This window comes from Anser cygnoides, chromosome Z (assembly GCF_040182565.1).
Source record: "Anser cygnoides isolate HZ-2024a breed goose chromosome Z, Taihu_goose_T2T_genome, whole genome shotgun sequence".
Lineage (NCBI taxonomy): Eukaryota > Metazoa > Chordata > Aves > Anseriformes > Anatidae > Anser > Anser cygnoides.
In genome coordinates, this window is record NC_089912.1 from 10,415,075 (window position 1) to 10,487,163 (window position 72,089).

The 72,089-nt window shown below is 38.9% G+C and overlaps 2 long non-coding RNA genes across 3 annotated transcripts; both read left to right on the forward strand.

Moving 5' to 3' along the window:
- The first annotated feature begins 22,132 nt into the window (after nucleotides 1-22,132).
- Nucleotides 22,133-34,616, forward strand: LOC106043011 (uncharacterized). The gene is made up of 3 exons (XR_007160029.2): nucleotides 22,133-22,206; nucleotides 31,918-32,033; nucleotides 32,730-34,616. It is a non-coding gene; the product is annotated as an uncharacterized lncRNA (long non-coding RNA).
- Nucleotides 34,617-44,608: 9,992 nt separating this feature from the next.
- On the forward strand, nucleotides 44,609-49,261 carry LOC136789053 (uncharacterized). 2 transcript variants are annotated; one of them, XR_010827793.1, is made up of 3 exons: nucleotides 44,609-47,600; nucleotides 47,809-48,096; nucleotides 48,352-49,261. It is a non-coding gene; the product is annotated as an uncharacterized lncRNA (long non-coding RNA). The 2 variants fall into 2 exon arrangements; XR_010827792.1 differs by having other exon boundaries at nucleotides 47,809-47,886; nucleotides 48,352-49,258.
- Nucleotides 49,262-72,089: the final 22,828 nt, after the last annotated feature.

A 72,089-nucleotide genomic window follows, 5' to 3' on the forward strand; every position in this document is an offset into this window, starting at 1 on the left:
AAATTGTATCTGAAACAAACCTGCATGTAAATAATATTCCTGTTGCTGAAAAGGTTTAAAATAATGTAGATAACACAAGAACAGTACCAGAAAATGTCAAGGAGGCTGAAAGAAAATGAAGCACATTTCTCATCTCCTGGAAGCTGTGATGAAATATATATTTAAATAGAAATCTTTGCAATTAGCAGCTCCAGTGCACAGTGGCTCTTCTTGTAAGATCTGTTTTTTTCTTATTCTAAGTGTTCCTCAAAGTGGTATTTTATTCTTGCAGAACTGTTGCTATTCTCTGTATTTGCCATCATCCCTTTCACAAGTGTCAACTCTTTAGTGTTATCTACATTTTCAGCAGTATTTGGACTTTTAACATATTTGCAAGCCTTCTTTGTCAGAATAAATGAATGAGATTATTCAATGTCATTTACTTATGCAGCAGTCCTTTTCCTTTTCTGGTTACACCCCCTTCCAGTATGCTTAACAAGCAGTCTTTTTGACCATTAGAACCTGATACTGGGCAACCAAGGAGATTCCAGCCTGCTTTTTATCTGCTATGCAACACCCAGAGACTGATCTAACCTTTGGTACAAATTAAAGCAGCCTCAGGGCATGCTAATTTGTGTTGACATGAGGGGCTCTCTGAGGACCTGCCAAAGACCCCAGATCCCCATTGTGCTCCAACTCTGCATCTGATGAACATAAAGATCCTTCTGTGACAACCTCTGCCTAAATTCTCCAAAATGCCTTTTCCATGGCATAATAGTGATTATGTATATCCACCTCTCTACAGTCTACAGGAATATCTTGTAGAATGTGATCCAGTAACTTGGGTAGAAAATTAGTCTCATGTTGATCAACTTTAATTTCCTAAGGCTGCTTTTTAGGAAGAAGGAGTGGCTGAAATGTGAGTGTGTGAATATTATATGGGGAAGTGAAGGTGCCCCTTGTGTGGAGCAGCCTGGTCTCACGCTGTGTTGCAGCTGGTTTACACTAGTTGAGGAAGGGGAAATTTCTCCTCTTTGGGTAAAAACTCCAGTCACATTACACTACTTAAAGTTTTTTAGTATTTAGTACTTAATTTTTAGCAAAAGTGTTTCACTGTTTTCTCTGATCTGCCTTACCTTAACCTCCCCATTTAGTCATCTTTGCACATTTTATTTATTTATTTATTTATTTAAAATACAAAGTCATATCTATTCTGGCACAATGATTTGCTACAAATTGGCTTTTCTGATGATGTGAATCCCTCCAAGCTGTTTTTGACACATTCACAGGTATCACTTTGTTCTTTTCTTCCACGGGATTTTTGCTTCTCGCTCTCTTGTGCATAAAGTCAAACAGGAGCTTTTCTGCACTGACTAATACCTGACTAATGAAAATTGCAATACTTCCACAACACCTTGACATCATGAACAAATCAGAGGAAGAAGAGATTTTGCAAAGACAGGGACTTTTCAGACAGATAGTAGTGGAAAATAAGGCTTCACCACAGGAAAGGATTTAGGAAGACTGATAAAATAATAACAACTTGTTAGGCAATAAAGTGATCAAAGCACCTAGTTAGTAATAGAAACAATTGCTTTCTATTTGTCTAAGCACAGGCTGTGCCTGCCGTGTCTTATAAAGGGTAATTGCAATTGGCGTGGTTTTTAACCTCCAGTCTCCTGAGACACCAGTGAAAGCAAGGTTGCATGGTGCCTTACCCTTGACAAAAGAAGCGCTTATTGTAAGAAGGGAACACCAGACTGCAACTGTGCCCTCCCTGAAGGTCACTGAGGAGTGGGGTCAATTTATTTAGCAGGTTGGTGTGAGTCCTCAGGGGAAAGGGGGAGCACAGTCCTCAGCTTTGCCCTCAAGGCTTGCTCAGCACAGCTGACATGAGCACAACCAGCTGGTAACAAAGCTGCTGGAGATGCTGTGACTAAGAGTCAGGTGTGCAGAGGAGAGACAAGAAAAGAAGGTGCTTTCCTGAGCAAGCAGCTTAATTTTTTATGTAGTTAAATTCTTTTATAAGTATCAGTGGCTTCATCAAGATGACCATGGTAAGTGTTAAACTACTTATTAAACAGAGAAAATGAAATGTATCAGAGGAGAAAGGTTAAAAAACAGGTAGGGAAAAAACAAATCCACTTTTCTAACACCTCTTTCCCCTGCATTTTATCTGTGATATACAGAGTATGAGCTACCTTCCGCTGCTCGGATCTGACAGCTGTGTAGTTTACATGGCCAGAATTACCTTCTTTGTGTGCTGTGTACCCCTCACTTTTGGGAAAAAACAAACAAAAAGCCACTATCACATAGTGCACATATTAGATCAACCCACCAAATCAAATTCTGATTTATTGAACTGCAGAAAGTAGAGAAGAAAGGAGGGAAGAGAGACAGCGTGGCCTGGATAGCAGGGAGATACAGGAGAGTTATTCCCTTACAAGATATCGGTTAAAATTAATTTATGGTACTAGGAAAGGAAGGAAAGTGATTGCAATCTCAAGGCTAAAAAATATTGCCTGGGACAAGTTGCGGAAAGCTGTGTGTTTGTTAGCCTCCTGGATGATGTTAGTAATCAAACATTTTCATGCAGAAGAAGATTACATCTTCCTCACTCTGCCTAGATTTCAGATCTGCTTCCCCTGAATGACTGTGTGCTCTCATGGCTGCTGTCCAGACAAGACTTCTTCTTGCCCTCTGACATGCATTGAGGTACGGCTTTGATGAAAAGGCACACATCTATATCCCTTGTTTGGTACAGGGCTCCCAGCTTAAATTTCTTACTTATCTCCCAGTTCTATGATTTATGTATTCTCCAGAGCTACAGCTGGGTCTTTCCAGTTTCTCAGGCGTAGAAGTTTCCATGGTAACCTTGTGAGTAAAGGTAAAGTTGTGGTGGAAGTCAGCACTAAACCAAAAAACCACCAATGTACAGAGAAGCTGCTCAGGGCCAGGTTATGAAATGCTCCAGGAGGACAAGTGCAGACAGGGTACGAAGCACATGGTACGAGGTACGTGGCTTTTTCTGGTCAAGATTTATGTTGCTGCATGATGTGTTTGAAAAGTGCTCTGGGTACAGTAGGATTTATTAAAGCAAGAAAACAGCCTGGTCTGTTGAAGTAAAACATACACATAGCCCCCGTGCCACCCCCCTCACACCCCCAAAACCAACCAAAAAAAAAAACCAAAAACATGACACAGTGACAAGATCAATAGCAGAGAGTCAAGAAACCAATAATTATTGGACCTGGTTGCAATGACAAATAGGCAAACCCATTCAACCCCTAACGAGAAGGCTGAGTTGTGAAAGGAGATGCCGCCTCTTTCCAAAATATGATTTTTTTTTTTCCATTCTTTGGATACAATGAGGTTTACTAAAAGCTCAACAGATCCTGATGGAGGGGATTCCAGTTTCATGGGGACAGTGGGGTTGTCCCTGACTGGCTTTCTGTTTCTTCTGCTTGGCCAGTAAAATGTGACAATATCAACTGCGTAATCAGCTGAAGAGCAACTGTGTCCAGGCTTATTCTGACGCTTATTCTTTTGTGACACTGAAGAGTATTTTCTAGTAGCAAGGCAAAAATTTTTAAGCTCCTCCTGATTTTTTGATGCCATTCAGCAGTGTTTTCAGGATTTCTTTTTAGAGATTTTTGTCTTCATGTTTACTAATTCCCTTGCATGATCTGCTTAAACTCACAAAGCTAGAGTAATCCCGAGAAAAACATTACTTACAGATGCCTTTGCGGAACTCAGTGGGACACATGGAGGCATGTAACTCAGATTTACAATAAATCTTAATTCTTAACGTCTTTGTCTGTGTGCTATCTGAAAGGCAAAGCACACCTCAGCGTGGAGCAGACTGGGATGTCCTTGCAGGGCTGAGTGTAGGTCACCAGCAGCACTGCCACCAATGGGCTCTCCTTGTTTTCTGAGGTCTCTGTTGTGGGGACACAATAAAAAGCTAAAGAAGACCAGATTGTACTGCCAGGACAAAAAGAATCCCTCACCATAGCATGGAAGAAGTACTCTAAGTACTGATTACTTAAAACAATAGGATTTCTTCAGTTGCACAAAGTGTCTAATCAGCTCTGAAGAGGGATGAAGAGCTCTGAAGAGGCTAATAACTTTTCAAGGTGCTCATCACCCGACCTGCATCTTAAAGAAAGGTGGAGGTCTGACTGCTTTCAAGTTCTGCAAGATTCAGGAAAATATCTGACCACGTGAAAAGGAGGCAGTGAGAAAGAATTGCGTAGTCAGTGGGGGAAAGACTGGAGCAGAAGCCCTGACAATGATGTGTGTGTATATAATTGTATATATACACAATATGTAGTAAAAGAATGTAGTGACTGTAACATTACCCAGCTGCTTTGTTTTTCACTGGTTTTGTCCTATTGACACTTAATGCATGCACTCTGCATTTGATATTACTACCCAAATAAACAACACGGTGAAGAAGCACTAATGCACTAAGCTGCCTATCTAGAAGGAACTACAAACTTGTGTCTCCATCTGCCAGGGATTAGCTGCCAGGAAAGACAAATGTTTTGCATTAAATGCTAGAATTGCAATTACTTTTTTACAATAAGGCCTGGGTAAAGCAGTCTGCACTTTCCTCCTCTGATGAGTGATATGTTCCTTCTTACCTCCACCCTGATTATTTGATCACAGGCTATATTTTTGTAGCTGCTCTTGATCCTGAGTGCAGAAATTATTGTATGATGCAACCTGGAGAATGCAAAGCAAGGTCATGCTTTTAATTACTGTGAAGCTAGATTTATGCAGCTGATGGGATGACAGATAAAAATACACTAAGAGGCATGATAGAGGAATGTCCCACCGATGTAGGCACACGTCAGTGTACTCCTCTGTTTCTGTTATCAATGGTATGCTTCATGTTGCATGGGGAATGGTTTTGCAACACATTTCAAGGAGTACGCCTAACGGACCACTGCAGCTTGGTCTGAGCTAATATTTAAAAACAAACAAACAAACAAAAAAAACCCACCCTTCTGGCTGCACAACATGTAGCAGCACTGGTGCAAAGTCACCAGCAGCACAGCACTGGGGACTTCTGCCTGCAGACCCAAGGGAGCCTCCCCAGCATCAGCCACACTGCCCCGAAGGCTTCTGTTTCCAGATTTAGTGTCTTGTGAACACCAGGTCATCCCAAACAGCCTTCTGTCCTCTGAGATTCACCTGCTGGTTCCCAAAATTAGAAAAACAAAGAGGCTTGATGAATTTCTGCCTCCTTGTAACATTCCTTGTTCTGCTCTGATGTGCCCCAGCACTTAACCTCAGCAGTGGGAAATGCTAAGCAGTTTGTCGCTGTTGGCACGAAAGCTGCTTTACAGGATTTATTTACTTTTCTGGCCCCTTCTTGTGGAAGTTTGCAGTAGTAGATTGTAAATACATGTGTAGTTAGAGTCTGTACTCTGAAGCTGCCTGGAGCTTGAAACTGCTCATGGTAACAACAAATTGTTTACCTGTTCCTTAATCAGAATTCTTCTAACCTTAACAGCCAATTAGGAGACCGCATACTGTATATGCATCAATTTGCAGGATGCTTTTTCAGCACCTGAATTAGCGTGGCGTGCAGGAAATGGCTGACAAACAAGTTAATTGGTTGGATAAGCATTACATGCACATCCATTTCTGCAGGTTTTTGTGGTTGTCTTGCTGCTTGGAATGATACTCAGGCATGAAAAGAAAGCCCTCCTTCTGAACCACAGCTCTGACTTCTGTAGTTGCTCTGTGCTCTCGCACCTGCAAAAGGCGTTTTGTATGCTGTGCCACTGCAACTTCATTTGAAGCATGCCTAGGTTTCACCGGTAACAAGGGTGAGGAACTTAATTTTGCCCTATCAAAACAAGCAGGGGTTGTCTGAGTTGCATCCCAGATGGGGAATGTTCACCAGAGGTTTTGTGCAGTGCTTATTGCTCTGCAAGCAGAACAAAGCTGGTATGCGTCCCCAGGAGCCTGCAGTCAGAGACAGGTACAGACTGTACTACAAACAACTGAATCATTCAATAAAAAGTGGGAATAATAGTGCTTGGTTTCTAGAGGATTTCTCCCAAAGTTGGTAGATGTGACATAAGCATTTGAAAAAGCTTTGTTTGCCATTAGCATGTTTATAAACTCTTCCTACCACCTGGATTTTGCTTTATCATGTTCTTCCTGTGGTCAGGGTCCTTTTTGCAAGGGCTGTGTGTTCCTCACCCCAGCCTCATTTTCTGAAGTGGCTGATCATCTTTAGGCTCTGCTCTCAACCTGAAAATGAGTGTGTTTGCAGAGGTTGCTAGGCACCCATCCATAGCCCTAATTTCTGTAGGAAACCCAGCTAGGGCAGGTAGAGTGAAAGAACAGGAGGTGAACAAAGGTGTGTTTGAACTCTTAGCTGTCATCATGTTTTGTAGTTTCTGTTGCTCTCAGCTTCTTCCTGCTGGTCTCCAGGGTCTTCCACGTGTTTAACATGGAGAGGTGAACAAAGGCAGCAAAATAAATTAGTCTGTGTTCCTCTCTTTTCTACTCTTGTGTAGAAGAGAGTAAGGAATAATAAACAGTTCTTTTGACCTTTATGGGAAATTTCCTGGAAGTAGAATATTGCATGAGTGTTGTTCAGTTAGAGGATATCAAAGTGAGTAGTTTCACAGGATTATGTAGAGGAGTTATAATGAAAAGAGCATGTCCTTAAGGAAGAAGAGCTATCCTGTGAGATCTTTACTCAAGGGATGGCACACATCTGTGCATGAAGGCAAGGGCTGATCAGCCAGAGCCAGAATATCAGAATACAGGCATAAATGATATCAGGTGGAAAAATAAGCAAATAAAAAAAAATAAGCAAAAAGGACTGTGAAACAAGTGGAATTAAGCTCGACAACACACTGATGGACTTGTTGATATTAGCTTTCGGGAGACATATTTTTTACACATAAAATCCCCTGCCATACAGCACGTCTTGTAAACATCCCCACCTTCAAAGGTAAGGACCAGACTACAGCTTGCAACGAGAGAAAGAGAGACAAGAAACCAGTTGGACAACAGTCTACTTTCACCGTGAAGGTTACAGTTGTGATGGCTTTTATAATGCCCCCCCCCCAAAAAAAACATTCACACCCAGGCACGTGAGTAGTATGTCTGGGGAGGAAGCCAGCTGTGTTGCTATCCCAAAAGATTATCCGGAGAAGATTGCCCTGTTGTTACACAGAGGCAATAAAAGAGCAACCTTTAATAAAAGTGATGGTAAACAAAATGTTAAATTCTTTGAAAATGTAATCTGATACAGGCTGGTGCAAGTGCAGAGTCCATCTCTGAAACCTCCTTGTTTTGCCTCTAGTTAGAGCTAGCTATCTTTTTTGCTGCCAAACAGAGCAGCATCACGCACAGCATCCTGTTCTCCTGACATTAAATGATGGCAAATCTTACACACATTCAGGATTTACATTAGAAAAGGGGATGAAAAATACGTTTTTTTACAGACTACAGTTTGTGCGTGCCTGTTGGGAGTGTACTAAATAAAGCTGGCTTAAAAAAAGACCTAAACAAACATTAATTCCAACCTCCCCTCTTGCTTCTCGTAGAGGAAAATATGGCACAGATGCTGTCAGCCTGCAAGTGTCAAGCCAAAAAGTGTCTCCATACTACTAAGACATAACTGTGAGAAATGTGCTTATTACTCTTCTTCTTTATTTTTAAATTCATGCTATAAGCATTTTCATACTTTTTTTTTCTTTTTTTCTTTTCTTTTTTTTTTTTTTTTTTGACCTGGAAGGTCTCTTATCATACAAACAAATTATTGCAGAGTAAAAACTAGCTGTTTCAGAGAACACAGCCTGCTACGTTACAAAATAAATTACTGGATAATTAAAAGCAGACTCTAACCAGATTGTTTGGAGCACATTCTTCACACAGGTGGTAGTGGCTGGCATATGAATGAGGGGTGGAGTGCCCCATGCTGCCTAGTTATTATAATGTTGTTAGAATAAGCACTTTTTTCTTCTTTTCTGGTGGACTTAGGTAACAATAGGAGGAAACATTTAAATGCACAGACAAGGTTTAGGAATCTGAATCAGTATGGGATTAAGTTTTTTCATTGTGATCTCTACAGGGTTCTTCACCTCACTTGTCTTTCCAAATGTCCCATTCTAGTATGCAGGACCTGTTTTCTGTAATCTAGCTAATCCAGTGGAAGGTGAGGTATCTATCAGGCAATTATGACAGTAATGACATTTTTTGTTCAGTCCTGTGGCACGGCAGCATTCAGAGGAGGACTAATGCTCAACCTGTGAGGTTGCTATTGCAGACACATCTTGCATTTTATGCCTGCAACTTCCAGCAGGAGCTGGTGAGATGTTAGCAGGTGATGAGCTCACACCATTGGTTTCAGCAGTAAATTTGCGAAGGGCCTGTAACAACCTGTCTTGAAAGGGAAGCTGCTGCTGGGGGAGTTGATTGCCCTAAACATGACTTCTTGAAAAAGCTTCAGAATTATTACTCTCTTACTTGTACAGCAACAAACTTGTTTTGAAGTTTAAGCTCATTTTAAATCTTGTTCTTGCACAATGGTCACCTATAAACCCAAGCTGTCTTTAGAGTCCTGTCACCTTCTGTGTTTTATTAATGTCTCCCAAGGTCTTGTCTTGAGACTGGGGATTATCTTCTAGCTGGATAAAATTTAAGAGAGACTTAGCAGCTCTCCTCTTTTTTAGTAAATGCAAAACAAGTGTTTTGCGTGGAGAATGTGATATGCTGCCACACCATTGCACATTGTTCTCTAGTGCCTAGTACAGCTCCAGCCAGTGGAGTGTGAAGAACATTAACATAAAAGGCCAGAAATCCCACATCTGAATGTGTGCAGTTACAGCATGAGAGCACTTGCAGCATGAGAGCTCTTGTGAATATGCTCAGGTCTGCACACTTCTTATCTCCAGAAAACAATGTCTGGGAGACAGGCTTGAGAAACCTGTGCCAAAACCACAAGGCAACATACATCTATGGTAACTTCTTCAAAAGAACCTCCAAGAGTTTCACTAAACAGTATCAGTGTCTGAGAAACTTCGAAAAAAGCCATTGTAAAGGTCAAGTGGATACTTGGTAAAGAGGGCATATAAAATAGCCAGGGAAATGTTAGATGAAGGGAATGAAAGAGATGCAGATAAATTTGACATCTTTTAAAAATAGTGTATCTAAACTCTAAATGCTGTATTCGAATAATTCCAACGCAGAAGTAAAAAATAACAGTTTATTTGGCCAAAGTCATATGGACAATTTAAATTGGCTTAGTTTCATTGATCTCAGCATGGCTGCATCAATTTCTGCTTCTTGAGAATCTGGCCTACCAAGTTTGATCACATGCTTTACTTTTGAGGTTTATTACATATTTTACGTCTGCTGATTTTCAGTCTTCTGAGAAAAAGTGAGAGTATAAATTGCCTTAAAAAATATCTCAGATTGAACTGGGCATTATTTGTAGGTGGAAAGAAGGGCTTCAGGAAGGATGAGGAAAAGGAAAAGCTTTGTTTTTCAAGAGAAGTTTCTGTTTTAAGACACTCAGAGGGAGGTAGAGGCCAAAGTCTGTCCTGACAAGATGAAGGAAGGAGACAGTTCTTCTGGGCCAGAAGGGAACACTGCTCTTCCTAGCACTTTATTGAAGGGGTAAGAAACTGGAAAGCATTGTAGTTTTTTTTTTTTAATTAATTATTTTTTTTTAATTGAGTTGACAGGCCTGGGGAGTCATCCAAACTTTCTTCATTTTTCTTCAACCTTCTCGCTACTGTTGCCTTCTGAAACAGAAAATATGTCACTTCTGCAGGTGGCAGAGGAACCTATTATTTCCCTTGTATGCACTTCATAGGGCATAAAAATCTATTTTGGCCTTAGTGCTCTTTAGATGTAAGCTCTTCTGATGCACGTCTTTTTCAGGCAGACTGTTTATTTGTTTGGTTTCTTACCACATCCCAAAAAAAAATATATTCTTCATTACCCCAGTCTCCTTCAAATAGTTGTTCATTTGTGCAAAGTCCTTTGTATATACTTAGCTGAAGGTCCTGTGCTTGCCAAGAAGGACGTGGGAAAGTGTGGAACATCCCACAGTAAGGACAGCTGGGGGGAGTAGTGAAGTATACAGCTTTCAAATAATCAGTATTATTCTACAAAGTTTTATCATAATATGTTTAAAGTGCTTTTTCAGGGTTATTGAAATTTTCTGAAGTAACCTGGTTTATTTTTGTGGAAACATAAAATCTTTTTCCCCCAACTCCTTCAAGCTGTGCATGTTGGTTCATCACCATTCAGGGAACCCAGGCTGAACCCAGGCAGCACCTCCAGTGAAGATGGCACTGAAGCGTCCACCCTGGCCAAGAGGCCGTGGAAGTAATGAAGTCCCATTGCTGTAGGACTGCTTACTCCATACTGAACATCTCCATACTGTAGCAGTGAGAATGAGGTACAGCTTGAGAAAAAGTGAATTATGAATCTTGAGATGGAGTGAATGATGAAGATTGAGATGAAGCTTGAGTAAAGCAAATATCAAAAATGTCTGTGAGCATGGGACTGAAAGAGAAGAATCAGGGGGAAGGGAGGGAGATGGTAAATGGGACAATGTTTCCTCCTTCTGCTGCTGGTGGGGTGGTGAGGACAGGGAATAGCTTCTACTGTGAGACAGGGGAACTTCTCACACCAGCATTTTGTGCATGCTCTGCCCATCTCTCTGCAGCAACACCATAACTGAATTTCCAGAGCTCTGGCACAGGCAAAGTAAGCAGTGAGACAATCTCAGTGCAATGACCAACCCTAGGGAGCAGCCAGCTTTTACAATGGTCATTGTTCAATGTAGACCAAAGGCATTGCTCAGCCTGATGAGATTTCTTCTTCTGCCTTTTTTTTTTTTCCCCATCAGATGATTGAATGGTTTAGACTGAAGTAATAGCAGCAATCATTGGCAAGAGTCAGAAATGGAATTGCTATGCAAAACAAACAAACTTTCAGCACGAGTCCATTTTTAATATACTCTGCAGCACATTTAATAATGTAATTCTCCAATGAATCTAAATGTTTAAATATACCTGTGAAGGAGAAAAGTCACTGGCTCATGCAAAATTGCTCTGAACTATATCATTAATTTTGATACACTGAAATTCAGGAGGCCTACATTGAGTTATAATGTTGGGCTTTTTATGGGTAATTTAATGCAAATGAGAAACTTTTTTTTTCTTTCATGCATGCAGATTTTATCTAGGGTGGTAACTCACTTTAGTGAACATAAATTCCTTGCATTTTAGAAAGATTTTTTTAACACTATGTGAGGTACCAGGGGAGTTTTAAACACACACACACACACACGCACACACACACACACACAAATTGGGACAAATAGCTCATTTTCTTGTCTGTTAGCAAAAAGTATGTTTCCAGGACCTGAGCAGATTGCTTTTATATTTTCATAAACATTAAGGTTCTTGCTTTGAAAGTTAAGAGTTTGGGATTTCTTCTTGACCTTTCATATTTATCTGTATTTCACCCTTCACGGTTGTGAGGCACCTCTGATATTATGAGGAAATATTAATTTCTCTTTCATAAGCTGCTTTGTGCCCTTCACACAATATTGAACTGTGTACAGTCAAAGATCTGCTGTATATGAGACTTCACAGTAACTGCTTGTCCTCCGAGAAAGTTGTGCAGCTGCAAGAATTTGAGGTTTATCCCCTTCCTTATCAACTATATATGTGCCAGCAGACCAAAATGTGGAAAATACATGGATGCATCACAGGAGTAAATTACGGTTGGTATGTGAGCATAATTTACAGGGGTTTAAAACCACATAGCCCACCTTCCATTTGTGCCACTGCAGAGGATGGAGGAAAGCTTCGTGCTGTTTGTTCTGTGTTGGGTGTGAATAGCCATGTAACGTACAAAGTGGTGTAAGTCCTCATTCATAAAGCCCAACTTCACTGTGAAGAGCCATATTAAAGAAAAACAGGCTGACTAAATTAAAACTCATTCAGTATATACTAGAAAAGAAAGGGAATATAATTTAATGACATTGAAGAGTGAAATCTTTCCATGTGAAAATACTGTACACATGGAAAAATGGTGAGGGCAATACATGAATCAACACCAATGCTAAAGTTACAGTGCCATGCGATGTGGTAATACCACATTACTGGCTCATTACTGAGCCATAATGCTTCTGTCAGCAGCACAGAACATTAGCAAGAATTAAAAAAAAATGATTAATAGAAAACAACTTCTCTTTCAAGGCAATGTACATGATCTCCAGTGCAAGAGAATCTACTGGGAGATAATAACTAGAAGCTATGTACTACAGGCAGATTAAAAAAGGGCAATGAACCATGATGGAGGGAAAATTGCATTTCCATCTGGAGTTATTAATTGAAGGAACTATTTCAAAGCGAACACATTTTAAACAAATATACATTACGGCACCTAGAAATTAGACTTACATTTTTTCCACCTTTTCAGACAATATGTTTCCAGTGGAGCCTGCAGAAACTATAACCATTGATCAAATTAATGTAGCTGTTTCCCACCATATAAGTAGTTTTTTTTTTCTTTTTCTTTTTTTTTTTTTTCCTCTAAAATGCTGTTCTTTAAGGCAAGACTACTGTCCTCACATCCAGGAAGAATAACAGAAGACTTGTCCTTGAAATCATGTTGCTGACCTCAGCAATATGCCAAGCTTTTGCTAATGGTGGAAACTGAACACTAAATCAGGGTCCCCTGTCAGATTCTCATTGGCAACGAGCATGTAAAGCCCCTTTGGACCTGTTACAGACTGATGAAGAAGCCCTAACAAAACTCAGAACAGGTGACTGTTTTCAGCTCTGCCTCTTTGGGGGAATTATCCATTCAGATTCTTTCCTCAGTTACAGAATGGAGGCTTGATTCCCCCCATATCAAAGCTCTTTCATCAGCATAGGGAAGCACCGGGTGAAACACAAGAATACTTCTAGGGACTCCACAAGGTGATTTTCCTCAAGAGGGCAGCAATAACTGCATCAGAGTCTGAAGATTTGAAATCATGGGATGGAGTGAAAGTGTTTGGCCATTGGAATCATACACTGCACCCAAATGTGCTGTGTTTACAACTGATCCTGATGCTGTATGGTAACCAGACTGCAGATGGAAAATATTCCTAAATAGCTAGTAAATGTTATTTTATCTGCCTGCAAGCTCATGGAAATATTTCCTTTGGGGATTCTCATCTCATTTTCAACAAGAAAGGAGGCAGTAGATGTAGCAAAGTTGTATATCACCTCTCCTTAAAGTTTTGTTGGGCTATCTAATGCTGGCAGAACAGCTTGGAGAATGTAAACTTCAACATCTGTCTGCACAGATACTGAATAGATACATAGAGACTGAAACTTCTAAAACCAGGAGCAATCTTTGATTTTGATTTGTACGTCAGTAATATTTTATGCACACATTACTTCCTCCTTTGATACATGAAAAGAAAATGAGGTGTTGGACTGCAAACCATGAACAGAAGGCAGAAGGGCACAGAAAAGTTGTGAAATGATTAATTTTTCCAGAGAGGGCATTAACTTTCATGCTGTGAAGTACTAACTTAGAATGAAGCCTGACTTCCTTTTCCTGGGTTGCTGTTAACGCTATGTGAGGCTATATAATGAAAGGCTTACATTACTTATGTCAGGCGATATAAATGCGTACAGGGAAAATAAAGATCAAACGTCAACCAGAGACTTTTCTTTGGGACATCATGCCAAATGAGTGGGAATGCCCATGTCCTTCCAAAACCATTCCCAAAACACACTGTCTAACCATCAAAATTGTGTCCTGCAGGATAAAATAGGTTCTGCTTACAGAAGACGTCCAGGGCAGATGCCCCAAAACTATAAGGTTGAGGAACGTGTCTCTGCATCTTGGGACAATGCAGATGAGAGCCATGATAGCAAATACTACTTCTAGGTCACACAACAAACCAGTGAGTGGCAGGATCATGGCCTGAAAGCCAGTCTGAAGAAGCAGAACCTTTCCAACAGGGGAGAGTTTGTATTAAATGTGAACACCATCAACGGTGAGTAAAAAATTCTGGCGATTCAGCATTTGTACTGGTTCTAGATATCAGTAAGAGAATGTGCACATGAAAGTTGGATAGAAACTGCATTTTTTTATTTTATTTTATTTTATTTATTTATTTTTTTAAGGACAAGTGGATGACCTGGTCTACTTTGTCGTGTTTTGGAGGTTCAGAATACCATGACAGCCATTTATGTATTAACATTAATTGAGTGTACAGTTTTGTCTCTTGGTGCATGGTCCTAGGATTTTACTCACAGAAATGTATGTTTAGTGATATTAACATCACAGCCTTGGAAAAGAAATGTGTTAATGATTTAAATGGCACATGTAAAATTGGGTGGACCAAAGCTCCTGTTGCTTTTCTGATGATAAGTAGGGAGTTTGTTTTTGTCTTACTCAGGTAGAGGAATAGTGTTGCTGAAGTACAAGAATAATAGATGAAGGAGGTACAATAGTTTAGCAGCACTAAATTATTCAGAAATGTTGATTCTGTTCTAGCAGCTTGTTAGCTCAATGCATTTTGAAAAATTACCATTTCCTCACAAAAACTGTCATCATAGCATTCAACTGAGAAGAGATCTTCGAAAAGATCATTTTTATTTTATGTACCCATTAAAGACAGTTTCAGGTGGACTGATTCATTCCATGTAATAAGACAGCAGGGGAGAAAGAACAGACACTTGATATGGGAGCTATTTATACTTTTTATTAAAGGATCCTGATGTTTCACTGAATGCTGCTAAGTCAAAATCCTTGTGCTTAAAGCTGAGTTTTATAATAAAAAAGCTCTGATGGAATTATACTCAATTCTAGCTTGATGGATGCCTGGATTTATTGACTGTAGCAGGTAGAAATGATAGACAAATTTAGTTTAGAGAGGACCTTGGGAGGTCTCTGGTCCAACCCCCTCTTACAGGAGGGCCATTTTTTTCAAGTTGCCTGGGGCCATGTGCAGCTGGAGTCAAACATCTGCCAGGATGAGAACTCCATGGGCTCTCTGCGCCCCTGTTCTGCTGTTGGACCACCTTCATGGCAACAAAACACCTCTGTTTCTCTAAATGGGACAACTCTGGCTCTGCCTTGTCCATACCTCCTCATGAGGTAGCAACAGAAGACAGTTTAAAGTCACCATAATGACTATCCCCATTAACTGGACTTATGCATTTTTTATTTATCTAGGTTTGCACTGTGAACTGGAATGCTCTTGGTTCACTGACTTTGGATTTTTTCATTTGTTCATTTCTAAAGGGGGAAAGATAATGATTTTCAGAGAATTTAACCTGAAGATTTTGATCCTGTGAAACAAATGGTAAAATAATCTTAAATCCTAATTTGTAGGTGCATTTTTTCTACTTTGTGCCAAATTCTGTTACGTAAAGCATGGGAAAATGGGACACTAATTGTAAGAAAATTGTATGGAGTAACCTTTGCCAACTGCTATGACTATTGTAGAGTTTGTAGAAAAAATGGAGTATCGTCTATCCAGGAAAAGAGGAACATTTGATGGTTCACTTGAGAGACTGGGGAATAAAAAATTTCTCATTTCAGTTAAAACTTGTGTATAATCCTGCTTTACTCACTCGAGGTACTGCTGTCTCACTTCTCTATCATTGCTGTTGCTTAGTGTTTTTAGCAGCTGATAACTGAACTGTTTTCAAATTGGAGGGACTTCACCTCAGCTGTGACACTAAGCAGGCTGTGGCTTCCTCTGCAGCAAGGGGCCCTGTGGATGAACAAGGGAGTGGGGATGGTGGGGTTGCTGAAATTGTTTCTCTTCACAGTTTCCATTGGCAATCTTTCTTTCTTTCTTTCTTTCTTTTTCTTTCTTTCTTTCTTTCTTTCTTTCTTTCTTTCTGTCTTTCTTTCTTTCTTTCTTTCTTTCTTTCTTTCTTTCTTTCTTTCTTTCTTTCTTTCTTTAATGTGTGTTATAATTGCAACAATGGCTGTGGAAGACAACACTGCAGTTCATTACTGTGGGTGCTTGCAAAGCTGTCTCTGCAGCATCAGCACTAGTAGTCACATTAGGATTGTAACATTGCACTGGATTGTTGGAAGTTGTTTGGTCTTTTATGCTTGTAGCTGCACTCCTAAATAGAGATGTAAATTTACTTCCTCCATTATCTTTATCTTGGTCATGTAGCTTCTTCAACTTAAAATTAATCACATCGATCCATGAAGAAATGGACTACTGTCTTCAAAGATGTGTCTGGTTGCTTTTCAGGATCTAGACAAGGCCCTTGGAATAGCTCATGTCTAGGGGCTCTTAGACAGACTAAATTTAGAGTTTCACTTCATAATAATGGGCAGGACACGGTTTGCCGTTATTGTAAGAAAAGACCATTGATCATCTCATTCAGGCTGTATTACAGAGCTAGCCACACTGGGGAGTCAGTAGTATATTATATATTATATTATATATATATATTATTATATATATATATATAATATTATATATATATTATATATCTGAAGTATATATAGCAGCATGAAAGAAAAAATATCTGTGAGAGGGACTGCCAAAATCGACAGGAACACCAAAGAAATTAGTGTGTTACCACATCGAAGAAGGCAATACCCAAAAACTCCTTTCTGTTTGATCTCTGTATTAGCAGATCTAAAAATAAAAAATGAAAAAAACAAGGTAGTTCCTTCTTGCTTCAAGCAATCCATTTCTTGCCTTGTTCATACTTTATACATTTTGAAAAAGTGTTTTTGCAAACTGTGAAAAAAAAAGTGAATTTAAAGTCATTTCCTCCTCCTCTGCCCCTCCCCCCCCCCCAAAAAAAAAAAAATGATGGAAATAATTTGTTGATAGTCAAGCAAATCCTCATCAAACAATTATGAACTTGCTTTATTCTTCTTAGGAAGAACTGATGTTGTCATCAAGGTCTGGTAATTCCCATTAGCACACGAATGCCACAGCTTGAGTGTGAAATATACATATTGTATCATTTTAAAATTTCACAGCTCTAAGCACACTTATATGTTTCAGTTTTTATTCATTCACCGAGATACATGCTGCATATTGCCTCTAGCTTACATTTCTCTGTGATGCAGTTTATGTAGTGATTAGATTTCTAAGATCCTGTCATAAATTTAATACATTTTTTTTCCCTAAATAGTGAAGAATGTGTCCTAATGTTTGGACTTGTAATTGTTCTTTGGACGGAATTTCAGGTAAGTGTCTGGTACCCAATGAGTTGGAATAAAACAAATTTGATTAACCTGGGAGATTCAATGAAGAAAAACACATTCTAAGAAAAATGAATGTTGTATTTTTGTGAAACATTACTTTGTTTTGTTAGTAGAACTGATGAATAAACTGTCAAAACTCTCCCATGCATTACGATTTGGTTCCTACAATAAGGAATTCTCTTAGACAAGAAGGTATTCAAGCATAGCTCTGGCATTTCAGAAAGCTAGAATTGTTTTCTGGTCTTCAGTGAAAATCTCTGAAATCCTTTTCTGTAACTGATCCTCAGATTTTTAGCAGACAGCCTGAAAATTGCAAATCTGCAAACCTTTTGTTTTGTGTTTCAGTGCCCCAGGATAATTATTTTGTTATGTTAGGAGTGCCTGTGGCTTGTGACTCTGTCTTTTCAAAGGCTACTGCTGTTCTTAGGTGCAGTCATCCCCCCCCCTGCACCTTCATGTGACCATCTTCTTATGAACAACCAGAAGGACTCCTTTTGTTTCAGAAACAGAAAATACTTATTATGGCACAAACTAGAGGAACACACTCATCCTGAAAATTAAAACAGTGTGTAATTATTAATGTAATGAAAAATATGTGGATGTCCAGTGCTGTGCAGATACCTGTGTTTGATCCCACTGCTGTCTGTTTGAGTGCTAGGTACACAGAGACTGACACATGAGAGGCAATCCTCCTTTCACCAGGTATTTCAGGTATGCTCCTGTAGGTCAGTGTTGCTTGGCTGTTACTGACCTGAGGCCAACACTAGGTGTGTAATGTGCTTCTTTACAGCTGATCATGTAACTAATGGGATCACTAATTATCTCCAAAAATAGCAAAAGCTACTGCACGTTAGTCTGGGAGGAGGGGAAATGGAACTTCTGTAAAATAATGGAGTTCAAGGCAATACCTGTCATTCTTGCTTTCCTGAACTGTCCATAAATCACTCAGCATGTGAAATAACCTGTACTCAGGATGTCAGTGCCTTTAAATTTTGAACTTTTCTGGATCTGGCACCTCTGAACCAGGTGAACTGCGTATTTCCTGAATGTCATCTCTCTTGTCTCCTGCTGGTTATGTATAACTCCATAAAGTCTGTCTCGGTGTCTGCAGGTGGATGAATTGCTCTGCAGGTGTAAATGACAGATTCATTCTTTCCTGGCAAATCTTAACAGACAGGTTTTAAGAAAATTTTTATATCTTAGAATAACTAGAATGGCAATAAATGACAAAAAGTAAAACAGTTATTTACATCCCTGCCAGAATAAATGATTTTATTTTTTTGGCCGGGAGGGTATGTGCCTGAGCAACATGGCATTTGACCACAGCCCATCACTTACATACAAAGTGCTCAGCACAGCAAAAACCAGCCAAAGCTCTGCTTAGGGTAAGCTTCACCTGACCTCCACAGGCACTGGAGTGATGTTCTCCAGCACCAGTTCTGCCTCACCATTCGAAATGGAGAGATTTCTCCTGTTACTGATGGCTTGGCAAAACCAAATTTTGTGCCTCAAAATGCTACCAGAAGGAGAACCATCATTTTTCTTTAGAACAGGCTGTCATGTGTAGATTCATTGTGCCAGGTGCATAAGGAGTATCCTTCAGGGAACAAGGCTACTAGTCACTGTTCTTCTAGTACCAAATCACTCACGGGGCTTAGAGACTTCAGGCCTTATTTTAGATGCTTTACAGAATTTGTGTCCCTGTGCAAATGCTCTCTCCAAGGCCAAATATCCCAGCAGAAATCACTGGCTTTTGGCATATGAGCTGGCTGGTGCAGCAGGGCTGTAACTCACACTGCCACCAGCTTTGGTGGGTTAGCCAAATAAGTGGGTACACAGGCAGATGAAAAAAGGAAGATATGTGAGCCAGACAGTTAGAAAACTAGCATCTAGAAGATGAGAAAGTCTAAAAGTATGGAAAAAGAAAGTGACATAGGAAGAATTTAGAAAGATCTGTAGCTCCTGGATTGCATGAAGCCCACAGAAATCTCTGCTTTGTCATGGGGAAGAATCCACAGAGTACTGTGCACAGGTTAAAAAGAACTTTTTTTTTCCTTTTTTTTTTTTTTTTCTGTTTCAAAATATCCATACTGGATTAACAGAATGAAATGAAAGTGTTTTTCTTATGCAAGTAGTTCTAGTTATTTGCATACCTGGAATTTAATAATGTAGGGTATTGTAGCGTAGTTCAGTTACTAGATCTGTCTTAGATTCAGCAACTTCATAAATACCTGCCCAGGTTTGATTCTTCAATCACATTTTTGCTTATTTTCCAAGCCATGCCACATGCAGGATGTATTCTTGCTGCTGCCAAGCCTTATGCAAACCATGCGACATGCTCTGGTGGGTAGCTTGTTAGGGGAGTTTTCCTAGGAAATCTTCAGGCTTACCAACCTTGGTTTTTATTTTCTGATTGAAGCTGCATTAGGAATCTACACTGAGTGGAGTTTAAATTAGTAGTGTGAGAATCGAGTTGTAAGTGAAATGCAGACACTGAACACTAACAAGGGAAAAACAGCACGGTTAGCTGTAAGTAGTACCTGGCAATTTTTGCAAAGAGAAATGTACCATGTGAACATATTATTCATTTGCAGCCATGGAGGATGTAGAGAATATATTGATATTTTTCAGCTTGTAAGGAGGAGGCACAGCCAGCTTCTGTTTTGACACATCAAACTGCTAAATTTAACAAATTGTTAGCAAGATGCTTTTATCTAAGATTTCTACAGTAAAGTAATTAGAAATTATGTTACAATGTTCTTGCACTCTGTTGGTCTCAAAAAGAAGCAAGAGGAGCTCTGGATGGTTTGCGGGCCATTAAGCATTAATTCTGCACCAGGAAGAGTAGTTGCAAGTAGGAAACATTTATCATTAAAAAATTCTAGGAAGTGTACAGGCAAATCCAACCTTTTATTCACAGACAAATCCAACCTTTTATTCACAAAGGAAAATTACAAGTTAGATGCTAGTCTTCAGATGAAAGATGTAATGAATTCTCATTCTCCAGGAGCTACGTGTACATCCTACTATCGTTAGAAATGTATTTAACTATACATACCAACTAAATGTGTGAGTGTAAAACCCACTTTTATTTGATTCATCCTTTGGTCAAAGCACTGGGTTTTAAGGTTGAAGTCTTCTGCCTTTGGCTAGTTGTGTTCATCAGAGAATGTCACAGCCCTCTATGTCACCTTGCCTTTCTTGGATAGGACTAAAACACATTATAAAAAAAAAACTTCAAAACATGTATTTAGACCACACATGAAACAGCCTTCTCAAACACAAGAGATATAAAATTCTTGGACTGAATTACTTTAAAAATGTGATCCAAAAATGTCTTAAATGTGTTTCTGTGTGACATGGTATTCTTAATGCCTATCAGAAGAATCAGGTAATGGGCCTAGGTAAATACATAGAGGCAGCAAAATACAAAATCTTAAGATAATCACTTCAGACTCTTATGTTTGAGACTGACAAATTCTACTAAGCTAGTGCTCACGCACTACTGCTGTCTACAGGAATGAATCTAACCATGCCTTTACATGCATATTTAATATCCACTATAATATCCAGATTCCTATTCTGGAGTTAAGGACAGAACTGCATCTTATAGCTGATGCTGCAGTGGAGGTCCAAACGTCATAGCATATAGTCTGGTGTAATACTGGTATTTGAAGGTGTTTATGGATTTTTGTTGCAATATTGTATTAGATGCTACAGATAAATACTGAATTAATTCTTCAAAGATATATTACAGTGCTTACACAACTAATTATCAATATTACAGTTTCTTGGATGTAATTTATTTATTTATTTATTTGTTTATTTTTCTCTTATATGAAGCTACAATACAGAGGTTTTACATCTAGCACCCCAACAGCTTTCCAACTATGAGCGTAGTCTGTAACAATGTGAATCTTCCATGGGATAGCTGGTATCCACAACAAAAGCTGTAAATTAACTGAGGAATATGGCCACAAATCAGTGCTTGCTCACTGGCAACTGAGGAGGCAGTACGTTTAACGCCCAGCAAATGCTCAGCTTGAGCTCTTGTTTGTCTGAACTCACTCAGTTTCACAGCAGTGTGGGACAGGCCAGGAAATGCACCTCAGGGTAATTATGATACTTTCTGGGTGATTAAAGTGACTCTGCTCTTGACCTTCAGACTTTCACATTATCACACCATCCACAGTGTGATAATAATTGTGTAAAAATTCATGGCTTGTCATGTCTTATTGCTTAAGCAATGAATGCTACACCATGCATTATAAGGCTTGTGTTTTGTTCTGTTCTGTGAAGCTGCAAACCTGGAAAATTAAGCCCTCAGATTAATGATAGTGAGGGAGCTCTGAGGTAAGAATTCCTCTAGGCAGATCTTTTCTCTAAGCAAGAACAAAGCTGTCCAGTTCCTTGCACACCCACATGTCTCCTGTGGGTCTTCCGAGCACAGTTCTGACATGGCAGATGGCTTGGAGTAGCAGTTAGTTGTACCTGTGCTTGACCTGTGTTATTTCCCTTCCCTTCCCTTCCCTTCCCTTCCCTTCCCTTCCCTTCCCTTCCCTTCCCTTCCCTTCCCTTCCCTTCCCTTCCCTTCCCTTCCCTTCCCTTCCCTTCCCTTCCCTTCCCTTCCCTTCCCTTCCCTTCCCTTCCCTTCCCTTCCCTTCCCTTCCCTTCCCTTCCCTTCCCTTCCCTTCCCTTCCCTTCCCTTCCCTTCCCTTCCCTTCCCCTCCCTTCCCGTCCCCGTCCCCGTCCCCGTCCCCTTCACCTTCACCTTCACCTTCACCTTCACCTTCACCTCCCCTCTAGTACTTCCTGGGATATGCATCTCACATCATGGGAGACTGTTAAACTGCAGTTGAAGCTGTTAAACTGTTAAGCAACTGTTTAATTTTACATCTGATACCCTGGGAAAGATGTGTTTCAGTTCAGACAAGAAGAGGGCTAGCCAAGTCACAAAGGGAACTATGACAGGTACCCAGCACTGCTACTTAGAGGTTGAAATATTTTATCTTCAGGAGATAAAATGCTTCTATGCTGAGGAAAGGATAGTTTTTATGGGCCCAGGAATGATCTTAGTCTGTGCTTGCATTTCATGAGTAAAAGACAACTTAGTATATGTATCACTACAGAAACAAATGACCCTAAATGTCACATGCATTCTATATGATGCTAAGCTCAATAAGTGGATATTGAAAATATTATAAAGTTTCAGTGCCCTAGAGTTGTTGAATTATGGTAACATCAGTGATAACAGTATGAACTGATTTTCTAAGAACTTCTAGTCTCAGTTAAAGAACCATAGGAAAAAAAAAATCAATGTAGCTTCTGTTCAAGAAGAGAAAAAAGAAATATTCAAAGCCGTCAGTTCAATCAGGAAATAAATTTACTCTAGGATTTTTATTTTCACATTTATTCTTAATAAGTTAAAAAGAATCTCGTTAACTATGTAGTTTAAAGATGGTGTAGTCTGAAGTTGTTAGAAATACAAGGATTGTCAAGATACCCAGTAAGTGCTGTTAAATAATCCTGCTAATTACAGTTATTAAAAAACAAACAAACAAATCAAATGAAACCAATCAAACAGACAAACAACAAACAACCCCCCCCAACACATTATTAACTGGTTTTATCTACAGCATTTCTGGCTATATAAGAATAAAATTTCCCAACGGCAGACATGATTTGACCACTTCACTCACTGGCTATGAGTCTACAGCTAGGTTTGTGGGTAGTGCACATAAACCTTTATCCTTATTTGGATTCTACCAGAAGAAGATAATGCTTATCCACTCTGCTTCTCATCATCTTATTAAGCGTAACACCATATGGAGTAGAAACAAGACAGTTTCATATAATCTTATGTGGGATCATATGAAAATTTGAAGCAGTCTGTGAATCTGTCTTCAGAGGAACACTTTAAGGAAGTTTTTGCTGATCCTTTGATCTAAACTGTTTGTATTTTTATCCAATTTTGAAAGTTGGTTGTGCCATCCAGGCTACCCAATTACAAACAAAAGCCACACAGAGTACAGAAGTTCTTGCCTCTTTAATGGTGATGGAGAGGGTGGGGAAGTGCTTGTCATTGCATGCAATTGGACCCACAATTGTGTTATATTTTATGACACTGACATTTTTCAATGATTGAATAAAATAACATTTTATTTTTGAATTTCAACAAAGATATTGGGACTGAAGGAGAATATTAGCTTAGTTCTACTATTTCAGCTTTCTTGGGGGCTAGTATTAATACATTTGGGAACACAGTAAGAGAACAGAAAGAAACGAGTCGACCAACTCTATAGACTTTCTTGGAAAGAGACTGTCAACACTGATAAACAAAATACTTGATCATTATTACCAGACCAGTTCTAGTCTAGTCCTAAAACATTGATATAGTGTTAGCCCTTGTGATCTCTGTTCCATCTATTTATTATGAAATAGGATATGTTTTTATTACAATAGGATTTCTCTTTGAGGCACAACAAACTCAGGGCTTTGGCTAAGTATCTCAGGCTTTCAGGGGAAAACATCTTAAATACATTTTTTAATGTGAATGAAAATCTGAATGTGACCCATTGAGCAAACCAAGATGCCAACACTTAAGTTTTGTAGTTGCTCTTGCAAATAAGTTCATGATTTTTCTAGGAACCAGCTCTTTCCTGAGCCTGGGGCACAATGCTCATATGCAACTGCTTAGCTTTATAAAGTCAGCATGCTGAGGTCAGCAAGTCCATGCAGAATATAGAGTAAGCAGCCAAATACAAAAGCTTTTGTCAGTTCTTTTATGTGTCAGTTTTGGATCAGCTAGTTGCTTATTATATTCTCCTTAATACATTCTTTTACAGTTTAAGAAATATTTGATAAGCATTAATATTTTCATTGTTGAATTTCTATTACTTAATTATTATTTCCTTTTATTCACTTCTAAGCATAATCCGGTAACAACCAAAAAAGTAAATCTGTTAATTCAGTAATATATAAAGAAGTCTTTAATTACTACTCGAATAATTTTCCTTCTTAAAGGAACATATAAGTAAAACATGAAATTCTATTTCATAAAAGTCCTTGCTTACATTATTTTGGAAACCTGTCCCATGTTTTCTTCCAAAGGAAAAGGATACAGCTGACTTTCTCCCTGACCATGAAAGCACTGCAAGGAAATACATGTTTTAATGCAAATGACAAGAGTTATTTCCTAGCACAATTTCTGAAAATTCATCAATTCCACGCTGCCATGTGTACTTACTGATATTGTAAAGCATCTCCTATCTTATTCATAAGTCTCTCTTCAGACTGGTCATCACTGAGCATGTATTACTTGGGTTATTTTGCTCCCTTGAAGGAAGTTCTAAATGGTAAATGAAATGCAATAGCAGTAAGACATTATTTTTACAAGCACAGGAAGGACACAGTACAACCAAAACTAATTCTCCTGCACCCAAACCCAACGCTGGCCCAGTCCACCTAGCTCATCCATGCACATGATGTTGGGAGTGGAACTCTATCTTTCTTCCCATGAAATCAGGACAAAATTCTCACTGGCTTAAAGAAATGGAATTTTTGTGCATTTTTTCATAGCCTTCCCTGCAGCTGTGTGTGAGATTTCAGTTCCATGAACTTTGACAGAAGCTTGGGCCTCCAATTTGCATTTTGGATGTTTAGATTAAAGAAAGATCTTATGAAATTTATGAAAACGGTGTTATTCAAAAACAAAGCTTGAAGGTGACCATCCTTCCATGGATAGGATTCTATCAGATTCAGGGTGCAGAGAAAGGATATTACAGTGGGTGGGGGGTAAAAGACAGATGAGGGTGAGGAGAGTTTGTAGCAAGTGACCTGCACTGCTGCTGAAATCTCTACTTCTGACTTTTAAACGTTTGTTAGCCTATTAATCACATTTAGAAAAGTGGAGAGAAGGTGATTCTCCTGGCTTAAAGATTGAAAATAAAACTTTTTAATTATGACTTCCTGATAAAAAGGAAAAAGTTTTAGTCTTTTCAAGTCAAGATTTTGACAGAGCCTCTTGTTTAATATATCATTTTATTAAAGCTGGCCTACTTATGTCAAGAACTGTGCACAATGTTCATTCAGGTTTTGTTCCGAATATATTTCTAAGCTGCATGTAAAAAGAAAGATGGTTTGCTAATCATGTACAGGGAATTCTTTTCCTTGGATCCCAGAGTACATGGATGATATGTGCTAAGCTATTTTTGGATGACAGGAGGTTACTTCATACGAGCTATTCTCATGGCATTGGTGTGAGATGTGTGTGATCTTATTCACAAAAAAAAAAAAAAAAAAGAATTGTGTGCCATTTTCTTACACTTTATTTTGTATTGTCCTGACATATAAGGGATTACCTCTTTTCTATAAAACATATTACATTAGGCATATTTCTTGACTAAATATTAGTATAGAAGCACACATGTCTACAGAACATAACTGCCCCCTTGTTGTTTTGCCTGTAAAATGAATGAGACAGCTGTATAACAGTATTCTGAAAACAGTCCATAAATTAAGGCAGCAATTTATTAAAAATTACAGAATGCTTATGTTGCAGACAAAAATTAATAGACAATCTGGAATTCTCCCGAGGAAGACGAAATACAGATGAGGTTATACACAAATATATATATATTTTCTTTTAGGTAGAAGTAGGTAAATTCTTTGGGGATCTTGGAAAAATGTCATCAGAAATGTCATTGAGTATAACAACGCATTATTTTAATGACTGCATTGTTCTAGCCCCAGTCATTATAGCTGGCTCTTTCTATTCTTCTCTGAAGTCTTGATTTTCAAAATATATATGCTTTGAGCAACTGGATTCTTGAACTGTAGCAATACACACCAGAAATAAGTAGGTTCTTCTGGCAAGAAGCTTAAAGCTCCTCTAGTTAAAGCACGTAAAAGTACAACTCATCAGTAAGCCACCGTGCACTTTTCAGAAACTTGCCAGATAAAAATTTGAGCTTTACTTTATTTATTTGTTGGTTAAATCCCTCAGGTTTGAGTACCTGATTGATACTGACTATTGCTTTTTCTTTAAATCCTAATGTTAAAAGCTAGGAATTTCAGCTTCATAATCTTTTAAAGACCATGATGAAATGTCATCTGTATACTTAAACGTTTCTCTGAAGACAATCACAAGCTCAATTTTATGGTGAGATATACAGAATTCTAATGTAGATCACTCCAATTTTATACGTGTTAACATTTTATAAAAGATGAAGATATTCACCCTTTGTAACACAGACGTGCATGATGTGGAAAAAAAACTCATCAACGAGTCAGCAACAGAGCTGAGAATTAAATGCAAACACCACTGTTTTAATCACTAAATAAAAGGTCTGACATACCATGGAAATTGTATGAATGGAGAGGAAATTACAGAAGTGTCTCTCTGTGTGGCAAACAAAATGCACCAGAGATGTACATGCTTTGGATCAAACATTATAGTTAGATTTCTTTCAACATGTTATTTGAAATTCAGGCTTGTTTCACATGGCAGAGAAGGAGGAAAACAACAACAAAAACAAAAATCCAACAACTTGAACATTGCACTAACTATTCTCAAAGCACTACCTTTTTAAAAGCACATAATCAAAAGGCCAAACTGCATAACAACATAACACTCAGAGAGTGTTCATTTTAAAATATGTCAGGTGTAATTGTCTTTAAAAAAAAAAAAAAGTTAACCATGACTTTTGAAAACCCACAATAATTTTCAGTAGTTCTTGTGCCCAGATGCAAGAGCAACAATATTAGTCAGCAATAAACAGAATATCTCAGCTGTTTTTCTAGTAGGTCTTTTGAGAATCATCACATTCCTGTGTATGCTGTTAATCTCTTTCTGAGGCCTTCCTTCAGATTTCTCAAATGGTTTTCCCTCCATTTCCTTCTGTCTTTTGGTAATGACATGCAACTCAGGACATAAAAAACAGTAAAAGGTCACTAGACACCAACTCAATTTAAGGAAGAGTTTTAGCCTTGAAATACCACTGTACTTCTGTTTTAATGGCATTGTAATTAAATATTGCATAGTGTTTTGTATTGTATACATGAAAACAGTGTAGGAATAAGAAAGATTGCTTAAAACCAGCAAATGGGTGGTCTCTGGAGGTGAGAGACCTCCTGAACCTCCACAGCCCCAAGGACCTGGCCAGTGAGCTCATGCTTAAACCACATTGAACTTCATCAAAAACCATATATTCCTGTAGCAGCTGCTTGGTCACTCTGTCCTTCAGCTATCTCAGGAGGATTACTTAAAACCCTTTTATATCTTCATTTAGATTACACCTCAGCCTGCCGGAAAACATTGAGACAGAATTGTTTTGATCAAAATATCAAATGAAATCCCATGAGCCTCTGCTAAATCCAAGGTAGGATTACAGCTAAGCATGATCTTCCTCAAGATGATTTAGTAGGAAAAAGTTCTTCCCAGCATCCGAAAATGCAACTTACAAACAGAATGAAGCATTTACCCTTTGGTGTTTCTCCTATATGAGATTTCCAGTGCTAAAATTGCACCCAGCATTAAAGTGATGGTGATAGTAATTTGGGGAAGGTCAAGAACATTACAATGTATATTCAATTCATCTACTCCTTTGCCACTGAAGTAAATAGGAGTAGGGCCAATTAGTGACCTATGCCAGGTTCCAGCGTTTACAGCAGATTGAAGGTTCCTTTCTTTTTCCCTTGTTATGCAAAAGGAAAAAACATGTAAAGAATTTGATGGGTTACTTGGTGTAACAAAACTGTATTGGCAAAGACTGTGGATAAGCTGTCTCAGGACCTATTGTCCAAGGCAAGACAAAACACAGAAATACCACTGTATAGTCTTACTGGCTAGAAAGTGCCTAAAAGTTTGTACAGAGTTTTAAAGAAGAAATTTTAAAGATACCCCTAGGGATAGGTCTCCAAATCATTGCAAACTGTCAAGGTGTGTAAAGTTACTAGCAGAGATAGTGACGTTGAAAATAAAAATAATTTATTTTAACTGGACAGCATGAACGCTGCCAGAAAAAAATGTTGCACTGAACTGTCAGGTAATGCTGTTGTCAATTCTTAAGCCTGGCATATATGTTTAAACAACCAGGTCTGCCCAATGCTTCATCTGAAACAGCTTCCTGTCTTACAGTTAGTAGATGTTCTGAATTGCTTTTACTTTCTCTGGGATATAAGCATCATGCAAACTTAGACTGCAACTTACAGTTAAAAATGCAAAGCTGGCTGTGTTTCACAGGGGTGAGGTGCTTACACTGGTCCCTGAGGTAACAGGAGCTGTTGATGATGTTGCTTTAACATTGCATGATGAAATGGAATATTTTTGTGTGTTTTGTCTTCTTTTCAAATAATAGATAATTCTACTCTCATTTACACAAGAATAACAATGGAATTAATTAACTAGATTTTAACATATAAAGATAAAACAAGAGAAGAGTTTGGGACACATTCTTTTGATAAAACTCATGTGAGTATTAGATTACAACAGTTACCTTATGAATTGGAATAGTCTGTAATAAAAATATTTTATGTATTTTATCTAAGAAGGGCAGATCTTTTTTATTCATGTGATTCCATTCAACTTCCTGCTTGGATCACCATGTTTATAATTAGGGCTTTTCTTCTGCCTTGACTTTTTGTTACTAACACCATTTTTTTTTTTTTCATCACTACAGAAGGGTTGAGATTGACTAAGTATATACATACCTACTCACTCTGCACAAAGGAAGTTAAAACTTATTAACCATTCAGCTTTTCTGAAATTACTTTTTGCTATGCATCTCCCAGGGTGATGTGAACACTAGCTAAGAAATAGCTTACTCTTTTCCAGCTAAGATGACCTTTCTCTCTCTTAAGTTTGCATGAGTGTAACAAGTCATACTGATCCCTCTTTTAAAACACAAAAGAATGCAACTCAGCAAAACTCTTGTCTGGACGTCAAGTTGGTATAGACCTGGGGTTTTGGGTGCAACTGTTTGTTTCATCTCTAGCTGTGGCACCCACCATGCATGCAGATCCAATAAAGTCACTGTGGTGAAGCAGCTATTCCGACCGCTCACACCTTTTCCCATTAAATGACTCCCGTGATCCAGGCAGAAAATGACAGCTGGTCTAAATGTTCTTAGAGAAATCTGTAATATTCAACAGCCTCAAGCAAGCTTTGGTGAAGTGCAGATTTTGTAATGTTCTGTAGCAGGGAACAATACCTTTAAACTGGAAATGCTGGGCTAGTTGATCAAATATATTGTATGTCCAATAACAACTGTTCTATGCCCTATCTGTGCCAGAGGCCCAAATGGGATTTCAAAAGATGTTTCTCTTTTAAAGGTTGTCTTCTAACATAAACGCTTGTATAATGGAGCACATTGTCTCTTCTGCCTTTCTTGTTAGACAAGGGACCTTCATTTCCCTAGCCATGAATTCAAAACAGTCACTAAGCTTAGCCCAGACTGATGAATATAATAAATAGCAAAAAATTGGCTTATCGCTGGCCTAATATTTAAGGCTCCACCCATTTTCCCTTTGTTTTCAACATGCACTCCTTTTCAAATTTGTTTCAGTGTTTATTTACATATGTTCTGAATATACAGAGTCCTCAGTACAGAACAGATACGTGGTGCACTTGCAAGTAATTTCTAGCCTAAGGAGGTTATGTTGCACAGCACTGCAGTTTAATTCCATGGAGCAATGTGTTTCCTTCCCACCTAAAGCAACATTTGTGCTGAGGCAGAGGCAGTAGGCTGTGCAACCCAAAAATGAGTCTGAAATGGTCAGATTTACATCCACGCCCAGGAACTGGGGTGCACTTCTGAGTTCTGCAATTTAGATACAGCCTTCACATGCAATTTATTTTGGTTTTATTACTTAGCATTAATCATAATTTTAGCTTAGTGGAGGGCCTCTACAAGAGCTGACATCTGTTCCTTGATATGTCACATATAATTACTTATGGACAGTTATGTCCCAGCCCACAAAATTAAAATAGAAAACAGGAGGCTTCAGGAGCTTTGAAATACTTTCTGCATTTATTGTTGAATCACTGGAGACTTCAGACTGAAAAATCAATGTCAGAAAACTACTAAAATAAGACAAACTCCAGTTCCAAAGTTTTAGGTCTGAAGGTCTGTAGGTACAAAGAGTGTAATGAGCACACTCCTCACTCATAAGAAGCCACTGTCTTTGATTGACTAAGTTGCCTTTTGACTTGATTAATGTTGACTGTATTAACTTTCTGGCAACAAAATAAGAACTGCTGCTGTTGAGGCATTTCTGTGCCTTGCTCGTTAGGCAACACTGAAATGTGGCTAGCCTGACTGAATTCCATTGACACCACAATCTGCTCTGGCACCGATACATTAAGTTGCTCTGGCACTTGGCTGGTCATATTTCAACCCAAACTTTATATGTGTGTGTGAATAATTTTCTTTTAGAGGACATTCACTTCATTTCCTTCCACTGCATGTTAGTATTGTTAGTAACAGAGATTCATCACCAACATTAAAAGCTTAGAAAAATTATAATTAATGTATTTGTTTTATTCTTCACGTAGATATTCTTCTTAGCATTTCTGCATCATCTAGCAGGAGGGATACAGCTTACTTCCCCCTCCAATTGTACTTACTCTTTTTGTTACATTTATTATTATTAAACTATTTATTTTTATAAAGAATGATGCTCTATAACTTTTATTTAAGAACTAACAAAACAAACAAGCAACAACAGCAAACTAGGAGGAAGGATACCACCAGTCTTTAGAAGGATATTTCCTCATTATTTATTCCAATGAAGTTGTCTCCTGTGAGGAAATATTTGGGGAGGGCCAGAAATGAAGATTGTCCTGTTATAATCTCTCTTCAGCAGGCTAATTTTATCCATGTGCATGGTGCAGAGAAAAAGAAAGTCTAAAAAGCAACGGTGGACACTGCTAGAAGAATTCAGCTTTGCACTGCCTAATTCCATTTTTAATCATGTGGCATTAAGTTGTTTCTTAGCTGGTACTGAATTGCTCTGCTAAGTAATGAGGGAATGTCAAGCTGGGGCTTGACGCAGCTGCCCCTCATCCAAGGTTTGGAGTGAGACTTCTGCTGGGGTTGCGGGAAAAGGTATTTCCCTGATGCCCCCCTCTCCCTCTTTTGCTCTCTCAGTCATTTTCTCAAGCACGTGCACTCTCATCTCAGTATAAATGCTTGCAGGCAGATTAAATTGGCTGTGGTTTGTGGTGCATAGAAATGATTAAAAAAACAACAACAAACAAACCAACAAACAATAAAACTTGGTTATTGTTCGAAAGCAATCATGATTTATCCACCTGTCTAGACACTTTGTTTTGTAATAAATCAATCTGCATTAGCACTACCTATCTGCATGTAGCACCACTGCTTCAAAAGAAAAGTTGCACTCTGTATGCTCTCTTATTAGTACAACGCTAGATTTGATATACTAGAAGCAGACACATGAAGTGTGTTAAATCTAAATTCAATCTGACTAAAAGTTGATTTCCATACCTGTAAAATTCCAACTATTTGGGTTTAGAGCACCTGAGTGTTGCCTTGTAGACACCCAGAGCAGAGTAATTCTCGACTTCAGGCTTCACAAAACTCTAATTTTCACAAAAACTCTCACTGGGGGAAGGCAACATGAACATGGAAAGTGACAAACAACCGCCTCTTATCTCCACAGGGCTCCCTCATGACCAGAGTTGTGTGGCATTAGCAGATGCTGCATGATTGTGGACATACACAAACTGGTACGTTCATGCAAACAGTAAGCTTCCTGCTCCAGACCTGGCTTTGCTGGTGAGTGGTTTGCTTGATTGATGACATTAATGCATTTGGGCAAATGCTGGTATTTGCACTTTTTTCAGTTACTAAGAAAAAGCCTTTGAAATTCTTATAAGTCTGTGGGATAGCAATGATCCTTATGCAAATTGAACTAAGATGTCAAAATTCAGCAGAGCAGCACTCTTAGATACAGAAGTCTTGCAGAGTAACAAGAAACTACATATATATTCTCACTTAGTGGGCAAAGAGAAGGATTTGCTTCATGGCTCATCTCTCTAATACTGTCTTTATTTGACATAATACCAATGTTACTCAGGAATTTAACCTATCCCCCTGGTGCAACTCACTCTAACCATCCCGTGAGAGGTGCCAAGCGTGAAGTTGGTGGACATTAAGCTTGTAGTAATAAAAAAATCTGTTTTCCGAGAAATGGTGTAGAAGTAAATCAAGAGGGAACATCTGCAATTTGTAAGATTTAGGAGCTAGGTCAATGTTGGTGGGAATTTAATTTAATTCTTCCACTGTAGGTGTTACACCATAAAAGACACTTCACTTGGTCCAAGATTAAAGATCTCATCTTCTGTGTGAGATTTAGAGTTTGTGTGTGGTATGTTAGAGGGAGATCAACAATGGGAGCTACAGGAGAGTGGATGGAGACAGAACTTTTTGTTTTGTTTTGTTTTGTTTGTTTGTTTGTTTGTTTGTTTTCAGAAACTTGCCTGGCAGTTGAAAACAGTGACCCAGACTTTCAGGTGTGCATCAGTAGGTTAAAATGACTGAAATTCAGTACTACGGTCCCACTTTCCTTCTTTGCTTCCTCTGCTGACTCAAAGGGCTCGTCTCAAATACAGGCCACAAGTATTATTTGTGTCAAGAATTGTCTTGTGTCCACACATTTCATAAAGCTGCATTTCAGCATTCTGCAACTGAAAAGCAGAGCAACTTTCTCCACCTCAAGCCACTTCACTGGCTCAGTGTTTAATCTAAAAATAATTCCTACTTCCTACTAAGGCAATGCCTATAGCAGTAGTAGCATCAACAGAAACTAGTGCCTACTGAATGGTATACCTAGACACCGATTTAGTATTTCAGGTTCTCTCTCTTCGCTTACTGTAACCCAATGTACTTCCCTTCTTGTAATTATTCTGATAGTTTACTAGGCTAGTTTCATTACAATTAATCTTTAAAAGCCTATATGGTATTGGTGTGGTCATTTCCTCCCACTTCCTGAGCCCTTGTAGTAGATTTTGGCAAGAATATTCATAGTGATATATAGAAGTATGTATAACTTATATAACTGTAACTTTAATTATACAGACATTTATATGCTTACAGATATATACACACATATTTACATATATGTATCTATACATATATAAACATGTAAAACAACCCTGTGGACTCCCATTCATGAACACATATTTATGGTTTGATCACTTTTCCTGTTGCATTTTATTTGACACCAAGATTCACAGATATGAATTGTGCAGACTCACAAAGAGGATTATACATGGCAACTGTCATGGTTTTATTTTGGGGAACCTTCATCTGTTTTCACTCTGCAATCTTTACAGTTTTCAGTTAAGATTTGTTACACCAAAGACCTTGGCAAAAACCTTTGTTGTTGTTATTTTCTTAATAGTGACCTTTTTAATAGGCTTTCCCACATTTTCATCTCAGTAGTGAGAGCACTGCTGAACAGCTGAATAGCATTTTGATTTCTCTCGGAATAAACAAGAGGAAGTGAGAAGACAGAGATAATGCTTGGGAAATGAGTGTACATCACTGGTTCCAGTCGTGTAAAGCGCTTGTGAAACAATTAAGGTTGCATCAACTTGTAAAGTTTCATTTGATTTTGCCTCTCCCTTTTGTTTGGAATTCTTGATTGATTAGGAAACTGGTAGAATTTCTGGAAGGTTTCGTTTGTTTGTTTGTTTGTTTCGTAGAAAAGAAAGAAAAAGAAACATACAAAGCCTACTAATGGCAAAATAATCTGGCATGAAATATTTTGGAATAGTGGTCTATTTATCTCTTATCACTCCAGAGCAGAAGAACTTGAGGGTCAACTTTTTATACTTCCTGCAATAATCTCCATTATGTTATACTTTGCTGAAACAGTAGCAGAATTTCATCTGGTTTAACTTGGCTTTGTGGATGGGTTCATTCTGCAGATATTTTGTGCAAGAGACAGAGAAAAATTGCACCCCATTAGCTCTTCCTCTTTCAGGCTTTGTTCCTGTACCCAGATGCATTGGGATGTGCTTCATCATACACTGCATGAAATTAAAGCTGTCTCAAATCACACTATAATGTCCTTTTCCATCCGACTGTTGTTTTTCAGTACTTTCGGGAGTTCCTTGAATACTTTGGGATAATCCTGTTTTCACAGACTCTCTCCCCACTGGAGTAATTCTGAAATATTTCACTTACATGCTAAGGAAATAAAGATCTGTGAAAGAAATAAAAATAATGTAAGTTTCTAAGGGCAGGAGTTCAGTTCAGATAATATGTGACAGGAACTACACAGGTTCTTAAATAAACAGACAAAATTGCATATGGTTAACTCTCACCAGAAAACTACACATTTCTCTTGTTATAATTTCATTATGTTAAAACCACTGATAAAAGATCTCCAGCGAAACATGCTGGGATGAATTAGTTCAATAACCGCTACTGTTTCATTATGATGATTTAAGCTTTCTACAAATGTCATGGCATTAACATTTTATGCAGAGCCATAAAGAAATGGCTGCTGGAAGAATCAACAGCCTTTTTAAAAGTCAGCACTTTTTGCCTATCTTTACGAGACTACTGGTCACTCTGCAATATTAAATGACAACGTTGCCACGAGAATTATGTACGTATGATGCTTGATTTGGGCATCTGGCCATTACAGGAATGAAACTACCCACAGATTCAACAGCAATCTCCATCACAGTGCTTGGGCATGGTTCAACAGTCCATTTGTATTTGGCAAATATTCCTAATAAGTCTCCCCCAGGGCAAATAACCTTTTAATAATATTTTCCCTTTGAATTTGTTAAAGAGATACCTGTTCTAACATATCAGTTGTGCAGCAATATGTTCTGAGTGATGGTTCCTTCCTGCTTGCCACATTGACCTTCTTCAACCCCTCGTTGACAAAGCCATGAAGACAGCCTCTGCCCAGTGACCACTGGGCTCAGGTCTGGCTTCTTACCAAAACCAGCCCAGATTTGTTGTGGGCATGCCAGTACTGCGAACAATTCCCCCTCCCCACACTGCTGCAAAGGCTACATCTTCCTCTTGTACCCACTTGTACTATAACATTTTAGTAGATCTTTGTTGTTAGTCTTTATTTCTGGGAAACAATGAAAATAGAAAGAGTTGATGCACTCAGGGTTTATTTCCAAAAAAGCACGTCACTATTTTTTAAAGTTCATTGGAAAAGGTTACCAAGCCATACATATCACATCAGATTATTGTAAACTTGTAAGTGAAATATAAACATAAATGACAGAATACAGACATGACAAGAGGAAGTTTTGTTGAGTCTTCAACTGTAAGGTATTTTGAACACAGAAACAATGGTTAAATCCCTTGCAGGGAAATTCTTTAAACAAATTCACTCAATCAATATCTCTTCTATACCTTCTGTTTTATATCAAGGACAACACACTGAACGTCTGTAACACAGATTTAAACAAAAGCTTAGCAAAAATCTCTAGTACATCCCTGTCAAATCTTCTTCCTTTTTTTATTTTTATTTTTTAATTATTTTTTTATTTGCATTTATCATTCATCTATCCCTTGTACATTCCTGTCACCAGTGTGCCATGTGACTGTACTGCCAACCAGCTCATCTTTCTCTGCATGTCTGATAGTGACAGGCTCATTTTGAAGAAACAGACGTACAGTTGAGTGCAACAAAATCTGAAGAAAATAAGTTTTCTTATTATTTTTGTTATCATTATTCTATCACCAGCATTTAAGTCAAACTGTCAGAGCTTTTTAAAGAAACTTGTATGCCACAAGACCAGAAAATTGCCACAGGCAACAGAAAGACAAGTCTGGGGATAATTTTGCTCGGATAGTTTAAGCAGAGCAGAGGTTGTTCCTGTTGAGCTCCCTGGAGGAGCAAGCAGCGCAATGATGCCGTGGCATACACACACTTAGCACCATGCTCATGAATAATGCAGCAACCAAAGGAAGATACACAGTCTTAATTCTGCTGCTGGTGTAACAAAGCCAATTATTAAAATGGGAAGCTGTGTTATAAAAAAAACAAACCACATAGGTCTAATCCTTTAAGCAAGTATAATCACAAGGACTGGTCTCATTAGCAGCTCCCAGATGCCTAAGCTGGAGTTGTGGACTTCCAACCTGAACAATGTGTACAAAGAGGCTGCTAAGAGGTGCTAACTGGGAAGGTCCTCACAGACCTTTTAGAAGGTATGCATGCTAGAAACATCCAAAATATGTTAACTCCTCCTAGCAGTGCTGGATATTTAGTGCTGAGAGCAAACGATGAAACATTAAGTTCAGTTGTGTTTGTGGTATTTATTTTTTCTACACTTTATTACTCACTGCTGTTTGGATAAATGCTTGTTATGCCAGAAAATATTATACTTTGCCTACCTAGCTGAGTTGAATATTTACAGCTGGAAAACTCTAAGAACCATCCTTCTTTTACATAAAAACGCCAAGGGAAATTTAGGAAAGTACTTTCAGTATAGCCTTCCACTGGTAGAGTATCTTCCAATTCTAATTGCTTTGGTAGTTTTTGGTCATTTTTAGGTTAAACTGCTATTCATTTACATATGCCTGTGTCACATAACCAATAATGTAAGTAACTATCTAGATATCTGCTCAGAGACTTGAGCAAATTAGTGCAATAATGGAGCTTGCATATTTTATAATGCATAGCAGAAACTTGTCAAATTTTTTACTTTACCTGACCACTTCTAGTTCAGCTGTTTCAAGATTGCCAGGCCAATGTATTAAGCATTGTGAAATAGGTACTCAACTTTTTTACTTTAAATATGAGATATTTTATTTCTACATGCCTCCAGGGTTTTAAGCTAGTATTGTTGCTATATTAAGGAAGATTACCTAGAGCTGTGAAGGTTAGAAACCTGTCACTTCTCTGGGTGAAAGCTGAGAGAGTAACACATTGTGAGTTGCTGTAACGTTGAGGGAAAAACAAACAAACAAACAAAAAAACCACCTTTAAATATTAATTAGGTGTAAGAATTGGAAATTAAAAACTTTAATAGTGTACTACTATTTGAAATGGAAAAGTTAAAAACAGTATTTCTGTTTGAAAGGGAAAAGAAAACATTGGCATCCAGAGTAAGAAGAGTGAGTTCGGTGCAAAGAATGCTTTTATCGGAGTGCTGTCTCTGTGTAAGAGGCTTGAGAGACTCAAATGATAAATATTTTGTGCTTAAAACCTAGTTTTTTTCCCATTATAACTATTCTAGAATCCTCGTAAGTCCAAATAGAAATCTGCAAGGAAAACAGGGAGTTTTTGGAAAATTTCCATAGCAATGGTTCTTTGGTTCTTACTTTTTTTTTCTTTTTTTTTTTTTTTTTTTTCCCAAAGGATTTTATGTAGATTTAGTTGGAAAATAATTGAAAAAGGGAAATTAAGAAATTGTATCATGGACCACCCAGGCATCAATATATTACTGATTGGTTATAAGCAGCCACCCTCCATTGTCACTATACTGCTTTTGAATCTCTTGCTACATATTATTTCCATAAGGTGCATAGTCTGCATGTTTTGACCTCTTAGCTCTGCTAGCATTTTCATCCTAGGGATTGCTGTTAAATGCTACATTTAAGAAACTTGGACTGCGGCTAGTTTGAAATTCTAAATCCATCTTTTGAGCTATAGGAGTGCATTTGGGGTCAAGGGAAAACTTTCTTAGTCTTTATTGCTCTCCTAAGCTGGTGTTGCATTATGGATACCTCTGCATGCACGAATGAGTACTGTGATAGAATGAGATATGATAAAATTGTCCATCAGTTTCAGAGGGAAGAATTTTGGACTTTGGTCTGTAAAAAATCTGTTGAAAGATGGTTTCTCTGGAAAACATTTTGTAAAAAAACATTTTACATTAAAATAAAAAATACTTAGATTTAGTTCTGCTATGCAATAAACTATTCACTACTTCTTGATGTAGCTATCAGTTTCATTGGTGCCCATTTCCAAGACGATAACATTGCATAGCACATGACTGGAATCATATAGGGCATTTACTAGATTTTCAATCATAAAATAAAATTGAAAAGCATTTATGTACTAAATAGTTTTCAAAACTATTCAAAGAGCTGGTGAAATTAAAAAAAAAATCTGGTGGGAGGGGGTGTATTTTACTATCTACGAATGGAGCTCTGTGACTTCTACCTTTGGGAATCCAACGTCATATTTTTCTAGTCATCTCTAGTTAGATTTTTCTTTTTTAAAAAAGGAAGAGTAAAACTTTGTTTTAATGACTTTTTGAAGAACTTTTCAGAGATCAAATTACATTTGTCCTATTTAGCTTCAGTGCACTAATTTGATTTGTGTTAGTTCTGTGCACAGAGCTCTTCTCAGAGAGCTGTCTCTGCAAAAGAGTTCAGTGAGCTTCAAATGTTAAATATTTTGTCCATAAGAAATAACTTTTTCCAAGTGGCATCATTCCAGCTATGTTTCAGTTTAAGGCCTCAGGACCAGTTAAATCCTGTGCCTGTGGATTGCAATATTCAGCTGTGTTACCTGTGGGGAAAGAAGCAAGATTATTCAGTAGAGTGTCTATTAAATCATCTAGACTGTAAGAGGATTATATATTCACACTAGCTTAAACATAACTGAGTGCATTAGCATTTACATGTACTGCTCCTAATTGAATTTTGTCAATAAACATTAAAATAAACTGAAGAGCCATTTGACTTTCATTTATCCAAAAGTGCATCCTCTGCAACAACTGCTTTTTGAGAAAATATACTTTCTTTCAATCAGAAGGTTAAACAGTTTTCCAGAAAGAGCTTCATAAGTGGTAAAGTGCTATTTACTGCTTTCTTTTGCTGGAAACTCCTGTGCCTTGCAACAGTCTGTATCTGGATTGCATGTATTTAACCCACAAATGCTGCCCAGAGCCCTCAAATGGTCCTTGTTTAAAAGCATCAGGGCTTTTAGTTGAGAGCATCACAGTCTAACACAAAGAAACAACTTTCAGAGATGAGAAGCCAATGTGTATCTTTGCTGTTACAGTACTAATTATGTCACTCTGAACATTGCAAGAGCTGTGCAGAATTACCAGATTGGTTAAAAAATGGGTGTAGCATAGCTCTGTGCATATCTTCATCTACCATTAGAAGCGGCACTGAACTGCTGTGGTTGTAACGCTGGTGGGCACTTGTGTTTATTGTGGAGCTCTGCATGATGAACTTGTGCCCTAGCCCCGTTGGCAGTCTCTGTTCTGTTTATCCTCCTGGTCTTATGTAAGACAGTGATGCTGTTCATAATTGAGATACAGAGATTTGTCACAGGGAAATGTAGATCTTTTAGGTCTTACGGCAGCATCTTAACATGGGTTTTGTGTTTTCATTCAAGTTGCATTTGAATGTGAAAACGCAGAAGTACAAATAAGTTTGGTGTGATGCATTTCTCCTCTTAAAAATGGACATCTAAAACAAGTTTCAGTGTAAAGATGGCAAAAAAAAAAAAAAAAGAAAGCTACAACCACTTTTAAGATTTTGAGCTTTGATGAAAGTGATTTTTAAGTGCAGTTTTGTATGAGAGATGATAATATACATTGTTAATGAAAGGTGATAGGATATTGCATTAGCATCTGTAACAGAGTAATTGTGTAAGTGGTGTCCAGGTTACATACAAAGTAGAATAATTAGTTCCCCACCTAACTGGTTTCTGACAAATCTTCTAGACTCAGTTTGTGCTGGGAAATAATGACCAACTGTCAGACTTAAAGGGACTAGCCTATTCCATTTAAATCTTTCAGATGAATAAATGCCCCTATGCAAATAATTTGCAGATCTCCCACTGCTTCTGGGTACAGCATGTGGCCTGCTGCCTTTACCTGTATTTTACTCTAACATGCAATAATGTTATGGATGGAGACACTGCTACCAAAAAACTGAAGCTGAGAAATTGTCAGCTTCTCAGCAAGAGGTATAAGAAAATGCCTCAACACACTGGTAGAAATATCGAGAATGCTGTTTTCTTGTGTTACACAACCTGAAATACATTAACTGTCATCAGTGAAGAAACAGGTTAGACCTTGAAGCATCTTTTAAGATAAAATAAGCATAAACGGTTTCAGAGTACATGCATCCTGTTCTGGCTTTGCTTAAAATGTGCTGGTACGTCCATTACTTCACATTGGGTGGCTGTGTCCTTGATAAACTATGCTTTATGCTGTTTTCCAAAATCAAGATTTATTGCTTCCATCTTATATCTTACAGCCTCAGGTTGTAAATTGTTTTGTCTAGCTTTGTTTTCAAATGTAGAAAACTGAGGGGACTGGTACAGGTAGCATACAAGGACAAGCAGAGGGTGCCAGTTTGGTCTTGGTTTCCTGGTTCAAAGTGTCAGAAACCTCAGAGTATTGTTTGAGCATCACAGATGTAAATAGCACTGTGAATTCTAATGACTGGAAAAACATCACTGCCTCTGTACTGCTGAAGTGTGACCTTGAGTTGTTTTTTGATGGGAATGACAGAAAATTTATGTGTGTAATTCTGTCTTCAGTTGCTGAGAGAGCTCTTGTTAAGCAAAGCTTTCAGTCTCAAAACTGTGCTTTCTGAATTGAGGACTGGAAGCACAAGTTGTGGTATGACAAAAAGACATGCTTTTAACATTCCTGAGATTAAAATGGCAAAGCAATACTGGAGCCAGTATTTTCTTCCCTCCATGTGTTTGGCTGTGTTCACAAATGTTGTTATTGTTGCTTGTATTAGGCTGTACAGGTATCATGCATGGGTAGCAGAGAGGTCTAATGGAGCAGGTACTTGAATTACTTCAGATCACACTATGTGCTCACATATTTCCTCTAATTTTTATTTATTTATTTATTTATTTCCCTCTCGAGATGGACAGAGCGCAAACACAACCTAAGCTCTGATTGAGCTTGAACAGACAGAGTCCTGAAACAGTGTAAATTGTTCTCACATGATGGACAAAGCAGCAGAGCAAAGCCAGACCTGTGTCCAAAGTGTTTCAGCTTTAATAAGTTTAGCTTGAAATCTGAGCAATTAACCATGCTCAGATATTTCCTTTTTCAGATAGGCTTGGAATACCTTGCAAAAGAAAGATATTTGTCAACCCTTTTGCCAGTTAAAATCCAGAAATGAAGAAAACAGTACAGAAAGACTGGATTATTTTTATTTAAGAAAATGGTTGCTCTGCCTTTTCCCCCCTAAATTCTTGAGTAAACCTCTGTGTAGGTTTTTCATTTAGCTCCCAGTGCTTCTATTTCTGACAATTGCAGATTTCATAGTGTTTTATTTATCTGTAGTGGGAATAAACTATGCATGATGGCTGAAATTTGAAAATGTGGAGAGATTCATGAGTAGAAAAATTATATGGACGACATTTGATAAAAAGTTCATTTGTAAACTAGTGATGAGCCTAATTTTTTGTTCTTTAAGACAAATTGATCTTCAGTCTTTGAAGTATTTAAGACCACCCTCTACTGGCACAACCTTAGCCTTGAAAGTGCTTTTAGTTTTCTGATCCAAAATATATATATTTTTTTTAAAAAAAGTAAAAAATCAAGCTTTGCAGCTTTCCTTGTCACATGATACATCATAGATTTTCAGTTTATCATGGTCATAAACAGCCTGAAAGTGTTCAGGCTGTCTAAACGACTGGCCATGTGGCCATGTGCAGGAAATACAGTCTGTTACAGTCTGTTACTGCCCTTCTATCATGTGTAGTTGACTGCAAAATTATCAGTATCACTGCAGGACCCTCGTGGTTGACAGCACTGCTGCAACTCCATGGTACTCCACATCAGGCAGACCTAGGGTTTGGAGCCAGTCTTTCACAGAGACACCAGTGATCTAACTACACAGGACCAAAAATAGTGATTGGAAGCAAGGTAAACCGACATGTCCAGATCATGATGGCAATTTCTAACTCCTTCAAATTTCAGCTCAGCCATTCCATCTGTTTTCTGAAGAGAACACAAAGAAAGCCTACTGGCTGACTATCTAGCTTCTGAACTCTCTTCTCATGTTGTGTTTTACTTAAAAGGGCAGTGAAGAATGAAGTAAGGTCTTCTTTGTCTGCATCTGCATCAGAGACATTTCTACTCAACTGAGCAGCAAGACGAAGTCCAGTTGTGAGACAGAGCTCTTCCCTTGTTATGATATGAGCCATGAGCAGTACCTGTGCAACTTAAAATTGAATAGCAGGATGTTTTATATAATCTGCTTTGCTGGAGCATGCTGCACATGTTACATGTTCTACCAAGTCACCTAGCAGAGGTCCCAGGGAGCAGAAGTCGAGCTTCCTCCCATGCAACCCTCCCTGTACCATTCAACACCTCAGACCCTGTTCTCTCCATCTTTCTCTGGATTTTACAGAAGTCTGAATCACTGGGGAATAGCCATGATTATATCAAGGCCTGGGGGTCCAGAAAATTATGTTAACCTGGAGGGGGAGAGCAGGAGAAGCTGAAGCATGCATGTTTGGAAATAATGTTAATTTTTCAAAACTGAGCTCCCTGATGGTTGTGACATCTGCAGGACTGAGCTCTGCAAATTCCTCTTCCTGATGCTGGCTCCAAATCCCGTAATGTTCAAGGCAATGCCCATCCTTTGCCCCCTGATGAATCCATTTTACTTCACTGTGAGAGTTTCTCCTCTGCAGCTGTGTTGCTTAGTTGAGGATTGTGCATTGCTGCAGTGTGTTCCCCACAGAGCAGGCTTATTTGGCTTGAAAGCCACTGCTGAAAATTTCTTCAAGATGATGGCGCTGCATCACAGCCTGTCAGGATCTTTTTTCCCTCTTCTTGCTTGCATAAACTCATATTGAAGTAACACATTAGTGTCACAAATTGTGATAGGAGTAAATGAGAAGTGTCTTTTTTCATCTTGCAATGAAAGCCGAGAGATTTTTAAAGTGAAATCAACACACTTTCTCCTAAGAAAATTTGTTGCCATTAAATAGAACACTTAGTTAGGCAGAGCAGGAGTGCAGGCCAAAAGCCTATACATGTTTTTTTCCCACTTCAGACTTTGGTTTCTGGATTGAAGCTTTGATTTTCCCACAGATTTCTGCTTTGGATCTGAAAAATATTTCACATTAAAATGTTTATTTCCCATATTTCTAGTTTCTTTCCCTGACAGATTTTAATGAACATAATTTTGGTGACTTCTCAAATAAAATAATGTTTAGAACTTCTTAAAGTGTATCAGTAACATATTATCCTACTCTTAAGTATTGCACAGTGGTGGATAACCTTTAAAAAAAAAACTTTTAAAATATAAAAACCTGGCTTTGTAACAGCTGTGCAAATAGAGTAACCTGTAGCAGCACAGCGCCTGCTGTTCATTTTAAGGTTTCTATCTGTGCCTTTGCTGTCTTTCAGGTTATCTGATAAAATAATATTGATGTATACTTCTGCCATAATAGTCACCTGTTTATATTTGTCGCCAGTTTCAAACACTTACCAAATAATCCAATACAAAGCTCATAAAACATTTTGGCTGTTATCCTGTTATTATGGCTAATAGTCAGAGATACCTGACTGTTTCCTACAACCTATGGCCATCACTATGTTTGGTTTTGATAAGGTAACATGTAATGAAATAATTTGAGTTTTGTTGTACAGATAGAATCTCTTTAAAAACTGAATACATCCTACTTAAGTCCTGTCAAACTTAAGAGTATTAAGAACAAACTTAGCATTTATCATGTCTCTATTATTAATCTGTGAAGGAAGAATATTTTGCAATGATTCACAAATAGCTGTTGATGCCCCTTCACAATAATTTAAAATCCATTCTTCCCATAAGAACAAATTTTTCTTAGCTTTCAAGAAGAAAATAACAGAATTCAGAGTGCAGTAATTCCTAAAATCTAATTCTTATTGCATCTCCCAACTCTGTGCTGAAAGTAGACTTTTGATTGCTGTTTGGAAATGAAATAGCTGCCCCTGTTGTTTCTCCAATAATGTATATGGTTTTTGGAAGTTCATGAAAGTTGATGAATGTCAGTCAGCGCAAGCTATTTTCTTGACTTTTGTTGAAATTATTGTGATTTTTCACACCAGATGATCCTTTTTTTTTTTTTTCTTTTTTTCTTTTTCTCATTTTTACCCATTTGGTCCATTCTCTGCATCCACTTCAGCAATTTAGTAAATTACACACCTGTATCACATTATCTCAGGTATTCTCTCTTGCCTCTCAGCCTGCAGATTCAACCAGATGAAGCACAATAGCCCTAGATTACTACTCATATGTAGACTGTAGCATGCCTACAGTTTTCCTTTTGAGATCAAAGCCATGCTGTGTTAAATGTAAGTCACTTCTGGTATATATTGCAATGCCATATAATTAATTATTCTTAAAAGATTCTTAGATAATTAAGTCCCATTAAAATCAGTGAGAGCTAGGCTCCTAATTATCTTTAGAGAATATAGGGCCCGGTTAGTAATCTACTCCATTAAAACATTTAATTCTGAGATATGAAACACTGACCTCTGAACTTATATACAAATGCTTTTTCCAGGCCCTTTTTCCCTCATGTATAAAAATTCACATATAAGAGAGTTGTCATACTGTGATGTGAATTAATGATTAAGTTTTAAAACAGCCTTTTAAGGAATAGCTAGTTAAAAGATGGGCAGGTGCTGGGTAGCCATTTATAAACCTATTTTGGTATACATAATCTGTCAAACTGAAAGAACAGGTTTTTACTGACATATGTTTGCAAGTCTTGAAGTTGGGTACATTCTGTAGGAGCAATGTAAGTATTTTTCAAGACAAGATGTGATTGTCTAGCCAAGCACCTGGGAAGACAAACCCTGGTCTAATTGTTCTTTTCAAAAGCATTAATGTTTAAAAATAATTTAAAAATGTATAGCCAAGACAGTCTTTTCATTACCACAAGAACGACAGATGCCTACCCATTATCTTTTTCATGCATCCAGCTCAATGGCATTGTTAAAAATTAAAAGCTATAATGAACTGCATGTGAACTAGATGGACAGCTGTATTACAAACTAAATTACAGGAGAGAAATAGAGCATTTGATTGAAATAGAACTACTGCTTGATATTCAAAAATATTTTGGGAGAAAACAAGTCTAAGTATTCTATATAGGTATTAATTTCTCTGGGTATCCATTTTGAATCGTTATTCACTAACGGGGAAGAATTTTTTGAAAGCAAAAATGAAACTCAACATTTATGGAAATCCATAAAAGCATGATTCCTAGGTGACGTCTATGTCTTTGAAGACTACCTGTTACCTCTCCAGCTATATCTTTGTAGTACTGTTTTTAATGCTTTAGAAAGAGTCGCAAGACTTAAGGCACCTCCACTAGTCATATTCATAAAGGTTTACTATAATCTAGTATCTTCTGATATGTATAAGATAAACTGAAGCCCTGTTTCTCATATTCACATTCCCATATTCTTGTATTTTCATACAAAACCTCATAAAATTTCTCTTAAAAAAAAAAAAAAAAGTGGAACCATTTTGCTTCCTTAAATAGTTTTGCAAAGTTGTTTAGATACTGATCTTCGGGTTTTAAGCTCATGTCTAGCTATTGGCTTTAATCTGTTCTTTTGGAAAAAAATGAGTTTGATCCTATGTTTATGGGAGGATGGTTTTACGTGTCAAGGTTTTGATAGCAGGGGGTAGCAGGGGTGGCCTCTGTGAGAAGAATCCAGAAGCTGCCCCACATTAGATAAGGGCCAGTTTCAGCTGGCTCCAAAAGGACCCACCACTGATCAGAGCTAAGCCAATAAGTGATGTTGTTTGCGCCTCTCTGAGCATATTTAAGAAGGGGAAAAGAACTGCTGCACCACAGCAGCTGAGAGAGAGGAGTGAGAAATGTGAGAGAGCCAGCCCTGCAGCCCCCAAAGGCAGTGCAGCAGGAGGGCAGGAGGTGCTCCAGGCAGGCAGCAGCAGTTCCCCTGCGGCCTGTGGAGAGGCCCCTGGTGGAGCAGGCTGTCCCCCTGCACCCACGGGTCCCACACGGAGCAGATCTCCACGCTGCAGCCCGTGGAGGAGCCCCCGGTGGAGCAGGTGGATGTGGCCTGGAGGAGGCTGCGGCCCATGGAGAGCCCCCGCAGGAGCAGGCCCCGGGCCGGAGCTGCAGCCCGTGGAGAGGAGCCCACGCAGGAGCAGGGGGTCTGGGGGGAGCTGCCGCCCACCCGTGGGGGACCCGTGCTGGAGCAGTTTGCTCCTGGGGGATGGACTTCATGGTCCTGAAGGATGGACTCCCATTCCCCCTTCCCCTGCACTGTTCGGGTTGGGGGGGGGGGGGATAGAAGAGGGTGGGCGGGAGGATGGTGGTTTTAGTTTGCAGACAGACCTGTAAACATGATTTTCTCCCATGTGCTCTGTATCTGCTGCATGCTGAGAAGTCTCTGCCTGGTGCTGTTCACAGCCAATTTACTATCCATACCACTCCCCTGAAAAGCCCCTGAGTGCCAAGCACACCATCCCCCTGTGAAACCCACCCCTTGTGAGCGGAGAGGGCCACTCCATCTCTCAGATACCTGACAGTTGCCCTCCTCTTAGCTAATTACCTTGATGATTTTTGTAACACCAGGTGTATCTTAAGGTAGAAGAACAGAATTTTCTTACAATAATTAACCCAGACACCAAAGAAGATAGATTCAAAAACATTCATATGGAAATAAAAGCCTTGCCCCTATCTATACATGCTTCAAGCAGCTCCCTGAGATGTCAGAGAGGTCTCTCTTATTGTGTTGTCCGCCTAAAAGCCTGATGGTACAAAGATCCGTGGCTAGGGTCTAGTATCTGATTGAGAGAGTCTTGCCCTGAGTTCAGCATTCAGTCAGGAAGATCTTGATTTAGGGACAACTGCATCCTTAAATACATAGATTTTAGCCTGGATGAAAAAGCTTCCTCTCTGTTATTTCCTGTGACATAAGACTTCATTAAGTGGACAGTTTAAATGTTCCTTTTAAGGGATTATTGGATTATTCTGTCCCTACTAAAAATGCTGCTCTCCTTTGAACACAGCTGGGTAGAGATACCTTCTTCCCAGAAGTCAGCAGAATAGTTAATGGTCCTGCTACTAAACTGAACCAGAGGTTAACAATTAAACCATGGTGTGACAAGCACCCTCCTTCAGAAGGATAAATTTTGTTATGTGTAGTATTTGTGTTTTGTATATAATGTGAAACTCACAAAGAAACTGAAATGAAAATAGTGTGCTCTTGCTTGAGACCAGATGTGGTGATAAAAAAATGTCTTCAGACTAACAGAGATTTTGAGATTAGTGTGCTTTGCAGGACTAGCCACAATAAAGGTTGCAAGTATGTCTGAACAAGCCTGGAACCAGGGTGCTTTTGGATCTAGCACCTAAAGCGGATCTTCCTGCACCTTCTGAAGGTAAGAAGGGTGGAAAAGTCCTAGAGGTTTTCATGCACTCGCCCTGCCAGGAGATCTGACTCCTTTGTCAGGGAACTGGCTTTGGCTTCTTTCTTCTTCTCTCTTCTTGGTTTCTGACTTATTATTATTATTATTATTATTATTATTATTATTATTATTATTATTATTATTACTATTACTATTTATTTATTTATTTATTTATTTTGAGGCCATGCTCACCACACCAGATGATGACAAAGTTTAGCCTCCATCACTTCGGCGAGCTGCGCAGCTTTTCTGCTGCCAGGTCAGAACAAGTCCCCAGGCATGTAATTTCTGGTTGCTGACATTAGCTTTGAAAAAGCAAACCAAATAAAGAAACAAACAACAGATCTGACCAGACAGCATGGATTCACCAAAGGAAAGTCATCTGTAACCAAGCTGATAAACTTCCTTGATGAAAAGACTAGCCTGGTAGACCCAGGGAGAGCAGTGGATGTTGTCTACCTGAACTTCAGTAAGGCTTTTGACACTGTCTTCCTTGCTGTCTGGACTGGATCCCTCAGCCTTTTTCATGTCCTGTGTAATGTGGGTCGCCATTGTATTCAGCAACAGGCCCACATTTTCCCCAACCTTACTTTTGTTACCTAGGTACTTTTAGAGGCCTTTCTTGTTGTCTTTGCCATCCCTGAACAGATACAAGTCCATATGGGCATTGGCTTTCTTAAACTCATACCAGCATGCTCAAACAATGTCTCTATATTCCTTCCAGGTTATCTGTACCTGCCTCCACCCTCTGCGTGCTTGCTTCTTGTGTTTGAACTTGGTTGCCTTTGACTGTCACATCCCCAGTGAGCCCCTTCTTATTGGTAAGAGGTCCAGCAGAGCGTCCTACTCTAGAGACTTGGAGAAGGAGGTTATCATCACACCCCAGCTGGACAAAGCCCTAAGCATCTTGGTTTGACCCCATAGCTGATTCTGCTTTTGGGCATAAGCTTGCACCACAGACCTTTCAAGGTCCCCTCCAAACACATTGATTATGTGATGTTATCTTCATGACGGATTTACTTTGGGATAGCCATTGGTAGAGTGCATGTCAATAAATTTACAGGAGAAAAAAGAAAATATTGTTTATTTTTTGTCATCTTTTATATTTCTGTGACACTCATCAATTTAGTATCTGCTTACTATGCAGTGTGTAAAGTTCTCTGCTCATCCAACCTTGTTGGGATGGGTGGGCTAAAACTCAGGTTGTCAAAAGTGCATCCTTGATGGTAAATGCATTAACTGCATTTGTGAAGGGCATTTGCAGAAGACTGATCATCTTGATCCAAGGCTCAAGCAGTGAATTCTGCACATTTAACCATTTTGATCAGAAGAGTACAAGGAAGCTTTGTATTTTCATTGCAAAATGCTTAATTGTATTTGTCTATGTTTATTTTGTGCTTCACTCACTAGCACAGAGAGAATGCTATTCAGAAGACGTTTTTGGAAAGAATTTCCTTAATAACTTAATCTCTAAGGGAGGTCAACCTGTCCCCAGACAGGGAGGACTGTACTCAGTAATATTTTTGTTGCACACTGCAGACTCATGACAACCTGGCTCTGTATGTTCTCAACAAAATCAGGAAGACAATTATTTTCTAGGCTTGGAGAGTGCATCATTGGAATCTGTTATGGTGCTTTTACCTTGCCAGACATCTGAGCTTCACCACAACCACTCTCTCACTCCCCCTCCTCAAAGGGAGAGAAAATACAATGAAAAGGGCTCAAGGGTTGAGATAAGCACAGGGAGATCACTCAACAATTATGTCATTGACAAAACAGACCTAGAATAGGGAGATTAGTAAAATTTATTATATATTACTAACAAGCTAGAGCAATGAGAAACTAAAAACATCTTCCCCCCACCCACCCTCTTTTACATCCTCCCACCAAGCAGCGCAGGGAAACGGGGAATGTGGGCCGCAGTCAGTCCCTGAAGCTTCGTTTTCGCCGCTCCTTCACGGTCACTCTCTGCCCCTGCTCCACGTGGGGTCCCTCCCACGGGATGCCGTCCTTCCCAAACTGAGCCTGCGGGGGCTGCCCACAGGCAGCAGCTCTTCAGGAACTGCTCCCACATGGCTCCGTACCACGGGGTCCGTCCATCCCCCAGGAGCAAACTGCTCCAGCACGGGTCCCCCACGGGCGGCAGCTCCCCCCAGACCCCCTGCTCCTGCGTGGGCTCCTCTCCACGGGCTGCAGCTCCGGCCCGGGGCCTGCTCCTGCGGGGCCTCTCCATGGGCCGCAGCCTCCTCCAGGCCACATCCACCTGCTCCACCGGGGGCTCCTCCACGGGCTGCAGCGTGGAGATCTGCTCCGTGTGGGACCCATGGGCTGCCGGGGGACAGCCTGCTCCACCAGGGGCCTCTCCACAGGCCGCAGGGGAACTGCTGCTGCGTGCCTGGAGCACCTCCTGCCCTCCTGCTGCACTCACCTTGGGGGCTGCAGGGCTGCTTGTTACTTCTCGCTCTCCCAGCTGCTGTGTCACAGCATTTTTTTGTTTTGTTTGTTTGTTCGTTTGTTTTCCCCTTTCTTAAATCTGCTCTCACAGAGGCGCAAACAACACTTAACTGGCTTGGCTCTGGCCTGCAGCGGGTCCCTTTGGAGCTGGCTGAAACTGGCCCTTATCTAATGTGGGGCAGCTGCTGGGCCCTGCTCATAGAGGCCACCTCTGCAGCCCCCTGCTACCAAAACTTTGACATTTAAACCCAGTACATCTGTTTATGGAAGACAGTGTATTTGATCCATTACAATGTCAAAGAGAGGCTCAGGGGAAAGGCTTTATGAAGAGACTGAAATAAGTGAATAAAATAAAAATAAACGGAGACAAGAAACTCTATTTTTGAGGCAGAACATTGTTAGCAGCATTTTCTTATATTTTTCTAGTAACATTTTTAATTCTGTTCACTTAAACATTTTACTGCCAGTTTTTTAACTCCCAACCCTGTAAAATAATGTTATGATTGACATTAAGCTCAAATTATTCCCTCTCTGCCCTTTTCTTTATCAAACTTTCAGTGAGATCTTTGTTTATTTATTGTTTGTTTGTTTGCTTGCTTGTTTCAAGAAAGTTACTGTACATACTAAAGTCCTCTGCCACAGGACATTAGATAGAGCCATCTCTTGCTGTTTCAAAACACAGGAATAGAATTTTTTTCCTGGGCCTATTAATTATAAAACATTTGTGGATGCTAAGGAGTGAGAAAAATCATAAAATATTCAGCAGCATCTGTTTTCTATTTATTGGACATGCACCTTCCAAGAAAATATGTAAGGCAATGACAAGATTTTTTCCCCCCTGGGTCCATAATCTCAGACACAGAGCCGAGGGGGGAGGACCGAGTTCGTACTTCTGTGACTTCTTTCACATCTGCTCCACTGAACTGTCATTTCTAAACACAGCTTAGCTGTTGATGGGGTTATATGGATTCCTTAATATTTATCTGATATCTGAAGCAGCTTTCTGCTCCAGCTTTATGAGAGCTAAATGCTAAATGAAAAAAAAAAAAAAAAAAAAAAAAAAGAAAATCTTTGCAAGAAAAACAAACATACAAAATAACAACAACAACAGCAACAACAAACCATAACCAGTGGCATCATTGTGTCCTAAGCACTTCTTAGTTCTCCTGTTTTAACACTGGAAATTTTATGTGATAACTTCTGGTTTCAGTTGGCTGTACTCTGCCATATGACCCCATTACTGGTGGAGTGAGAAAGGAGAGCCTGAGGGGTTGGATCCTCTGGCCCTTACTGATCTGAAGGAAGACTGCAGGATAAGCTGACAGGCACTCATCTTTCAGTGATGCCTTCATTCAGATATCTGTGGTGGTTTTCTGCCCATCTGGTTTGAATGAGTGTAGCAGTGTTTCATACCAGCTGACACTCTCCAGGCTTTGGCTTTGATACTCTCCAGGTTTTGGCTGAGGCAGGTGCTTAAATACATCTCATTTGATGTTAATAAGTGGCCTTTCTGCCTTCAGGATTTCCTGCAGCTGACAGGTGCTGAATTATGGGGCTAGGCTGTGCCCTTATGCATGCTACTGACTTTTGCATTAGCAAACTACCTATAACTTTATTGTTGTGACTGGTATACTACACACCTTTATTTCTCCTGTGGGTTCAGGCTGTCTTTGGCACTGACAAGCTGTCTACATTGCAAAAATCCCCTGGGCACTGCTCTATTTTCTACTGACCTCTATTTCTTTTGAATGTGGATTTGCCTGCGGCTTTGCCATATGTTCAGGTAGCTGCAGTTCCCATCTAAGAATCACATATATGTATATAAATAGATGTAGATATCTATGATGTATGTGTATATGTTTGTTGGACTGTAAGAGACTTTACGTTCGTGCCTCTTCTGGGACAGCTTCTTCCTTTTTGGGAGGAGAAAGGAGAAGAGGGTGATGATATTTTGTAAATAAAATCCTTGTTTTTTGAGTAGTCATAGATGCTTTCTTGCCCTGCAGAGAAAGTAGTATTGCATTAAATGGAAAGTGCTGTAAGTTTGTACTATAGTTTTTAGGTTCTGTTTGGCATCTGAAGCTCTTCCCTAATTAACTTAGATGCAAGCCTGTTTTTTCCAAAAGATTAGTTCCTGTTTTAGAGTTCAAAAACAGTGGAACTTTCTGAAGTTCACAGATTTCAGGCAGAATAATATATGTCCATACTAGCCGAGATCATCAGACATATCAAAGTATTTCTTTCTCATCTGTTTCAGTACATGAATAGGAACCCTTCTTTCGAAGAAGCTCCCAGCTACTGGACATCTAATATGCTGAGCTGTTTTTCAAAAGCTGGTCTCTTATTTCAATGTCTACATAGAAATGAAGCTCTGCTGTGAGCATTGCTCTTCACTCATGCAGAGATAGAAGTACCATTTTATATATTGGCTGTTTCTCTGCATATAAATGAATTCATCACAGTTCTGCAGCATGGCTTTCTGTACTCCTGAATAGTTAATTGAATTGTTGTCTTTTTTTTTTTTCTCTTTCTTTTTTTTGCCCTCAGTGTAAAGAAAACTCAAATCACAAACAGTAGGAAGCCAGGCTGTGAATTATCTCTCTTTTGAATGTGAATTGGCAAAGTATATGCCTCCTGAACATATGAGACCTTTGTGATTAGTTTATTGCAGAGTCTATCTGAAGAGAGGTAGATAAGTAAATTACTTTGAAGGACCAAGAAATGCAGCTGGTCAGATAACCTATTTAAGTGGCTGTTGTTTGCTGTCTGTTTTTCCTTCATCTCTATCCACACATAAGGACTCGGTGAAAAACAGAAAGCTGGTTAAACGTAGTATAGCTTCACACGAAGACAACTGAGGTTGGCAAAGTCAGCCTCTGTATTGTCTTGTTTTGTTTTTTTCCCCCCATAAAATATGCTGATATAATTATCCTTATGCTATCAGACTGGCTAGTAGTTGTTTAAAATGTTAACAGTGGAACAGGTTTTCCAATGAGGTTGTGGAGTCTGTCTTGTTGGAGAGCCATTTGGATATAATCCTGGGCAACCACCTCTAAGCGCCAGTGCTTGAGCGGGGGTTTGTACCATATAGAACCTCCAGAGGTCTCTTTCATCTACAACCATTGTGTGATTCTATGAAAAAAGAATTTGTGCTCCATTCAGTCCAAATGATTTGTGCTGTATTCAGTCCAAATCATATGATGACCTAAGGTAGGGTATGACCCAACAGTCAATTCTCTTGACGCAACTGGTGCAGGGCAATGCCTCATGTGAGACACTACCAGAAAGCAGATGCTGGTGAACTCAAGAACTGCTTAGTCCAGTGTTTCTGAAGACATAGAAAATGAATTATAAAACTGCTGCATTGCCAGCATGCTCAGATGTTTGACCCAACAGCATTTAATTTCAGATAAATGTATAAGGATGAAATTTCCATAAAGATGAGATAAGCATAAGGATGTATACATGTATTGTTTCTCTTTTACAGTGTGGTTTAGGGTTCCCGGTGAAGGTGGCTTAGCATACCTCCTAAAAAAAAAAAAGTACCTTCTCTAGGAGCCAAAACCATGAGCCAGTTCTGAAAACTTTAGTTGATACCAACACTTTTGTGGAATGAAACACCTGCAAAAAGTACAATTTTTTTAAGAGGACTTACTTGTAAATCTGATCCTGATTATGGTTCTGGTTGTCTTCATTTTGTCAAAGAATCAGACTTTGGACCTAAAAATATAATTTCCCAGAAGGCTTAATGAATGAAAGTTCAGTGCTCAGAGAAAAGGATGCAGAAATGAACTAGGTAAACCTGAATCATCCTGTCAGCTCAAAGAGATGTTAATACTGTCAAACCAAGGCAGATAAATAAACAAACAAGAATATGTAACACCACTTTTACTTTAGGTCTTTGATTGAATCTGGGTCAACCATCAGCCCTTGAAGGTTACTGCCGTTTCTGTAAAGGCACAGAATTCCTCTGAAGACCTAATTTCCAACATCTCAGCAGCATCTTTCTGCATTCTTACCATGGAAATACCAAGTTTTGCTTAGCTGAGAAATGATGCTCTTTCACTGAGTTTGAGGTCTTTGATCATGGGCCTCTACTTTTCTCCTCAAAGTAATGGAATAGTTGATCCCTCTTGCCTCCTTCTGGTACTTAATTACTAGCTTCAGAAGTTTGGCCGTTACTGTGTCCCAGCAACCTTCCACTGTGCTCCCTTTCCCCATGCAATAACCCAGACCATGTCAGTACCCACACTTGCTATGACAAGACTATGTGGCTGATTTCCACTGGATGCATTGCTCATACATCTCCTCTCCTTTCATGGTACCCTTTCCTTCCATGCATAGTCTTTCTCAGACATAATTTATTATTTATTTATTTAATTTCATTTATTCTGGTTTTACCCTCACCTTAAAAATCTGCTGTAACTTATAAGATGGACAGTTGCAAAACACTTTTTGAGAACACAGGGCACAAATCCTGCCTGCTTGTTAGCTTTAGTCCTGGTTATGTTATATCAAGCTAGGGTAATTAAGATGTTGGTTATGCAGTCACTGTAATTAGGTAAATCTGGGCTGCTGCAGAAAGTGATTTTGCCTGCTACTTTCAACCTCCTATTGACTCTCTGGTGCTAGGACAGAATTTCAAGAAGCTACTTATAAATTTGTGCCATGGAAATCATCTTGTTTTCAAACAAATCTCAAACAGGCAGGGAGGATGAACTTGCAACAAGATTAGTTCCCTGATATGGCCTGCATGAATGCTAGTGCTGGTGCATGAGGGATGGTAAAAAAGTACTACAGTCCATGGCTGCAGTGAGTTATGCCAGGCTGAAATCACAGTGTAGAGTGGTTGCAAAGCAGAGCAATGCTGGTGCCTTTAAATCTGAGGGTGGGCTGTGATTGTTGGAGTGAATCTGTAGCTCTGCTATATAGTACTGAGTGGCTGAGGACAAATTGTGATTATACATATCAAGGCTGTTACTAAAAACAGAGAACATCACAATTTAATGGTCAAGGTCATTGCTGCAGACAGCAAGAAACATTGAAAGACCAATCCACTTCAGAAGGAAGTCTTTCAATTTTTTTTTTTAATTTTTATTTTTTTTCTGCTGAAGAGCTGAAGGAAGGTCCCTGTAAACTGCTGCACAATTCAAAGTAGCTTGGTGCCCACCAGGGTGACTGCAAATGGGACAAATTAAACTGGTTAATGAGCTGAACAGTTAAGTTAATTTGATCAAGGAGAGCTCGTGCCCCCAGCTGGACCCTCTGTCCTTTGGGAGGAGTGCCATAACTGGAGGAAATGGAAACAGGAGATCTCACACTAGGAGGTTTTCAGAGATGTTGCAACACTCTGGGGAAAGACAGACAGGCATTCTGTGGGCTCTGCAAACCTCCCAAATAGCTAGGGGGCTTCAGAAAATATAAAGGTCTTAAAATCTGATATATATCCTTAAATGCTTGTATCCACCTGGGAAGCTGAATGGCAAGTATTTTCTCCTCAGGGTTACTTGGCATTTGTGTGTTCCAGATCAGTGCTGAGGACACCTTTCTGCCTCTGTGGCAAATCAAGGTGCATTTCTCTCATCCAGAGATCCTGAATTGTTCTCTCGTTGGCTACGATCTTTAATTGAAGCACTCAAGGAAAAGCAAAACCCCTAGATCAGAAAGAAGAGAAAAAATCCTTTTAATTTCAGTTTAGGTGGGACTTACTTAAAGATTTTGTGGCCAGATTTACCTTTAAGGTGCACAAACAACGTGCTTAGTCTGTGTCTCAAGTGTTCAGCTCCTGATCAAATGGACAACGTTTTCAAGGAGATTCTGAAGATTTTTTTAGGTCCTGGTTAAAACTCTCAGGACTTTGGAGGAAAGCACCAAAGGCACCAGGAATTTCAAGACAAAACATTCCTGGTTTTCAGGCATGGAACCAAGTCTTTTTTTTCTGTCACATACAATAACTAAGTTTCATCAAAACACTTATGCACACTGTGTAAGGGATGTACAGCTACCCACCACAGAAACTTGCTTGTTTCAGTGCATTTTGTGGGTGAACACTTCTCACCAGTTCTCTTCAACCCAACCTTTACATCTGATTTCATTGCTATATGAAATATTTTTCATTCTGGTTTCTGAAAATTCAGATATATGAACTTCTTTCTTGTTGGTATTACTTTCCTTCCTCCTCGTCTTTCCCAATGAAAGCAATTTGTCCCTTGTTTTCACTTCCTTAATTTTCGCACATTTTTCTGAAAATGTATCCTTTCAAAAATTTTTTGCTTTTCATCTGAAATATTAGAGCTCCACCCCCTCAACACCCTGAAACAAAGGATACAGAAGAGAAGGAAAAGGGATACAGAACAACAACAACAAAAAATTAGTGTGAGAATTCTCACTGTGTGAGAATGTAAACTCTGAATGTCATTCATGCTTTTCACCCAAGAATATAAAGGGAAAAATAAAAACAAAAGATGGGAATAAAACAGCTGATGTTTTAGTAAGAGAATGGAGAAATGTTATGCCCATGAGTTTCCAGCATTTTTTAAATTGCATTTTGTTTGCTGAATACTCTAAAAGACTCCTTAAGAACAATTATCGCCAGTCTGCCTTCAGCTCATGTATTTGCATGTTTGTTTGGAATTTACCCTTTTTGATAGACAGAGTGGCCTCTGGAGTTTAAGATTTCCCTCCTGGTCTCCAGAACGTTGGGCACGACCAATATCGTTATGCTTCTTTGTAGGCATTATTGTCTTGTTTTGTTTTTTTCCCCCCATAAAATATGCTGATATAATTATCCTCATGCTATCAGACTGGCTAGTGCCTCTGAATACAGGTCTCTACTCAGATGAGTTTCATAAGATAAAAGCACTTACACCTTCCCTAGACTTTCCCCTAAATTGAACAGAAGGATTGGAAGCAGGTTGGAGCCTGGTGATAGCTGCTGTGTTGTAAATGCCTACTTATAATACCAATCAAATACATGCATTGTGTGTGTTACCATACTGAAGCTTGATGTTTGCAGGTCATTTCAGGCAACAACCCTGTCTCATCTAGGTTAGATAAACCACAGTCATGCAGAAATATACTTTTTAAGTAGTACAGGTTATTTTGTAAATAGAAGACATTTAGTGAAAGCTGTCCCCCACCTTGTACTGAATCCTCTTATTAGTTGTATTTTTGTGTAAATACTTATAGGAAATGCATGGTACTGACTTTTAATGAAATGTACAAAATATTCATAGTTTTGCACAAAGTCAGTCATTCGCTGTTACTCTTTTCCTGATTTTATTCTTTTTGTTTGGTAAATGTTTGGTAAATGCAGTAAATTCAAATAGTGTTACTAAGGATATTCACCTTCTGCAGCTGTGTGCATTTTTTGTTACCTGGAATATTAATGAGTACATACCTAGTGTCTTGGGATCACAGTGTAAATCAAATTTATAAATCAAATAGGTCAGTAAAGGCCCATTCACTTACTCCACCATCATGATTATGAGTGTGCTGTTGACAGTCTGATAGTACCAGAGACATTTCTTGCTTCCATCAGCTGAAAATAAAACAGTATTCAGGCTTGCTGTGCCTTGAAAAATCTGACTTCTGAGAGGAGCGAGTAAATTGAACCTCACTTCCTTATTGTTTATTGTTTATTCTCTCTTCATCTATAATGCTCTGAGGCAGAATACAGGGGGAGACTAAGGAAAAGTAATGAACACCTGTAGCTTGTGAAGAGTCAGTTGCCATGTACACTAAACTTTCGTGTCAAAGACCTATTATTCAAGCTTGTCACAAGTTGAAAATAGTAATTAAAAACAAACAATCAAAAAACCCACAACAACTAAACAAATAAAAATGAACAAACCCGAAAGAAAGAAAGAAAGAAAGAAAGAAAGAGAAAGAAAGAAAGAAAGAAAGAAAGAAAGAAAGAAAGAAAGAAAGAAAGAAAGAAAGAAAGAAAGAAAGAAAGAAAAGAAAAAAGAAAGAAAGAAAGAAAGAAAGAGGGTATAATTGTTCTCTCATTCTCATGGAAGTTTTACCAATCATTGCATCAAGGCCCAAAATCCTCCCAATGAACTCATCTCAATTCTTACTGAAGTCAGGAAACACCGTTACTCCCTGTGTGGATAGATGGCTGGACCTATGGCAGAGGAGAAAGTAATTTGTACAGTTACTTTTTTTCTTACTTTCTAATTCTCTCCGTGTTGGAAATGACTGTTTCTGAAGGAGTTAAGGGTAGATTTTGCACCACTGGAAAAGCAAGCTCATTTACATAAAGAAGCTTGAAATATAACATAAACCAGGGGACGAGTTGGCTGTAGGGAGGATAAACCACCAAGGGACAAGCAACTAAAGAAGCTAGTGAAGACGGAGAAGGACTTCTGGGAGTCAGTAGCATACCTGTGGCACACACGGCGTGCCCACAAGTCTGCTGGCAGTCTGGAATATAAAGGTTTCCCTCTGCTCAGTGGGGAAGGAGCGAATGCTGTTTTCACAGGAGAGTTCATTGAAACAGTTGTGTCCTCTGTATGGTTTCATAGTATGCTGCACAGCGCAGCACTGAGGGCACATCTCCAGACACTGTTTTTCCAGGGAGTCTATGAGGGATCTCCTGCTGCTTAGTTAAATGTTCTCGTTGAACAAAGTGACATCTATTTTTCATGGTATGGATGAGTCTCCAGCCAGCATGCTATTGGTCATTACAGAACACAAGTCTGTGAGGATAGCATATTTCCAAACTACGTTCATGCTTGTATTTTTCCTCTTCAACATCTGATAGCCAGTCTGTTAAACTTACCTTAACAGCAATCAGAAATTGATACTGATTCACTCTTAATTTACAATATAGCTCTCCCAAATTTATGTGAAACATCCACATTGTAGCAATGTTCATACACTGAATCCCTGGAAATGGCTGAACATAAGTGCTTTTGAGTAGAGTACTTCACCAAAGCATGCCAACTACATGTTGTGATCCATCTGGTTAGGGCCCTGACAGCCAAACAATAGCATTATTATTAGCACCATTTTGTGGAGAAACAAAATAAAGACAGTTCTCAATTTTGCAGCACTTGAAGTACATTTAAAAATGAACATCTCTCCAAGATTTCTCTGCCTGTAATTTCTGTTGTAGGTGAAAGAAAACACATTACTAAGATAGATGAAGAAAGGGACAAAGATGGGGCAAAAAAAGACATGGGGAAAAAGTAATAAGTAAAATAAAGAAGTACAGTCATATCAAGGACAACGTTTGTTATCCCTGTATTGGAGCTACAAATACTCAGTTATAAGTAGAACACAAAAAGTAGGAAATAACCGGAGCTATGTGGATGGCAATAACAGATAATTCACCTAAATCAGTAGAGTACAAAAGCGTGTTGGGGGCTTCAAACAAGTGATTTGTAACTGTTTGCTGCATTACATACAGATGCATATCCTTTATTGGATGGATTGTTGCTTTCATCTAGTTTAAATGGTGTTGTTGTAATATTGGTGTGTTATCAACAATATTCATATCCTAATTTGAAAACACAGCACCATACCAGCTTCTAGGAGGAAGCCGAACTCTATCCCAGATGAAACCAGGACAAGTATTCATACCTGTTCCACTTAAAAGCCATTTGTTTTTAAATTATGCTGCCTGGTATACATACATTTATAAAGACACCATTGTAGGACTGGAGATAGTTAAAAATTCTACCAACTGGAAGCAGTCAGAGATGACTGTGGACCTGCTGTGTGGTCTGTTAAATCTCTTTTCTCTCACCTAAGCTTCATTGCATTCACTTCACAGAATTGCAGAACAGTTAAGGTTGGAAAGGACCTCTGGAGATCACCTGGTCCAACCCCTGTTCAAGCAGGGATACCTAGAGCAAATTGCCTCCTTTTGAAGATCTTCAAGGAGCAAGACTCTGCAGCCTCTCTGGGTAACCTGTGCCAGTGCTCTGTCAGCTGCATGGTACAGAAGTGCTTCCTGATGTTCAGAGGGACCTTCCTGTGTTCCAGCTTGGGCCCATTGCCTCTTGTCCTGTCCCTGGGCACCAATGAAAAGAGTCTGTCTCTGTCTTCTTTGCACTCTCCCTTCTCTCTTTTTTTTCTACACTAAACAGTCCCAGCTCTCTCAGACTTCCCCATAGAAGAGGTGCTCCAGTCCCTTGATCATCTTGGTGGCCCTCTGTTGGGCTCTCTTTAATACATCCACGTCTCTCTTTTATTGAGGAGCCCACAACACGACAGGGTACTCCATTTATGGCCTTGCCAGTGCTGAGTGAAGGGGAAGAATCACCTCTCTTGATCTGCTGGCAGTACTATGCCTAAAGCAGCCAAGAATCCTGTTAGCCTTCTTAGCATCAGGTGCACATTGTTGGTTCATGTTCAGCTTGGTGTACACCAGGACTCCTGGGTCATTTTCTTCCAAGCTGCAGATGTGATGTCAGCCCATCCTTGATTAGTTTATGATTATTTCCTTCGTTGGATGGAGAGGGGGACTTAATAAGAAGACTGGAAACACTTAGCTTCCTCTCAGCTTTATTCAGCATGGGAAGCTAAGATATCATGACTGGCTGCTTCTTCCTGATAAACAATTGCTCTTTGAAAAATCTACCTTTTTTTTCCTTTTTTTTTTTTTTTTTTCTGCTCCCAGTAAATATTCAGTTCTGTGGGTGTATGATGGGTATTTTCCTCCCATCTCACTTGTTAGTCTAATAATGCTGGTCACCCCAGCAACTCTAAATATATAGTAGTGAACTATTCATCACTTTGTGGACAGTGACTAGAAGTTCAAGTTTTCCAACACAGCATCAACAGCCACCTATGTTGGCATAAAAGCAGAGATGAAAAAATGTTCTATGGGATTGCTTAGGCTCTTAGACAGGAAGGCTTAGTGTGACCAATTACTTCCAGGGCTTCAAATAATTGCTTAAACAGTGATATTAGGTTAAATTTCAGTATCTCATTGCACAAAATGTCCAGGTTCTTCATTTCTGTATGGTTTACTGTTCAGGTGCAGACTCTGAGACATTCAGGTTGGAGCTGACTGGAAGAACTATGTGCAGAGCACATCCCTCACTCCCACCGTATGGGTGCATTGGGCACCTTGTGGGTTGATTGCATCCAAAGCTGGGTCAAGATGCTGGTGGAGGGCATGGGCAAGCTTCTGGAAGGCTATGGTTTGGGTGGATGAGAATAGTTGCTCATAGGGCTTGCCACCTCCCATCACAGCATGTTGGGTGCTCTAGGCATCCAGGATGTTCTCTGATGAGTTTGTAGGGTCTAGTCACTCACTTCTGGTAACTAAATGCAGCTGAATGACCTGTACTGTTAGTTCTTACCCCAAGGGATGACAGATGAGAGCACTGTCTTGTACATACAGATAGTATCCCTTTTCAATTGTTGAAATGTCAAAGTGTTATTTTTTATTTTAATTTTAATTTTTTTAATTTTAATAAGGATATTTTTGTGGTAATATCTGTGACTTCTTTTAACAGATCTTCCACCTTCCAGTCTTTATGCATCTAAAATTCACTAGAAACCAAAAGAAGGTGTGGTTACTAGTCTCTGCTTGAAGGTACCTCTGACAAATTTTAATCATGAGGACCTAGTGGTATGTGGAAGACACAAGACAGAAAAATTACTATTACTGTTTCAGAACACCTTTTTACTCTGGAAGAGTATTTTATAAAGAAAAAACTGAAGGATAGGAAAATGCTGCTAGAGTTTGCTTTGCATCAATGTTGTTTTTCAGAGTTGACAAATTTGGCAAGAAAATACAGTTAGCTAAAATTTGACTTGGGAAAAATTCCTAGTCTGTAAGTAAACATTTTCTTTCCCAGAAAAAAATAAAATTAAAAAGCAAGCTAAAATATTGAGATATTTTAAAAATGCTTACTACTATTCTCAGTTAAGTTTCATGAAGGGATTTTAAAAATAATGACTTTAGAAATTCTGTGTGCTGTTATTTGCAAATTGTTTCAAGAAGATCATGGCTGTCTGATACTTAATTATTCAAAACAGTTCAATGAGTTATTTCTGTACAGGGTTTATGTACAGCTTGTTCTCAGTCTTTAATATTCATACCAACCTTGGATCATTTTAATTGAATGCCTCTGTCCTATGTCCTACTATTTTTCCTTTCTCCCATGAAGGTCTTTCCTCTCTGAACCCAGTGCACTGTATTCCTATATTCCTGTTCTCAAAATGTGCCCCCTGTTTTTTGCTATTGAACGTGGTAATGTTTTTCTAGTGATGGTATTCTTTGATGGGAGATGTGTTATGGAGTGGCCAATGACACCACTTACAGTATAGTGAAGCATGTGTGAGTCCTGTCCCAAACCAGCATGACACAAAAAGCAGAATATTTGCCACAGAAAAAAAAAAAAAAAAAAATCTTTGCTTCACTACTGTTTGAAAAAGAGCAGCCAATTTTGGAGGCAGAACAGCCTTTCAGTCCTCCCTTTCCCAGAAAAGCAGGGACTTTCCTGTGCTACCTCTGCATCAAGTTGTCCTTAGCATCAAATCCTGTGACCACCAGACCATGGTCAAAATGAGACCAGACAGCTTCTGAGCACAGAAAAGCAGGATGCTTTGCTTCAGACCCAAGTTCATAGCCCCTTATAGCTTCTACAGATAAACTAGCCTCTGCCCAAGGCACCAGCACATAGATTTCCACCTCAGGACATGACTGCTGTGCAAAGCATGCAACTTGTGATGTGGTTCCCACAACAGACCTACTGCTGGCTTTGTTTGTGGAGTTCTTTGAAAAACAGTCAAACTTCTGCTGGTAGGATATTTGGTCTCAGCTTGAAGCTGTGTAGTAGCTTCATGCCCTTGCAGGTGGGCTGTGGCTTCAGTTATGATTTGATTCTCCGCTGCTTTCTCTCAAGAACATGCTGAGGACCAGAGCGTTGTGTTTTTACTCAAATGTGAAGATTGTGAGAATGTCACGGAGTTGCAGATGTCTTTCTGACAACAGCCCCTGTCACACAGTGATTTTAGAAATTTGCATACCACCTGAAGAGATGTTGGTCTGGGTGAGCTCTTTCCATTTTCCCTCCTTGCCTCTTTCCCCAGGCAATAATTGTATTAGTAAAATACATGCAGTTTTCAGCCCTTCATACTGCAGGAATAGGTTTACAGCCATGCACACTACGACAATGCTTCTGATTACAGTGTCTTACTCTAACTTCTGCACAGATAAATGCTTTTGGCCTCAGCCACTACAGCCCAGTCCAGTGCCCACTGAATTTGCCATTTGCACTTCCACTTACTTCAATGGGCATCTGTGCAATCTTTGCTGAATCGCCCTTCACCACTTTTCCAGTGGTATCTATTGCATTATTCTAATTAACAATAAGTCTAGGAGTACTTCCAGATAATCTTTTTTCTGTATGTGAATTGCCTAACATTTTTAGCGCATGAATAAAGGACCATTCAGAGGAAAAGTTGTACATCATGGACACCTATTTCAAAATTTCAACTGTGTTGTAGCTCTACAGAGAGACAAAAAAGACTTATTGATAAAGTTGCCATACATGCTGATACCTTTTATTTCAATTTTTATTTTTCCTGTAATACTGATTTTCTTCTTAACTTTTCTACACTCTGATAGCTAACTTTTCTTCCTTTGGAAGGAGTTTATTTTAAATGATTTCAAGCTTCTTTAACAACTTTTTTTTCCAGATTATTCCACTTACTGATTTTTACTTCTTTCCTGCTCCCAAGTGCTCATTAATTTTGTGTCATGTCAGAACAACAACATCAATGACAAAAAAGTATTACACATATTGAGGAATATTGCATGAAATAAAAGAGGTATACAGTTCAGAATTTGCTCAGCATTAATTATCTCTGTGGTTCTTTATGGTGGGAGCAACATTCTGTATTAACTGGAATAAGCACTGGCTGAGAAGAGATTGAAAATATTGTATTGTATTCCATACACAGAGTATGCAGAAAAATAGGAGAAGGAGAGGAAGGAAACCCTTCCAATAAATATAAACTTTGGTTCTCTGTCTTTGCTTGCACTCTGATGCTCTATAATCATGCTATTGCTGGTGATATCCATCCCACTAGATGGTTTAAATTGTTCTCAGTTTTTTCTTGCCTTTTTTTTTTCTCTTGTGTTCCATTTCCCAAAGATGAATTTACTTTAAAATTGTTTCATCAAAACTCGGGTTCTCTCCTGATGTTGTGATAGTTACATTCTCAGCTGGTGGTGCTGAAATTGATCCTTCAAGGGCAGCAGCCTTTGCGGTAGAGCTGCCCTTCCAGTGTGAAGCTGCTGCATTGTCACTGCTCTCCTTCATTAGTACCTAAAAGATAGGGGGAAGGTTGGAATTTTTTCAGTCTCTGTGAAAATGTGTCTGTGGGAAAATGTCCATTTCACAAAGGAAACCATCCTGACTTTCCTCCTCACTTTCCTGATCTTACCGTATCAACCAAAACCCACAGCCTTCTCCCTTCTGCTTTAAGTCCAAAAGAACTTATACATTCCCGTTTCCATCAGGAGTAGCAAGCATACATTCTGTGCTCAGGATCTTCTCATGATTGAAGTCCTACATGGATTCCAAGTAAAGCTGCTCCTTCAGCCCTTGAATTTGCTCTGCTTTCAAGAGAAGATACTTTTTTCTTTTGGAAGATTATTGATTGGTTAGCTTTTACAACTATATAAAGACTGAATAATGAAGTATGGAGGCATAAAGATGATGGGCCAAAATTGTCTTTGTCTTAGGTCTGTTACACTGATACAAGTTGGAAGGGTATTTCTTTCCCCAAATATTGCACCTCCATCCTCATGTAGATATAGATGCAGTCTACTCATTCATTGACCAGCTATTCAACTACTATGCTATATGTTACTTTCTTTAACATGACTTAGGATAAGGCTAATAGTGCCTTTGCCAGCTGAACTGTTGTGTTATACTTAGCCTGATACGATATAGCACTTCCAGATGCATTGAAATATTTCCATGTTTCTCATCTTTCAGTGTGTCTTTGCATGACAGCACAGAACAGACTAACCAAGCACATGACCCATCAAATTGCCCAGCAATTAGCTCACTCCAAAGTTAAAAGTCCATTGCCCCTTACTTTCCTGCATTATTCCTCTGTGATGAGGCAGTGCCTTAACACCACCCATTCCTTGTGCTGAAGCAATCTGTGAATGGCCCTCATGTAAACCACAGCATTCCCACCACAGTTTCCAACCCAGACTATTGAATTCACAAATTTATAACTGCATACTGTCTCTCCTTCCTCGTAGTCACCGTCTCTGGACTCAGTCAGAAAAGGCTCAGCTAGGGGGGACTCTCCAACACTTCTGTCCATTTTTGCTAGAGGGCATGCATGGAGTCCACAAAAAACACCTCAGAGTACACAACAAATGACCTTCTTCCTGAATTGAAGGGGACGGTTTCTCTCCTTTATGCCTGCCTGGGGGCACTTAAGTAAAAAAGATTAACTTTTTTTTTTTTTTCCTTTTGTGTCTAAACACCTGGGTGACAGCTACCAGCAGCGGTTGTACGGTTGTAATGAAGCAGTTGCTTATACCAGCTTCCTTCTCCACATGCGCTGCAGGCTTCAGTTCCAAAGTACTCCGTGACCCTTCCAGTGGAAGGAAATTGATCATTTATTTTTTTCCTTCTCCATGAATGTGATATCCCACTTGCCCTTTCCAAAATGAGAATCATGCTTCCTTTTTGCTCTTTAATTTGTTTTCATCTATTTACTAATTCTTACTCTTAATCCAAGGAACCTCCTTGCTGTCATGACATAAAAACTATTTATTACTACCTCTAAATGAGTAATCACTGTTTAACTACACTTTGATTTAGGTTGTTTAAAGAGCATCTAAGAGAGGCTTAATTGAAGTATATAATCCAATTTTGAAGACTTGTTTTTGACCTATGAGTTGTCTTCCAGATTAAATGTTGTAGAGAATCTATGATTCTATGATTCTATGAAATGTTGTAAGCTGTCAGTTTTACAAGTATGCTTAGCTGGAAGCAAAACTCACTGGGTCTCATTCCTGATCATTTCAAAAGCATACATTTACTTTAAAAACATATAGTTCTTGACTGAAAATTTGGATCTAGTTCACTGTGTCAACAGCAGGTCTTCGGTGAATGTGCTATGCCATATAACTCATTTGTAAGAGTGACTCAGTGAAAAATATAAAAAACAACTCAATATATATCATATTATATAGAAGGAACTGAATTTCATGGCAGGAGAGAACATTCTTGCATAGGAATTATTAATTAAAGTTCCCCAAAAAAATTGCAAATGAAAGAAAGAAACAAAGAAGCCCCAAACATTTAAAAGAAAAAAAACAAAAACAAAAACAAAAACAAAAACAAACAAAACAAACAAACAAATAAACGAAAAAACAACCAACCAACCAAACAAACAACAATCAATCAAAAACAAAAAAAAACCCCACAAGCTGTTGTGTTGCAAGTTATGCAGATCTCTGATAGATGAGTTTAGGTAAGACCTCTTTTTTTTTTTTCTGAAAAACAAACAAAAACCAAACAAATAAACGAAACAAAACAAAAAGCAGACACTTTTTTGCAGTTACTCAGTTGAAAGCAGAAGCGCAACTTGTCTCATGTTGGAGCCTCTGGCTGCTGAAACACAGCGTTTCCACTTCTGAACTACATGGCAATTCCTATATATGCAATCAGTAGCAATTTCCACAAATCTGTTTTGTTTCCGACCATGTTCAAAGAACGTTTTCCTCCTCCTTTCATTCAAAATCCTCTTCCCAATTTTGAGAATCCTTTCTGTAAAGTAGCTCCTAGCAGCCTGAAATTGTCTCACTATCAGCATACTATGAGCACAGTCTAGTGCATGATATTGCCAATAAGAGATCTCAAAATAAATTTTTCATTGTAGAGCATGTTTGGACAGCTTTGTGGCTGATTGATATATATCATGAAATAAAACTGCATTAAATTATTCCTACATGTTTTTACTTTCAAAAGTTCATCAACTCCTGCTGATAATTGCTTTCTGCTTTGAGGATCTATTCTAAGACTGAACTAATGAAGTTGCATGTTGTCTTTGCCAGTATTTGTATTTGCAGGCTTTTTTTATACTGTTCTTTCACAGTGCTTTATGCCGTCTGAAATCTTGCAGATGCCCAGTACAAGATCCACACTGCCAGATGAACTCACTGGGGTGCTTCAAACTTTCCTTGCTCCCAATACTGCAAAAATGACAAAAACTAATGGGTACAGAGGAGAAACAAGCATAAAGGGTTATCGCTTTCTTGGCTAAGCTGTTGATGAAGACATATCGCTTGAATCTTGTAAGCTGGTTTTCTGACAGATACTCCCACACTTTGTGGGCAGAACTGTCATAGGCAGATCTGCTGAAGATTTTTATTTTTTTTTTAATACTGAAATTTCATTCCTTCCTTTCTTCTGAGATCATAAGTGTAACTAATACTTCACGTCAGATTTGCTGACCTTGGAAGTTAGTATTATACCCTCACTTCCCTCAGAGAAGTAGGAGTATCAATATGTCCCCAGATCTTTGCTGAATTAAAGCAATTGTGATCCTAGAGACTTCCATGCTTGGCGCAGAACAAAGATAAGCAAACCTTAATAACTGTATGGACCAATCCTGGGCAACAGGGAAATGAAGGTGGACGTTTTTAAAACAAGGATACCTGAAGGTCTGATTCCTACAAACTGTTTTGTAGCTTAGGTGGCCAAATCTACTTCACTTGAAACTCAAAGTTTGCTCAGAGCATTTCAATATCAGTCTCTCAGAAATTATAGTAGTCAGCTGGTATTAGTGAGCTTGTATTTAATTGTCCAATGTGGCTGGTAGAACGACACCACCAACTGACCCTGCTTTGCAGGATAAGGAGTTGCTATATGGAAATATAACACAAATATGTCACTATTCCTGTGGAATTCCTTAGAATCCCTGACTTCAAATGAAAAATGCCATCATACCTCTGAATTTCTCCATCCTCATCTTTCATTTGCCTTGAATTTCCTTGTTTTCTTTTTTGAGTAGTAAAAGAAAAGTATCTTGTGTATATAATACTTTTTTTTTTCCCTAAGAAAGTCAAATTAGTTAAATTTATTAGTTTTTTATTCAAACTCTATCATCATCCAGTATGTCTGTCTAAAGATCATGAGCCATGTCTCTCAAGTTTTTCTGCCAAAGGATATCAGGTCTCTTTGAAAAGGGTAGGAGAGGAATATTAAGGAACTGATTAAGTATTTGGATTCGGGTTGGGAATCTGTTTCAACAGTTTCACCGTAGAGATACCATATGGAAACGAGGCAAAGGCTAACATAACCAACAAGAACTGTAACTATGTTTTATCGTATATCAGGATATGGTAACCTGGAAATGCAATGAAATTTGGAAAAATTGCTAGGTATAAATTTATGCACAGTAGAAGATTATCAATGTAAATTAAGCATAATTGTAAAATGATTGGCTTGTCTTACAAGTATTTTGTAATTATGGCCTGAATACTTAAAAGAGGAAAAAGCTTAGAGTATTTGAAATAATGTGATTAAAATTTTTAGCTGCACTTGCAGAGTTTTTGTCCAAAAGACCTTCTATGCTCCTATAACTGCTAATTTTTGAACAAGTCCTTATATAGGTAGAAAAACATTTTAGCAAAGGACATTGAACTACTTCTCTCTTACTGTTGACAGGAACTTGCTGACATTAAAATAAGATTGTGGAAGATTAAAAAAAAAAAAGAAGAATTAAAAAAAAAAAAAAAGAAAAAAGAAATGATGGATGACCTGTGAAAGAAGTTTAGCAGAGTACAAAACATAAAAACACATTTGTACTGTTAGTTGAATTTTGGAATCACTGACTGAAGTTCAGGAAATACACCTGGATCTAGTTGAAGAAGTCCCTATGAATTGAACAAAGAAATCCAGGTGAATATCACAGGACTGCAAAATTAAGGAGGAAATTTTGAAAGCTGGAATACTCTGAAAATCAAGGATGTAACAGACTCTTGTTTTCAGCTAAGAAAGAGAAAATACCAAGAAAGTTTTGAAAACAGAAATTAGGAGGTATCTTAGATCAACTAAAACTTTGAAACGGTTGAAATGTGCTAGGTGACAGTATCAGCAGATTCAAACTTCATTTGTTAGCAGTGGGTTTGATTAAGGTCCTTAAAAGTAGCAGTTTAAGCAGTCTTTTGATCCTATGTGGCAATATCATACCCATCACGCATATGCGTTTCTTTGATACCTGATTTCAGAGTAATTTCAGGGATAAATTGCCTTGGGCAGTTTTGTATCAATCTGCAAATTTAACCTTCAGTATACTATTTCATATTCAAAATTCATTTTTTAACAGTGAGAATTAAATGCTAAATCAGGAGTATTTCTAACCTTCCATAGCCTTGATCTAAGTAGATATATTTTAATTTCCAAACTGAGACTTTGTAATCAGTCTTTAGAATAGAAAGACAACAGCAATTATAGAATTGAATATTATTTAAATACGTGGTTGGCAAAACACTGAGCTTTTAGCAATCAGGCTTAAGCATTTTGCTGATCTCAATCTAAGCTAGAAAAAATGATGATTCTGGGTTTAGAACAGGTTTCTGCCTTCACTTTTGGTTCAGTGCAGCTCCTGAACATGCCTTCTGAAAGAAAGGGAAGTGTCTTAAAAAGGAAAGGTCTTTCTAAAGCAGCAAGTGCTTGCAGACTGGCTTGGTGTTGGTCTGCTAGTGGGAAGTGGTGAGTATTTGCCTTTGAAACACTTGTTTTTCCCTGCTCTCTCCTTCACTTATTAACTGGTCATTATCACAGCCCATGAGTTCTCTAACTTTGGTGCTCCCCATCCTTTCCCCTCAACCCATAGCACGACTGAGCAGGCAGCTATCTGGGTGCTCGGATGCTGGCCAGCATCCACCCACAGCAACTGCAGAGCCTCTAAATGAGTAACCTGATTTGTTTGTTTTTTGTTTCTTCCTAAACTTGAAAGCCACAAAAGGGTAATTAGGTAATTAAAACTTCAGTTCCAGAAAACCAAGCCATAAACAAATTTTACTCTGTATTCCCTGGAAATACCTAAGCCCTATTAAGGAACACTTAGGGAGTACATGAGTTATGAATAGCTGGCAACTCATTTTTTCTCTGAACAAAAATCTAATTCTTTCTTTACTGCAGTATAATTTCAGCCTTTAGGTGAAAAAAAAAATAATATGGCATTTACATTAATTATATTGCTTACTGTATGATAACTATCTTTAGAAGGTGTGCAAAAATCTTAAAATACTAATTTTCACAGTATTTTTTTCTGTGTAGCTCACTGCCTATTTTATACATGAAAAAATGGAGTACTATTTTCTGGATCTTCCTGTGGAAGGGGTGATCTGAGCAAAACAGAGGGCTGTAAATCATTTCTGGTATTCGTCATTCACCAGAACCTCAACATATATATTTTCAAAATGAAAGCAACAGCAATGATAGTTGTGCTTCTGTTTCTTCATCTTCTTTACTGCAAGTAAAGTCAAAAGATGTTCTCAAAGTATAAAACTCCATCCCTGGTAGTGTTTAAAGCCAGGTTGGATGGGGCTTTGAGCAACCTGGTCTAGTGTGAGCTGTCCCTGCCCATGGAAGCAGGGTTGCAATAAGGTGATTCTTAAGGTAGGTCCCCTCTAACACAAGCCATTCTGTGATTCTATGATTTTATGGAAGTACCCCTGTAAAGGAAGTACCCCTGTAAATGCAAACATCTCTATTAATAACAAGCATGTAACTTTGTTAAAGAAAAGGTAAGACAGTAGTACAGGAGTAGTGTTGTACAGAAAAGTGACAAGGTGAAATTTAGAAGCTTTTTTATTTTTTTTTTTATTTTTTTTTCCCTCAGCAAGATTTAAAACAATTTACTTTGGATGTAATAAAAGCTTGTTATTTCTGTGTGTTGCAGAATGCTTTTCCTTGCTGTGTATGGGAATCTTCTGTGCTCCTTTTTCCTTTTTTCTTAAGTTCAAACCTATGACTGGTTCAGTGATGCTGTGCTGCTTTACGATATCTTTGACTTTGAGACTGAGAAGCAGTGGCTCAGAGAAGCAGATGTGGAGGGAGGAGCAATACGTGCCTTAATGAGGACAGCAGCCTTCCTTGTGCTCCTAATGGTTTTGGCTTCCAATGATCAAGCATTATTGATTTTCCTTCTCTCCTTCCCTCATTCTGCGATTGTTTTCTGTGGCCCATGGTGAGCTAAACGCTAAGCCATAATATCAGCAGAATCCTTCTTCTGCACAGACGAGAGGAACCATTTGGGGAACCATTCATTACTCCTTCTTTTTTTGTTCCCTTTTTCTTTGAAATATAAGTGCCTATAGCGAGGTGGTTGCCCACCAGTTTCAGCAAAGCAAACCGAACAGTGCGTGCTGCGTTCCTGCCCTCTCCAGGCTCAGGGATGACGCGGGGACTGGCGCAGCATCGCCCTGCATTATTCAACGTCAGGCGGGCCTAGACTCGTACATGTTGGTAATTCCTCTGGTCGGCCTTTCTTCGTTGTCTCCATGGCAACCGTTTCCATTGCCCTCAGTATCTCTGGGGCCCAGCCTTGCTCACATGTGTCTCAGCTGCTCCTCTCCCAACACAGCAATTAATAGCTGTGGTGTCACTATATTTAGACGTCTGGTGACCTCTGTGTTACTTACCTCTGAGATGAATGTCTTTGCAGTGCCCCCTTCTTCACTTGTGCTGCTTAGCTCTGGCTGCACGGCTTCACTTCATGGTTTCCTCCTGGGAAGTCACTGGGGTAGGACTGCTTCTCCTTGCTGTGGTGCTCTGGGCCAAAATGCCTTTGGGTGCTGGTTACAGGCTGCAGCATTTACATTGGTCATTCCGGCTTCTTTGCTGCGCTTTCTGCAGCTTTCATTGGAAACGAGAGAGAAGAGACACTGCAGAGTACGCTGGTGAAATGGCTGTCCCACCAAAACCAGCCAGACCCAAGCATGTGTGCTAAACTTGTGCCTCAGAGGGTTGTGGTAGGGAGGCCAGCTCTGCATGC